Here is a 72,089-nt window from a genome sequence, read left to right as displayed (position 1 = left end):
AAGAGACTGATCAATAAATAACACCTTTTTATTGAACACGCCCGTCTCTTCCTTTTCTCTACAATCTGATGAGACTAAGAATGCACGTACTGACTGAGTAAAATAAATTGCCTTTTGTTCACACGACTCTCGAGATATACTCTTGATTAGGGGAGAGCAAAGTTGTCATGTTCTATGGTTGTCAGAAACTAAATCCCTTCTTGTCTAATCAGGGAAGTTAAGTCCTTCCTGAACATTCGAGAACGTTTCTAGTGAACTCTGAGCTAGCTGGCAAAACCCAAAACTTTAAGTCTAGTATCGACAGTAGTAGACCTAGTTAACGTCTGGCCTAGGCCTTTACTGCTGTAGGTATTATTCCAATGCGCAGAGCCTATTGGGATGATAGGAACTACACTACATGGCGCCCAACGCGTTTGGAAAGGGCGATAAAACTAACGTAAGACATTTAGAGCAACTCAGTCGTGCTTTCTCACTCAGACCCCTTTTCCCATAATACTCCAAAGACGTCTGGAGTGGGTGAAAGGTTATATCCGCCAGACCTCGCAGGAGGGAACTCCTATGTATGGTTCTTGGTATAAGTCAACGTTGAAGGATATACTGTTCCAAAATATTGTGCATCTAATCTTTGTTTCCATAAGAAACCTGATCTGCAAACAAACAAAAAAATAACCATCCTGTCAGTAAAATGGGAGACAGTGATGAAGAAAGAGAGGCAGTTAGATTAGCAACTGAACTTGCGGCAGCTGATGCTACCATGCAAGACGCAGACCCGGATATAATACTCATCCCGGTCATCAAAAGGAAATCTATAACCTTAAAACTTATAGAAAATGGACTGACACCTAGAGGTGGTACAGTCATATTCGTAATTGAGGCACACGAATATCGGCAGACAGAGGTATACTATTCATGGATAAATTTTCCAGCAGCAAATCCTGTAACAAAGTACTTCCACTATTACAAAATAGAGGAACCTCCTGAAAATTACACTCCTTTCGAGGAGGTGGAAGTACCACTCAAATTTCAAGAGCATTTGCTCTTATTTGATGGCGCCCTAAAACATAATAATCACATCACCAGGCTCGGTCCTTTAGGTAGACCAGGAGCAACGTGGCCGGTCCTAGCCGGATACACACCACATCCAGACATCGACGGGATGTCTGCAGCTAACTTGCTAACACAGCTAAAACAATTAATAAAAATACATAGACAATTAGTCCAGTATGTGATGCGGACTTCAACAATTCAGCCAGCGATTAAACTCCCACAGCTGACCCCTCACCAGGGGAACACAAATAAAATTACACCACAGAACATCCAGTCCTGCCTAGGTAAAGTACCGGCTAAACGGGAACAAATACCATTCTGGCTAGCGCAGAAAATCACCCAAATAGAGGCGGTGTTTCCAGACACCACCCCGCTAGAAAAGCACAGGATTCTGACTATCTTTCTTCCAATGGGAATCGCACCACACATTGAGGACTGTGACACTTGGGGTACAGTCTTTGCTTCCATCTACACAAAAACGCACGGTGTTCCATCCATTTCGGTAATACCAGATGTGCTAAAACAAATTCAAGATGAATATGGTCCAGAACCCGCTTTAACTCTTGGTATGAAATTACTGAAAGACTTCAAGCAGGTCTCAGCTATATTATTAGCCAACATAAAAGGTGAAGCAGCAAACGTGGCGATCCGCCAGAGGTTAAAAGAGACAGATATAGCAGACCAACCAGCTGAAATTGCCAGAATCATAGAAAAATCCTATGAGGAACTAGGTAGAGATAGTTTAGGTGGAATACCAGTAAAACTGCAACTAATTGAAAGTCCTGAAAAAATATTTTTTAATAATAATTCTACATCACCAAAAAAGAACTGGGATGGAAACAAACAATCCAATCCTAAAGAAAAGAAATTCCAGTCCAGAGGAAGGTCTCCTAGGCGAAGAGAAAAATCTCCGAACCAAAGACACAGGTCACCTCAGAGTGACCCCTCTGGGAAAAGATATAACCTTAGGAATAGGGATAATATAAAAAAGCCTGATAGATATCAAGACATTGATACACGTCCCTCTCAATCTTTTCAGACTTCCTCGCAGAAATCGGAAAGAAGAGGACGATCAGAACAAAGAGAAGAGCACGCCAAGTCCAAAGACAAGGAACCTGCTCAGCTAAAAAAGAAATTACAATTTCCAAAAAAGAAGGTAGCCAGCATTAAAATAGTTAACAATGCCGAGAATTCTGAGGACACAACTGAAAAACGGAGAATGGGCTCAGACAATGCTAGACAGCGCAGCAGAAGTGAGCATAGCTCGCAAAGTCCTTATGAATCATCTGGAGACAGTGGACACGAATGAATATCTTCAAGTGGAAACTGCGGACACCAGAGTTAGCAAACCTCACAAAATATACGAAATAACATTGCGTATAGAGGGGGATAAGACTAGAAAAATAAGGGGACTATTTTGGGATAATCTGTCCAAGGGCTATGATATCCTTCTAGCTGAAAAAGACTGGCCACCAGAGTTTGTCAGGGAGTGCCCTCATGGCGAAGAAATAATTATGCCTGCCTTCTCAAATCAAATTCCTATTCATAAAAAGTACACACTTGCTAGAAAGTGGGCAGTGGCTCTAGCTCCTGCTTTATATAAAAATCACGCGGGATGGGATGAGGACTCCCCTCCTCACAAAATCCAGTTAAAATCACAACCAACTGCACAAAGGCAGTACCCAATTAAGCAAGAAGCTAACAAACAGGTAAATGAAATACTAGATCAGCTAGAATACCAGGGGGTGATTGAAACTTGCACCTCACAATTGAACAACCCTTTGTTTCCGGTCTCCAAACCAGACAATTCATACCGTCTAGTTTTGAATTACCGACACCTTAACACATGTTGCAAAACCTTTGCAGTGCAAAACTCACATAGTGCTGCACTAATGAATAACATAGTGCGCAAAAAATACAAAACAACATTAGACATCTCTAATGGATTCTTTTGTCAAAACATAGCACCAGAGAGCAGATATTTAACTGCATTCTCAATAAATGGCACTCAAAAACAATTCTGTCGGTTAGCCCAGGGGTACAAGAACAGCCTGGGAGTATTCTCAGCGAGAGTAACAGAATTACTACAAATATATGATGATGAAGCATTATCTTATGTCGATGACATATACTTAACAGATGATGACTTGGAGACTCACTTGAAAAGAGTGAACACCATAATACTTGGGTTCGCAGCAGAGGGTTACAAATTCAACTTTAAAAAATCCAGAATTGCCCATCTGACAGTCCTGTTCTTAGGATATGAATTATCAAGCGAAGGCAAAAGCCTGGCTGACAATTTCCTAGAGAAATGTGCCGTACTCCAAGCACCGAGAACACTAAAAAACTTACAGTCAATCCTAGGCTTCCTAAATTTCGTAAGAACATACATTGCAAATTACGCAGAAAGGGTCAAACCCCTTTATGATCTGATAAAACCCGATTTTAAAAGATCCAATTGGACTCAAATACACACAGAAATTTTGAGATCCCTACAAACAGACATGCTAATTAAAACAAAATTAGAAACACGTGATAACACACGCAATCTTGTGATTCGAGTCATCCCAGGGAGATGCGGATTCACATACCTGACCTCTAATGAGGGAGAAAAGGTACCAATTGCATTCAAATCACACTTGTACACAGAAGCTAAACAAAATTTAAGCAACAAAGAAAAAATTGTTCATGCAGTTCAAACCGCAATAGCTAGAGAAAAAGATCAAGCTGACGGTAGACATATCACAGTCAGAACAGCTGAATCAGCCTTTGAGGCACTAACAACACCGTGTAATTTACCAACAACAACATTGAATCCGGAATGGATACAATGGGTGAATTCAATCACAACGGACAAAGTATACTATTACTTTGATCCAGAACTAGAAGAATTAAAAAATCTAGAATATGAAAGAACATTCCCTCTGCCAATCGACATTCTGCCTTTACGACATTACGCCTGTGTAATTTATACAGACGGACATGCTCAACCCCCCGTTTGGGGAGAACAGGCATACAACCCCACATGTGGGATTACAAAAGAAGTGTGGCGCGGAGGTAAACTAAAACCTCTATTAACAAAAACACACTCAGTAGAAACTAATTCAGAACAACAAACTGAAATACTAGAATTGAAAATGGCGCTAGATAATGCGGATCACGAATTCCCGACACTTATAGTGTCAGATTCCTATTACTGCGTCAAATCATATAACAATGATTTGCAGACATGGATTCAAAACGACTACAAAGATGACACAGATGCACCAATAAAGCAGAAACTGCTCTGGGAACAAATAGCTCTTTTACAAAAAGAGCTACCAAAGACTCACGTGACACACTCACTGAGTCATCAGCGTGATGGCGTTCACGTTGCAGGGAATTCATTGGCTGAGACAGCCACAGCGGCAGCCACTAAATCGGCTCCCGTAGTTCGAAAAAAGCGTACATTAAAATACATTGACGGTGAAACAGTACTGGCAGTGAAAACGTCATCAAAAGGCGACTGCTCAGCGTTACCGATCAACTACCCACTCAATTATACATACATAATCGATGCAAACTCCGTCCTTTTTGCTCGAATCCCTGGAGTGGGGGATAGGGTGATTCCAAACATGGACAGGAGAAACTTGTTAATCGCTGACGCACATATGGGCGAGGGTCTCAGACACCTAACACTAAAAAATTCTCTGGAAGAATTACAATCACGGTACTGGTGGCCAGGCATGAGCCTGCGTCACACCATGTTTGTAAAAAACTGCCCAAACTGCAACAGAGATCGCAGTGGGGAGAGAAACAGTTTAATACCTCGTCGGTTTACTCCAGAAAAGATCAAGAGTAAAAAAGAAGGCTTGCGATTAACATATACAGGCTAGTTTACAATTATAATGTAGATCACCAGCACTCGGCTGACGTCTGGACTGTTATACAAAGATTTGCGAGTCTAAATGGCATATACGCTAAGAGCATGCTACGTTTGACCATTGTTTTCACTCTAGCCCTCCAGCCTGATGGGAAACATGGCCAAATGAGCATAGCACAGCGGGAATCTTCTCACTTCCTTCCTGAGGGATACGGGATGGTGTAAAGAAAAAACCAAGGCATAAAGCAATCTATAACGGAAAGGATATTAGGTTCGGGAGCTGGGTGGGTCAAACATCTAATAAGTGTCCAACGTAGTCTAAATAACTTGCCAAGAAATTCTCTGAAGGGATTCAGTGCGTACAAATTATTATTTGGAACTAGGATGTTGATCTCTGACATTGATAGTCAGACTTCAGTGGTGAAAGAAAAAAGCTTTGATATCAAAGAACGTTTGGCTATTTTGCAGGACTTATACAAAACAAGAAAAGACCTGAGCAACATAAAATTGAAACAACAGCCAACAACCACTGAAGAACCACCACCTGTCCCAGCAAGACCTGTCTGGATTCCAAAAGTCGGGGATCTAGTCAGGGAAAAGATCGCGGTAAAGAAGGAATTTGGGCCTTCTTACAGAAAAGCAGTTCCTGTCATGTCTGTCAACGGGACAAGATCAGTTGTACTACCGCCACTTGCTGGAAAAAAGGAGAACAGAGTTGTATCCATCGACCTGGTAAAACCACAACATGTGGCCGATAACAAACAGTAGGCCAAGTGGACTCCCAATAAGTAGCAGAACACCAAGGTTTGCTACCAGTACAGAGGTCTTAACGAAGAGGCTCATCACATTCGAAACGCCTACAGAAAAACAACAAGGACTATGCAACAATGCAATAGAACTCAGACCTCTGAAAACCCAAATAAAAACATTTAGCAGAGAGACCAATCTATAATGAAGTACCAAGTGAAAATGCAAGAAACAGAAATCCTGAACCAATTGGAACAATTGACAGAACTGCATCCGGCTACTTCATAAACTTCGATGATTCCTCTGAAGGGTTCAGTGAATCAAAGACACAGCCATCATCAAAAACCTTTAAAGATAAAGCTAAAGAACTTTTGAAACAATTGAAAGAAACATATCTGATTTCTCCATGGATTGAATTTTGGGTGGGTTTTGGTGCATTTATCCTCATACTTTGGCTCATCATGATACTAACTTTGGGACGCTTCATTGAGGGAAAATATGCAAAAATGGACACAGCAAGTCAGAAAATCAACTTGATCCTCAAACCACACACATCTTCACACATCGAGAAAAGAGAACTTTCTTCAGTCAACTTCACAGCCAATCCGATACCTGGTGGGGTAGCCTGGGACAACACTGACTATGAAATTTATGGTCCGGTCGAAATCCTGAAATATCCACACCAAATTAAGATCTCATTGAGTGACTTTGCAAAACCAAGCTCATTTGCTGATGATTGGGACTTCGAAAGCATTAATAATATGATGTCTGACTTAGTAATGTCTGCTAAATTTACCAAACATGATTATTTGCAGGGTTCTACAAATTATGATAGTATGTACTGTTATAACCACTATGGTAACCATTTTTTACATAGATCTGCACAACCTAGAAATGTTTTAAATTATAATCAATGGGAACATTGTGCAACCCCTCCAAAAGGAAGCTCAAGGACCTTCTATGACAAATATTCATACTTTTCAGGTTTTAACACAAGTAATGCTGAAGCATTCTATTTTAAATTGTCAAACAAGACAGGGACAAAGACCATGATAACCAACACAAAATTGATATATTCAGACTCATTCTTTGAAAAAATGAATACTTTTGGTTTTGATTATTGGGACAAGAATGTTGAATTGAAAAGTGTTTGGGGTACAAAAGAATGGCAAGTACAGGGTATAGAATCTATGTTTAGAGCCTGCATGATCCCAGAACAAATGATATTTTTAAATGACACTGTTCAACAATCCACCTGTCTTGGCCTAGCCAAAATCAAAGACTTAAATAAACCGTCTATTCCAAAGCCAACAATGTTCAGCAATAGCTCTACAGATGAAGAGATAGACGTAAATTATGTATTAAACCAAAACAGAACACATCCTGATTGGAAACAGTGGTTGATCTGGCCCACAGATACAAATAACTGTCAAGATAGATTCCTGAACAAAACACAGGGGTTCAAAATGACCAGGCCAGACCTTAGATATCCCCAAAGACATCACCCAGGGATAATAACCACCTACAGTGTGGGCAAATTATGCCTTCAATGGCTACAAACTTCCACACTGGCAGAAATTAAACAACACCTAACTTTACTTACTGATGGTGCTGACTTGCGTGATTTCATTATGGGACCGTGCAAACAGCGTCAAAAACGTTTCATAGCAGCCTCTGTATATGCAGCATACAATGAGGCCTGGAAGGTTACTCAAATTGAAACAGCAGAGAGAATACGGGAAATTGACCGTATTATTTTGGAAAAATCACTTTCTGTAGTGGACAATGGGTTAATGACTCTGTCCTCCAGAATTTTTTCTTTGGACAGCATTGTGTCTTCAGCAATCGACATATTGTCGCAAGACTTACTGTTATTACAACACGGTCAGTCACAATTGCGCTCTATTGTACCGCTTGGCTGGACGTTACAAAATCTGCGTTCAGGCTATGTGCCTTGGCGTTTAATCAACACAACGTCACTATTCCAAATCTTTAACCTTACTGATAACAAATCAGTATGGCACAAAAGGGTGCTGATTATACAATCTTGAGCATTGAAAAACTCGAAAGATTACCAGTGACAATGTCAGAACGACCTGTCAGTGAATGGATAATACATGGGATAATAAATATTCCAATCTCAACCTTCAGGTTTCAATACTGCCAAAAATATATACAGGCTGGCATGTACGAGAAATTGGGAAAGGGGTACATTAAAACATCATGGAACCTGCCCTATTCACATGCATGTGTCAGTAATAAAGGACAGAAAGTGTTTCTTAGTGGCAATAATTGTGCGATGTCACTAAGCGGCACGCTTCTGTGTAACGGAATTAGTTTGCATGGAGCCTGTGAAGGGAATTCATACAACCATTCATGTCACCAGCAAGGCGCACCTGCAACAGAAATAGAACCATTCTTTCAAAGACTCTATAATGGGAGTTACATTCTAATTGTAGACCGCAGATGTTGTAGTCTTATGCCCGGGACTCCTTATCTAGTAACTACGACTGCGAAGGTCAAGTGCTGTGGACACTCATTGATCCCCAGCTCCTTTCCAGACAGGGAGGCAAGGGCATGGCCCAATTTGAAAATTACTTCTATTCGAATAGATACTTTAAGCAGAATGAAAACAGTGCTTCTTCAGACGCCTACAAGGCTCACGTCATCAAAAGAAACGTATGATCTACAAGTCGCAAGGACGACTGCAGAGATACATTCATTGTTATCAACTAATTCCCCCATACATTTCGCAGAAATACTAAACGAAATCTTAAATATTTCTGATACCAATGGGGTCTCAAAGGTATTTAAGACAGTATTTTCGATGGCATTAACACCATTCAAGGCCATACTGGGTATTTTTCCAGATTTCGTCCATTCGATTTTTGGCGGACTTCCCCTGATCTTGGGACTAATTGCAGGAATCCTATTCTTGGTCCTTATTTTTCGGTATGGCAACCCATGTCACAGACAAAACTCTTGCGACAAGGGAAGAAACAATCCTAGCCATTGGATACCGGGACCGGATATCAAAAATCCTGGGACTCTCCCGGCTTAGAGACCTGAACATGACTTGGTTTCTATCATTTCGACCAATGTGGCAAAGATGTGTTTTACCTGTATTAAGGTGTCTGCTATGCGGAGAAGAATGCGTGTTAGACACCTGTCTGACGCTACAATCGGATGCGCCAATGGATGCAGAAACATTGTTGAGCCCGATCAAGGTTCATGCTTTGTGCTGCCCTCAAAGGCTACCAATCCTGATGACGGCATTCGTGGAAGCTTCACCACTACGATTGATGGGTAGTGAAGTTCAAGATGAAAGCAGCATCGATCAGGTACGACCTTCTGTCAGCAATGCAAATCAGAATGTCAATGGAAACAATCATGCGCACCTATTTCCGAGTTAGTGGAACTTTCCCAGGAAGCTGTTGACAGTTTTTTCGAAAGCCTAAATGATATGATGTTCTCACCAGAGCAGAAATAGAGACTTTTGAACAAGCTCGCACACGGCGTTCCCTGAATTCGGCCTTCAACTTTAAAAATAAAGTCACATGAACAATTTTCCCTCCAGTTCACGGACAGCAATTTTTCAGCAGCCCCAAAATATTTTTTCATATTTTTCGGGACACTATCTTCTGCTTAAAGTAAGAACTATTCTTAAAGAACTAAGGTTTCTAAATTTTAGATAGCTTATAGACATAGCTTATAGACATTAGCTGCCCGCTGGTATGTTCATAAATATTTTAAATATTTTATTCTGTGATGGAATGGTCTCGAACTTTTTTCTGTATTAAGAGCCATTTCATGTGTATATTCTCATATACCAAATAAGCAATAATGTATACAAATGCGTGATTACCTTAGCATTATTATACAGCTTGAGTGCATACAATACATATGATTGCAACTTTTCAGTATATTTGAAAATTTCAAAATGCATTTATGTATTTTGGGGTGGTAAGGTATACACAATACTCTATAGTATGTTGTACTATGTTTTACTATGCATAGATTAGTAAATATGACCATAGTTAGCGTGGAGTGGGTGTGATGTATTCCTATAGGTTCTGAATCGATCCCCCTATTCCTGACCCTATTCTGGTTAAACAAACCAACAAGTTAACTAACAGTCAGCCCATGAGGCAGAAAACCCCCATGATGCAGATACCGTTATCTGACGCAGTCACACTACGGCACAGGAACGTGTTATCTGATTAGGTCATAACGCTTGCGATCTAATTAGACAAGCGATATTCCTCCAGCCCCTGATAAGGCATACGTAGTTCTCATAACAAATCAAACCTATGACAACCTGGGCAAAACCCTGCGGCCATTGTTTTGATTTCACCGAGAACTTCAGCAAAAGAATGTGCTAACGAGCAAGTCGTATGACATCCTTATTGACGTATCTATGTCCATCCTTACGTCAATCTCGGCACCTTAAAGGTATAAATATTACCGATATTGCCCTATGCAAACACACGCGGTGGTGACGAGACGGAGCAGCCATACTTGCCGAAGCCCAGAGCAGAGCAGACCCCGCTGGCACAGCCCCGCCTACCTGACGCGCTGAGAACGAGACGCGCTGATTTCTCCTGCCGAGAGATCCAGCACCGGCGCTTCCGGGTAGCCCTCGCAGGCAGCCTGGAATATCGAGACCAGAGAGAGAGATACCATCCCTCATTCAACCTAGATTCCAGGTACAGAACTGAATAACCCCTCACAGAGAATTCTTTAGTTATTTACTTGGCAAAAACAAACTTAACTTAAACTGTAACTTTCTATTCCCGCCCACGTATTAGGCTTAGGTCAGGTACACGGGGTAGGCGTATTTAGAAACACCAGTTGAGTACGTTTAGTCAAATGTATATGTGTATGTAATATATTTTATTCATTTTAAAACATCTTATGGCTTAGAAACCATATCAATGTTTTTACAGTATTATTTTATACTATTGCTTTTAATGTATGCACTTTACTTAGCTATAAGTATTGCAATAATATCGATCCATTTCTCTTGTATGAGAAAAGAGACTGATCAATAAATAACACCTTTTTATTGAACACGCCCGTCTCTTCCTTTTCTCTACAATCTGATGAGACTAAGAATGCACGTACTGACTGAGTAAAATAAATTGCCTTTTGTTCACACGACTCTCGAGATATACTCTTGATTAGGGGAGAGCAAAGTTGTCATGTTCTATGGTTGTCAGAAACTAAATCCCTTCTTGTCTAATCAGGGAAGTTAAGTCCTTCCTGAACATTCGAGAAAGTTTCTAGTGAACTCTGAGCTAGCTGGCAAAACCCAAAACTTTAAGTCTAGTATCGACAGTAGTAGACCTAGTTAACGTCTGGCCTAGGCCTTTACTGCTGTAGGTATTATTCCAATGCGCAGAGCCTATTGGGATGATAGGAACTACACTACAGTACTACTAGTAAAGTACAGTAGTAGGGTTACTAAATTTACTAACTTGGTTACTTGCATTTTGGTACATTTCAGGACTAGATCTTTCATTCATGCTGGTAAGTTTGAAGAAAACAAACGTCCAGTAACCACCGCCAACCCCCACACAAAATAATATATGAACACGTATACTGTGTTTTTGTACGAAAAATAATTAAGAAATATATATTTGTGTTGTTTTCAGTACAACAATAAAATAAATTACCCGAACTCACGCCCCTCCCTAACCCAACCAATGTCAAAAAGTCCAAAAGTCCCCTTTCCCAAACACCCAATTCCCACCCCCCAACAGTCTTTGAAAAAGGGGCAAGGGACAGTCACTTTCTCCGGTGGCGTAGTTTGGCTAGCTGTTGCTGCATGTCCCGCTGCTCTTTGCGGAGGTCCCGGAGCTGGCGCTGATGTTTTTCGGCCAACCGCTCCAGGTAGTCCACTCTTCTACGTAGCCGGCGCACACGAACCATCCAGGATCTGGGGGGGCCGCTGATTTTGTTGCTGCTGTGCGGCGGCAGCGGGAACCTGTCAGGCCACGGCTCCGTTTGGCTGGAGGCTTCTGGCTGGTGGACCCGGGGGCAGTGGAGGAGGATGTAGAGGTTGATGTCTCCTCATGCTCTCGAGCCCACAACCGCCGATACTCGGCATAAATAGCCTCCAGCTTACGGGCCCTGGCACGGACAGCCATCTCCTTGCGGGTTAGCTTTTTGGGAGTAGCATCTATGAAGAAAGAAAGAAAAATACTGTAGCCAATAGTCTTTAACATAAAGTCAAAATAATTCAACGGAAAGTTGACACTCAGTAACACCAACAAGTAGTAAACACAGTGTAACATTTTGGCATGTATCTTTCCGCCGTCTTTGTAAGCCTGTGACATTACTTTGAGTTTCAGGAATTCCACTAGCAGCACTATGGGTGGACTCACTACTACATACATAGTCAGAGAGTACTAAATAAAGGCCTTTTTTATTTTTTTCTCTTGTTTTGCAAAAGAAATTACTGGTACGTGAACTTGTGGTAGCCGCCATAATGGCAGCTCACTCAGCTCTCACCCAAGAAATACAGACACAGGCCATGATGATGCAGACTCGCAGTACTTTAAGCAGAACATGCAGGTGGGGATAGGAATGTCTTACTTTTCTATAGGGGTGGCACTGCCACTCAGCATCTGCTCTACTACATCATACACCTCTGCTATCGACAAGGAGGATAAAGAAGATAACATCCAGGCTTCCAAAGTAAGTCTATGATTCTTCTTAATGTCTCAAATGTACCAAAATTTCTTTTTGTCAACAACCAACTAACACCCTTTTCATTATATTTTGGAAACCGCCCTCTTCTTATGTTGAATTGCATTCAACAAAACCATTCTTTACAGTCATAAATATTAAGACTCGCTAGTCCTTCGTATCACCCTTCTTTAACTTTTCGTTCTTCACATCCCTAAACTACATCTGATATGACTTGGCTTCACAATAAAAATTTGCCAGCTGAGTTGAAGTGAAATAGAGGGGGTCATTGGTTACCAGAGAAGTACCGCCGCTAATGCTATTAGAAGTCAAGGTTGAATGTCTTCTCCGTGATAGCCCGAAAAGTAGTTCTAAATTAGTAAATGTTCTTAACAGTACAGGTTACTTATACTAGTGTACTGTGTACTACTGTACAGTACATCATACACTCCTTAGCGAGCCTACTCAAAAAAATTTCAATAAGTAAGGAGTATAATAACTTACCACCATCCGCCGCCGCTGATTCTTCGCCCCAGCTCCTCCTGTTGGCTCCGCCGCATCCAGAGTGGACCCCTCCGCACTGCTGGCCCTGGCACTGGTGGTCATCTGTGCCGCATCAGATGCTGTGACGTCTAGGAAAAACATGTCATATTTTCAGATGCCATACACAACCCCCTATTTTGTCTCGTAATGGAAGAAAATGTTACATAACACATTTTTTATTACTGGGATTGAAAAAAAGAAACGGTTTTGGGGAGGGTGTTAACCTTTTATATGCTTATTCCATTAAATGCTACACTTCTTCCTATTACAACTGATGAAAGCTTGCTTAACGTGCACCATTTTTCTCATTACAGAAAGAAGATTCCATTGCCCTTCTGCTAGACGATTCACCAACTACTAGTAAGTCATCACCAGTAGTACTTTAGGTACTTTAAAGAAGGTGAGGGCTCCCGCACAGTTATTCTAATAATTTCATGTGTCTGTTAACTAATATTAAGTTTGAGTCATACTAATTTCAATCATGGGAATGTTGTTTGAACTTTAACGTCATCTTCATCTATCACCATTGCTCGCTCAGAATACTACGCTATTAAAAATAAAGAAATAACGTTTTCATTTCTTAATTGAAAATAAAACTTTAAAACTAACAAACACTGTGTGGTTTTTGTTCACGAGTGAGTGAGCGGAAAGGTTTGAACTACTGCACTTGGCAGTCATGTTTCTTTCAGTGACTCAGATAGGCCGGGACTCAGCGGTAGTCTTCTTCTGTTCTTCTGGGTCGTAAAATCATTGGTCAGACACACTAGATAGTCGGTCAGGGGATTGGGGGTTCAACGTCTGTTCGGACTGAGGTATGTCGAAAGTCGAACTGCACCTATCATCAACTATGTCCTATTTATCTTGTCCATACTTCTTTGTGTGCAGAATAGTCACTGAAACACTAGCAGTATGGGATGTGCTCCTCTCAAATCAAAAAGGCAACTGCTACCTTTTACTTGGTGTAAAAAATGACATTTTGTTGTTGGAAATTGTCAAAGCACTTACATTAAGAAGACTGGAATAGACAGCAAGGGCAACCCAGAGGACTGCACTCAGTGCCTGGAGCTATTCCTGTATCAGAGTTTTGTTTCATACCGTTTGCCGAATGGGCAAGCTTAGCTACCTACACAGACCGACTCATAATCGTAAATAGTAGTAGCACAGAGAGTGATGGTAGAGGCAGGATAAGAATGTAGAAAGTAGTCTACATTAGAAGAAGATCAAAGACTATTTTGTAAAACATAGAATTATTAGGAAACAGTTTGTAATGAATAGGAGCTGTAAAAGTTAGGGAAGTATAAGTATTAATATAAGAATAGAACAACTTACTGGGGCCAGCAGAAGAGCCTGCAAGGGACTGATCCTGTCCACCTTCTGCCACCGGAGTCTCAGTCGCCACCGGCGCCTTGCCCCTGGGAGTTGCTGGTGATCATGAAATGAAGAAACACAACTTGGATGATTGTTTTTTTGGAAATATTTGATTTCTTTGAACACAATCTAAAATTATGTCGGGGAAACAAATTAACAATAGTAGTACAGTATTGCAGGATTCGCAGACCGTCTAATAGGAAAGGTATGTAATTCACTAACTACATCAACAACAAAAAGGTTCTACTACGACTGCCATCACTCAGCAGCACGAGACGTCGCGTGACAGACACAGTCCGTCATCATGATTGCAGACCACTAACAAATGTCCTATAACAAGTAATAAATAATATACTCAACGTATCAATCCACCACTATATCTTCAAAGTGGCAGCAGCAGGAGTACAAAGAAGGACTAGACTTGAGTCTACTATCTCTAGCATTACGCAGTAATGCTCTCAAATGACTAAAAAGTTGCAAACAAGTAAGCATAGTAGCAACGCCAAAAACCAGGCGAGCACCTGCAATGACAGAAGCTACTTATACATTAATTTACCTGCAATGTAATCGAATCAGCAGCATTCGTACTCTTCAGGAAAAAAATAGATTAGCAATATAACAGAGCAGAAGGAAAAAAAGTAGTTATTAAATAGCTACTTATCAAGGCCAGGGATCTCCCATCCTAGCAGGTCGAGCATGTCATGCTCCCGGTCCAGGATGTCACTCCACCGGTGCGTCACTTGCTGGTAGGTGCGCTGGACCCCAGACTCTTACACATGCGCCGGCACACCTTCTCCCACAGCTGGCGACGCTCCCGGAGGCCGTAACTGGAAGCAATCCGTCCACCTGCTGCCACAGTCTTAGGGAGTTGGACTTGAACAAAAACAATCAAGGAGGCCACCTCCACTGCAGAGAAGATCTCACTGGCCTGGACTTCCTCCCCCCTCAAATGCCCACAAGTGAGCCAGGTACGGGGTGCTGGGCCCTTCCCTTTGCCCTTGTCCGCTCCCTTAGCCATGGTCCTGTGCACAAGAAGAAGGAAAGAAGAATAGGTGTGAAAAAAATAAGAGAGAGAGCGAAAGAAATAAAGTAGGTAATAAAGTAACAAAAAGTTAAAAAAAAATATATATAGATGTAGGAAATTGTAGAGATAGATATTAAGCAAAAAAAAGCAAAAAAAAGTTCAGAAAAACATAGGATTTTCAAAGATGTAAGATGGATAGAAAGGTAGTATGCCCAAAAACCATAGCAATGAATGAAAAACAAGATAGCCGCGCCCGTAGAGGACCGCTTGGGTAAGTTCGCGCGATATTTCCCGTGCGAGCACGCAAAAACACCCGCGAACCCGTAAACGCGCCACACGCACAACGCGAGCACGCAGCTAGCACCCGGAACCGGAAATACGCAACGCGCACAAGATGGCCGCGCCCATGTACGACCGCATGGGTAACTTCGCGGTCGTTGCGCTGCAAGCGGCCCGCGAAGACGCAAAATCCCCACGAACACGCAAAAAAACCACAACCCGCAAATTCGCACTAATTTGCGGATTGCGAGTTCAATTTCGTGCCCCGCTAATCTCGCGAAATTGCAGAAAAATGAATTTTGCACAACAGAAAGCACTTAGCAGGTGCAAAAGTTCAAGCTAATTTGTAAGCATTCCCTGTAGTGCTTCCGGAGGGGCCCCTCCAGAGTTCAGTTGCCTACTTGCAACTATTCTCTGACCCTGCTCTGACCCTCAAAGCAGGGTCAGAGAATAGTTACAAGTATGGCACAATGCTCCTGTAAAAAAAATAACTGCAACAGGAAGCACTTACTGCTAAGGAAGCAGGTGCCAGACTTGAAGCACAAATTCAGTGATACATTAACCAGCCCCAAATTAATTCATCTCAGTTGAGGCTGGGCAGGTGTGCTTTCCCCCCATAATCTACAGTGGTGAACAAGAGGGTGGCAGTGATGAACCAGAGGGTGGCACTGGTGAGCCAGAGGGTGCTGTGATGAACCAGAGGGGGGCAGTGATGATCCATAGGGTGGCAGTGGCAAACCAGAGAGTGGCAGTGGTGAACCAGAGGGTGGCACTGATGAACCAGAGGGTGGCAGTGGTGAACCAGAGGGTGGCAGTGATGAACCAGAGGGTGGCACTGGTGAACCAGAGGGGGACAGTGATGATCGAGAGGGTGGCAGTGGCAAACCAGAGGTTGGCAGTGATGAACCACAGGGTGGCAGTGATGATCCTGAGGGTGGCAGTGGCGAACCAGAGGGTGGAAGTAATGAACCAGAGGGTGGCAGTGATTAACCAAAGGGTGGCAGTGATGAACCAGAGGGTGGCAGTGGTGAACCAGAGGGTGGCAGTGATGAACCAGAGGGTGGCAGTGATGAACCAGAGGGTGGCACTGGTGAACCAAAGTGTGCTGTGATGAACCAGAGGGGGACAGTGATGATCCAGAGGGTGGCAGTGGTGAACCAGAGTGTGGCAGTAATGAACCAGAGGGTGGCAGTAATGAACCAGAGGGTGGCAGTGATGAACAAGAGGGTGGTAGTGGTGAACCAGAGGGTGACAGTGATGAACCAGAGGGTGGCAGTGGTGAGTGCTGAACCTGAGGGTGTCAGTGGTGAACCAGAGGGTGCTGTGATGAACCAGAGGGTGCTGTGATGAACCAGAGGGTGGCAGTGATGAACCAGAGGGTGGCAGTGATGAACCAGAGAGTGGCAGTGATGAACCAGAGGGTGGCACTGGTGAACCAGAGGGTGCTGTGATGAACCAGAGGGGGACAGTGATGATCCAGAGGGTGGCAGTGGCAAACCAGAGGGTGGCAGTGGCAAACCAGAGGGTGGCAGTAATGAACCAGAGGGTGGCAGTGATGAACCAGAGGGTGGCAGTGGTGAACAAGAGGGTGGTAGTGTTAAACCAGAGGGTGACAGTGGTGAACCAGAGGGTGCTGTGATGAACCAGAGGGTGGCAGTGGTGAGTGCTGAACCAGAGGGTGGCAGCAGGGGTGAACCAGAGGGTGATGTGATGAACCAGAGGGTGGCAGTGGTAATTGCTGAACCTGAGGGTATCAGTGGTGAACCAGAGGGTGCTGTGATGAACCAGAGGGTGCTGTGATGAACCAGAGGGTGGCAGTGATGAACCAGAGGGTGGCAGTGATGAACCAGAGGGTGGCAGTGATGAACCAGAGGGTGGCAGTGGTGAACCAGAGGGTGCTGTGATGAACCAGAGGGTGGCAGTGATGAACCAGAGGGTGGCGGTGGTGAACCAGAGAGTGGCAGTGGTGAACCGGAGGGTGGCAGGGGTGAACCAGAGGGTGACAGGGGTGAACCAGAGGGTGACAGTGGTGAACCAGAGGGTGACAGTGCTGAACCCGAGGGTGACAGTGCTGAACCAGAGGGTGGCAGGGGTGACCCAGAGGGTGGCAGTGGTGAACCAGAGGGTGCTGTGATGAACCAGAGGGTGTCAGTGATGACCCAGAGGGTGGCAGTGGTGAACCAGAGAGTGGCAGTGGGGAACCAGAGGGTGACAGTGCTGAACCAGAGGGTGGCAGTGGTGAACCAGAGGGTGCTGTGTCCATACACGACCGCATGGGTAACTTCGCCGTGCAAGCGGCCCGTGAACACGCAAAAAGCCCAGCGAACACGCAAAAAGCCCCGCGAACACTCAAAAAAACAACAATCCGCAATTTCGCACGAATCTGCAAAATCTGCGGATCGCGAATTCGCTTTCGCACGATTTCGTGGACCGCGAATTCCCAGATTTCGCCCATACTTAGTTCTGACTAGGTTCGGGCTCCTGTGAATGGCCTCGACTCTTTCTTCTTTGACTTGGACGATCGGGAGAGTGGGATGTGGCAGCATTCCTGATGAGAGCAGCCTCCATTTCATCCACTCAGGAGTTTGAAAGTTTGTGGGACCTGGCCAGTATGAGGATGTCGTCCAGTGACATCCCAGGTTGGCGAAGAATCAGCCGCCGTAGTAACACCACCTAGCACCCTTGGATGATTTGGGACTCCCTCTTGTTTGGGAATATGCCCATGCTCGCCAGTCGTCTCAGGCAGGCATAGAACATGTCGACTGATTCTGTCTCTGATGGTTTGGCCTGTTGTAGGTTGAAGCGCTCGAAATCTGGGTTAATTTGGGGGTCAAAGTGTCGTGCCAGGGAGGGTTTCAAAGAGGTCGTACAATTCTCCGTCCACATAGTGCATGAGCAGCTATTGCTTAACTTCCCCATTTGTCTCTCTCCTGCCCTTAAAGTAGTAGTTGAGATTCCCTATCCAAAACTTCCAGCGGGTTGCTGCCGTTGATAGTTGGTGAGCTCACTGGATGGTAGGATCGTGGTCACTGCAGCGTGGCTGTGGTGCAGTGGTGGCGCAGCTGCACCTGCTTGTGGGCCATGTTTGCCTGCTTGTGGTGCTGCATTCATGGTGGCTGTCTTTCTGGTGGGGTCTTGCTGCCTTTCTTTCGTGTGATGGCATTCCTAGGTGCTCCCCTTCCCAGCAAGATTACTGTGTGGGTGCCCTTGTAACTTCATCCAGAGAGGTAGCAATTGCGTTGGTGATCGCCACTGTGATGATGAGGGCCCTCTAGTGTCCAACCCTCATGTGGCTGTTAGGTATGTAGCTGACAAGCTGACTGTCCCTGTTCTGTAAATGTTCATAGGCCACTTTTAATTGTTGTTTTTTTCACTGTAATGTGCTCTTCTTTTTTTTGTTTGTCGTGTTCGACATGTGCCTTCAAAAGGGTGGGGGGGCTGGTGAGGCACAGCGCGCTCACCTTTAAAATGGACATGACTATCTTTGGCTACACGTTACAGGCCTTTCACGGCCTGATGCATCTCTGAAATAGGGGCAGGGCCATTGCCCACCGAGCAGGAACCGGAGGGTGCAAGAACCATGGCACCAGGCCTCCAGGCAATGAGGGAGCCTCCGGCAATCACAGCAGGGGCCGAGCGATGATGTGGTCATCGCAGGAGGCAGGGATCCACCTCTGCGAAAAGGAGCTGGAGAGCGGCGGCTGCTGGGCGTCTCACCGCGTGTCTCACAGGCTGGGTGGGAGCCCGACATGACAGGCGAAGCGGACTAAGGCAGGTGTACTGGCGAGTAAGAGGGGATGGTGAGCCCACAGGTGAATGTGGCCTACCCCGGGTCCCCGAACAAACACACACACACTCGGAATGCCAGTGTGAGCAAAGACTCCGAGGAGTCTTTTGCACTTGTATTTATCTTCTCTGGGTGGGCCCACCCTGAGGAGTGCTACAGTAGCAACATTGTTTGGTAGAGCCCGGATGGCTCTCTATATAAATAACTCTGGAGCAAGCAGATATGTAGTTGCGGGATTTATTTACAAATAAAATCTTTAAGACATTCCCGGAAATGTTAAGTGGGAAAGGGTCCACCTCCCTGGATGCATTGATACTACATAAGCTGCACCGTAGTAATGATGAGCTTCTCCCCTCATAAAGTGGAATTTTCTTACCTTGATTTCAATTAGTCCTTGCCCTTCCAGGCTGATCGCAACCATGGGTAATGCAATATTAAACAATATAAGACTGGAGCACAGACAGAATAAGAATAAATGGACAGACGATTTGGGATACAAGAACAGTGGGCCAGATGAAAGAGTGGACAGTTCCTGCCACCGTGCGAGTGAACCAAACGCGATCCCGTGTAAGGCTGATTTAGCCACATGGAGCAAGTTGACATCTCAGGCACATGCTCCTAGAACCACTACCATTAACTAATGAAGTAGAAACTCGATGTCATTACCGAGTACAGCATTGCGCCAAAGGTTTTAGACCCACAACCCAAGCATCAGCATCAGCATCAGTTGTTTACCTATTGCAGCCTCCGTTACCAATTTTGGTCCCATGAGGCATTGTGTCATGCACCAGGCACTTCATTTACATAGTCCTGATGATGATCCCTGTATTCGGAGAACTTGGGATCGAAAAGTCGTCGACAAAAATCAGTACCACTTCTGTTAGAATTCCATAGAAGTTGTGGTAACTGTTGATGGTAGCTAGCTTGACTCTATGACCACACCAAGCAACCAGAGCTCTTTTTGTTGCCTGAAAAAACATTTATGTTGTTTGCATTGTATGTTTTTTCTGTAATTTTTTCCCCATGTTGGATGCAGGATTGTGTCCCGTTCATTACATGTGTCGCTTCTTATGTATACATTTTCTTCATTATATTGCTTAATAAAATTCTTTGTCCGGCTGGACATTGAAAGTCTATAGTACCCATCAAGGTCTAGATGTTATCTGTTCTTTGTATAGTTCACTTAAGGACCATTGTTCTCAAAAATACCAGATGAAAGAGGTCTCTACAAATGAGAGGGATAGGCTAATACATTATCGAATTCATAGATCACATAGTAGTTGAGATGGTACAGTCACCATGCCTGGAAGCTTGAGCTGCTGGTGGTGTACTGCACTGGATGTGAGGTTTATGTACCTGGGCTGGGGCTGTCATCCAATCAGTGCCAATTGGTGTATTTGAGGCAGTAAATATAATGACAGAAAATAGCCTGGAGCTAAATTAGTTTTGGGGCACTTTTAGGTTGTGTGAAACCCCCCCATATCACACAGGAAACTAGCTGCAGAGGTTATGCTGTGAAGCAATTGAAGAGTTGCTATGACTTGGGGGAGAAGGAGACCTCATTAGTTTGAGAAGTGGCTTTAAGGTTTATCTAATTATTATGCACATTTATAGGTGTATGCATCCATAATCCCGCAGTGCTTCATGCCACAGAAACATCTGGAACCCTCTACGTACATATATACCAAATGCAAATGGTTGTTGGTGACTATTGGCCTTGAGCCAGATAGAAGATAGTAATCCTAGGGAGAACTTATTCATATATTGTACTTTACTTGCATGCCACCGGACAATACTACACCAGTGTTCGATGTAAGCATCCGCAAACGGCTGTGAAGTGTTTTATTACTAATGCCTCACAGTAATGTGCCTCTTCCTATTGACCAAAATAGAAAATTTGTATAAAATAAGAAAAGGCACTCTTCTGAGTTATTATGATTACTATGCTTTTCTCTTCTAGGTATCCCCCTTTTAGGTTACACATGTTAATCATTTACATGTGAATGAAAGAGATTCATATTGAATGAACTTTTATCTGATGTCATATTTCTCTACATCATGGTAATCAAGTCTGCTCAAGTATATTGACAGTATTTAATCTAAATTAACTATTTCGTTGTTAATAATTGTTAATGAGTTGTGATGAAAGGGTCACCTACATTTGTTGGATGCTAACAGGAGGCATTCGGCCATCATGTGCTGAGGTTTTCAGCCCATCTGCCAAAACAGATGGGAATATCAAATTCTGCTATTATACCGAACATAAAGCTGCATCGTTCAAACAGGTAAGCAGATGTAAACCATCACTGAAACTGAGTTCAGTTCTATATATCTTTATTCGGCCATAAAACAGCCATAAAAGAGCAAGGCATCACAACACATACCATTAAAACTTACATATAATGATATAGAAAAAAGATATAGTATAAAAAGGTTTTTTTTAAATTCGGAACTAGCTTATAAAGGGCACACACCTGATTCATATCTTTTCTTAATAGTAATTGCTATTTAAAAAAAAAGTTATAACAGCAAAACAGGTTTGATGTGTCTAATTTCTGTAAGCTTATCACAACTGGTTTATGTGAACTTATTTTACTCTCTTGTATATTTGTGAGTAAAAATAAGCAACGAAGAACAGAAACAACTGTGCAAAAAAGCATAAAGTGTCACGCTTCGCCTGGATACACCAATGCATGGGTACAGTGGCAATATCTTAAAGAATGTCCCCCGCATGGGAAAAGCAATTATAAAGTGCACAGTGTTTAGCCTAAAACGAGTTAGATAAAAATGTTGTCTAGGACGCATTATAAAAGAAAGATACTAATCTGTACCTGAATAGTCAAGAACACTAGACAAAGATGATGCCCGTTTCAAACTTTTTCACATTGCAGTATTCTGAAAAGAGCAATGTGATTTAATCTTTACAGCTCATTTTGATTGACATGGAGTCGTCATACATATCTGGGGCTCCCACAAGACAAAACATTCTTTTAACATATGCAAAACATAGGATGTGATGCACAATATCCAATGACTAGCAGTCTGCCCAAAAAGCCCTGACCAGGCCCGGGTCCGGCTTGGCCAAGGAATTTATCCACAGAATCAGTGGTTCTGGCCTGTTCACATCCTCTATCTATGCATTGCTTATTTCCTCATGGCCTATAATCTAGGCTGTGCTTGTTCAGATTGAAAATAATCTGCATATAAACCATTTTCTTTACGTTGAAGGATTTCTGAATTTAAAAGTAGCCCCAGATACTGGCCCATATATACTCACCGGAGAACACTTACTTTTATAAATTGTAATTAATTAATTAACTGGTTTCTGTCGCGATGTATGGCTCCCACAAGATAAAACATTCTTTTAACATATGCAAAACATAGGATGTGATGCACAATATCCAATGATTAACAGTCTGCCCAAAAAGCTCTGACCAGGCCCGGGTCCGGCTTGGCCAAGGAATTTATCCACAGAATCAGTGGTTCTGGCCTGTTCATATCCTCTATCTATGCATTGCTTATTTCCTCATGGCCTATAATCTAGGCTGTACTTGTTCAGATTGAAAATAATCTGCATATAAACCATTTTCTTTACGTTGAAGGATTTCTGAATTTAAAAGTAGCCCCAGATACTGGCCCATATATACTCACCGGAGAACACTTACTTTTATAAATTGTAATTAGTTAATTAACTGGTTTCTGTCGCGATGTATGCGCAATCTAAACACTGCGCCATTTGTTTTAATAAAATGTTGATTTCTTAGCTTAATCATGGTTTACCATGTCAAGGAAGAATTTAATAAAATGGCTAAATAATTAAAAGTATTTGTTATACCCAAACTTTACTCATCCAATCAATAATTTTCTTTTTTCTTTTTGTTGGGCCACAAGTCATTATAAAGGATTTATTTAGTATGGTTTACTTTTAGATCCAAACTCATAATTTCATATAAACCTGATAACTATGTTTCTAGTTTATTATCACTGTTCAATGGACACAGTCTAACAGAATAAAAATACACAAAAGGGCACCAGGCTGCTTTCTGCTAATTATGTATCCTGAAAGATTCAACAATTACCAAATAATGTTTTCAAACTACGCACAGCACTGTGCATGAATGTTTGAGAGAAACTTTGAGCCAGGCAACTGAGACAAGACAGGTCACGCAAAATTGCATCGCCTACATTTGCTGGATGCGAACAACCTGCCAACACGGAGGAGAATATCAAATTATGCTAATATATAGAACATAAAGCTGTATTGTTCAAACAGGTGAGCAAAGGTGAACCATCACTGAAACTCAAATTAGACTTTCTTTTTGGTGCTAACATTTTGTAAACCAAGAAATGAGGCTGGGATTACTCTAAATTATACTGCTAGTAAGTTTGAGTATATGTTGCTGTTTGGTAAACACTTCGGATATCATTTTGTGTATTGTTTTGTAGCTACAATTCATATAGTGTACATTAGGATAGGATTTTCATTTTAAAGTACATCTTTAAAATATATCTATTGTGGTTTTCATGAGTGTGCCTTCCATATTGAAAGAGGGTTTGATTTCCACTAGCTATCCCTATGATGGTTCATTGGAGTGATCAAAACCTGAAACATATCTCACCAATTATTGCTCAGTGGGGTGGTACTAGTCCAACCGGCTCCCTGTCTCGGGTCTAACATTGACTAGGTTCTTGGGGGATGCGTTTCTACAGAACCGGGGTTGGAGCCAAGCTACGGGTCTCACTCTCCCAGGTTCCCCTGCATCGTTTCTGCGCAGCTGATGACACTCACCATCTTCGGCGGATATAGCTGAGGGAGGATCACCACTGCGCGAGACATGCTTCTACAGAACTGAGGTTAGAGCCAGGCTACGAGACTCACTCTCCCAGGCTCCCATGAATTGTTTCTGCACAGCTGTCGACTCGCTCGGACAAAGCACGGACCAAGAGCGGATCCGTCTTTGCCCGTCCGTGACTGTACGAGGCTGGGCCGGGCCCCCTCTCTGTGATCTATATTTGGGGGCGGAGGACGCTATCCCACGGAACCCCATACTCATCGAGCCGTGATGAGTTTGCTTGTTTTTTCTTAGGGGTTGTCCGGCCTGGAAGTTTACATCAGTGACACTGTTGTTTAACACGTTTGGATCACTTGATAAAGTGAGGTGGCCTGAGACACTCGGTCTAAGGACCAGAAGTACACAGCGTTAAGCCTACAACCCTATCCAGGGCCGGCCACGTATTTAAATATTACATGCAATTTGCTAGTACTCTATATAGAAGGCGAGATGTTACACAGCGTTACGCCTACAACCCACAAGGGGCCGGCCGCGTTCTGTGATACATATGATGTCATAGTCTGGTCCCACATGGAGGAAGGCCCCTAGTGTCCTCCCTTGCAACAGACGGGCAATGCGCCCAGAGTCAACATTCAACCCAACAGGGCTCAGAACCCGCAGAGCAGCGAAGAAGATAGAAGAGAAGGATAGACGATAGGAGATGAAAGGAGGAGAAGAGGAGAGACAGTACATAGAGAATGAAAGCAGTGCGCGCTGGGGGTGAGAGAGCAGGGTATGAGGGCCTGAGGGCCATTCCCTTGATGACCATGGTGGCATTGCAGCGCAGGAGAGCGGCTAGGGCATTGATCTAGTTGGGTTCGAGGGAATAACGGCTTCTGTGAAAAGGCGCAGCGTTCTCAGTTTGGTGGGCATATGACGAGCATGTTCTACCCTGCATAGGTATTTAATTAAAGGTTGCCAAACAGCCTTATAGCGTGTATCACGTGCCTGCAGTTGCGCTGTGAAGAGCTCCATTGTGGCAACATGCCATAAGCGCACAAACCAGGCAGCGATTGGAGGAGTCTTGGGTTTTTTCCAATACAGAGCAATGTTCTGTTTGGTTGCTCCTAACATTTGAAGCGCCAAAATCCAATCACTCCTGGTAAGCGCCTTCAGGCCAGCAGGCTTGATGCCCAGCAGGACCGCACTAGGATCATCAGGCAAAGGGTACCCCAGCACCCCCCTGATGTGGCTGAGGACCTCCTTCCAGAGTATAGTCAACAACGGGCAGCCCCACCAGATGTGAATGAAGTCCCCAGTCGCAGATCGGCATCTCCAGCACAAGGGGGAGGACGAAGGGAACATCCTATGAAGGCGTTGGGGCGTGTAGTACCACTGAGTCATGAGCTTATAAGCGCTTTCCCGCTGCGGTATGCTACAGTACACCTTGGGGATATCCCGCCACAGCCTGCTCCACTGCACATGCGAAATATCCGCGTCTAAAATTTCCTGCTATCGAAGCTGATAGGGGTGAGAGGGCGGTAACTGGATGTTGCAGGATCTGATAGATTCGGGATATAAGCCCCTTTGACCCGATGGGATGCCGGGCCAAGCGCTCGAAGGGAGTGAAGTCCCGCATAGTTGCCTGATACATGCCCTCCGTAGACATCCAGTGCTTCAGCTGGGCATATTGTAACCCTGCCGTCGCCGGGACTCGAACTCTTCCCTGCAGTGAGGAAAGGATTTAAGCACTCCCCCCTCAAACAGGTCCGTTATAACCCGGCAGTCCCATTGCGACCATTTAACAAAGGCCCGTGTGTGATATGCCGGTGGGAAGGGCGGATTCCCCTCTATCGGAGTGTGTGGCGAGGGGAAGGTCGTGAGGGCTCTGCGAACGGCGACTTTATCCCAAATGTCTAGGACCGTTTTAGTGGGTATCGCAACATAGGCGCTCTTAGAGTGGGCCACCCGGTGGTGCCAGGCAAGGTCCCAAATAGTTCGCCCCGTCACAGCTCGGTCCATGTGTAGCCATCCCTTCTCACTCTGTGGGACCACCCACTCCACCACGTGCCTAAGATGCGCTGCCCAATAATAGTCTACTAGATTAGGACACCTCAGTCCCCCCTATCCCTGGGCGCCGTCAAGATCTTCTGCGAGAACCGGGGTCTCTTACCACCCCAGATAAAGTTTGTAAGGTCGCGCTGGAGGCTGCGTATGCAATGTAACGGAATGGAGGTGGGTAGGCATTGGAAAAGATATAAGATTTTGGGAAGGACCGGCATTTTGATGGCGTTGAGTCGGCCCAGCCACAACAGCAGCAGTGGCCGCCACCGCCTCAAATCTTCAAGCACTGACCTGCGGCAGTCTCGCCAATTAGCTTGCGTCCATGTGTCAAGAGAGGGAGTCACTTGGAGGCCGAGGTAGCGAATGGAGTGGGCAGCCCATTGGTATGGGACTAGGCTCTCCAGGAGGGAGATCTCTTCCTGTGGGATGTTCAAGTTAAGGTCCCAGGACTTACTATGATTAATTTTGAAGCCAGAGTCACGTTCAAAAAGGCACAGCGCCGTATGGAGGGCCGGGAGGGACTCCCGGGGGTGCGTTAAGGAGAGTATAGGATCATCCGCAAACAACGCCACCTTATGTTCACATCCCCCCAGTTGGATGCCATGTATATCGGGCGCCTGGCGGATCATCTCTGCCAGTGGTTCCACCACGAGGACAAATAACAGAGGTGAAAGGGGGCACCCCTGTCTGGTACCCCTATAAATGGTGAACCACTTCGTGAGCCGGCATTGATCCGAATCCGAGCCTGAGGAGCAAGATATGGCGCCATAATCCAGGTAATCATCTTCTGGCCCAATCCAATTTTACTTAAAACCGCCCGCAGGAAGGTCCAATCCACGTGATCGAACGCCTTCTCCGCATCCAACGAAAGAAGACAAGCCGGAATCTCCCAGTGGCGCGCCTTACCCACGAAGTGCGCTATTTTGCGCACGTTATCCGCCCCCTGCCAGTTGCGGATAAAGCCAACCCGATCTGGATCCACCAGGCTCGGCATATAGGGGTCCAGATGCTTCACCAAGAGTTTAGTGTAAATTTTGAGGTCAGTATTTAGCAAAGCAATGGGGCGATACAACGCGAACTGCGTGGGGTCCTTCCCTGGCTTTAAAATCAATGCTATCTCCGCCATACCCATATCTTGGGACGGCCTCTCGGTATCTGTAAAGGAGTTATACAGCCTAAGAAGATGCGGCCAATGCTGGGACTGGAACATGCAATAGAAAGATAGGGACAGACCATCCGGTCCCGGAGTCTTCCCAAGGGGAAGGTCCCCCATGGCTGCAACACCTCCTCTTGAGTGATAGGGCCTTCCAAGGCTGCAGCATACTGCGGGTGTAGCGTTGCCCCGTGTAATTATTTAGAATGTCCACTACCACCTCCAGAGCCGGCGGCTCCCTCTGGTATAGCACTGAATAATATGTCTGGAACGCCTCACACTTATCACCCTCTAAGGTGACTTTCGTCCCGTCAGGGCGCTCAACCATAGTTATATGAGCCTTAGCTGCACACAGCCGTAATTTTCCCACCAGAAACTTGCCCACCTTGTCCCCCCCTCGTAGTACTTCTGCTTTTGGGCCAGTAGCGATGTTTCCGCTTTATTAGTGCGCAGAAGTCGTAGTTGCCCTCTAAGGTTGGCAAGGCGCCTTCTAGATGTCAGCGAGGGGCCACCCTGATCTCTTCGCTCCTCCAATTTTATGTCTTTTGCCAGTCTATCCGCTAAGGCCCGAGCCTCACGCGCCCTGGAAATCGAAAAAGTGGTTATATGGCCTCTCATGGTTGCCTTAAAGGCGTCCCACACCACAGGAAAGGGTGTCTCCGGGTGATCGTTGGCAGCGAAGTAGGAGTCAATGGCAGCTCTAATGCTATCTGCATCTGCCGGGTCTCGATGGATACCCGGTGGTAAGCGCCACTTTGATTCGCGAGTAGAGGAAGCGGCTGGGTCCTGAAAGAGCAACTCGACATGCCCATGGTCTGCGAGCGAAATATCAGACATGGAGGCTCCCAACATATCGCACAGCAGGGCATTAAAGACAAATAAGTAATCAATCCGGGAGTACGAGCAATGGGAGTGGGAATAAAACGAGTAATCCCTCAAGTGATAGCGCCATGCGTCGAAGAGTCCCAGCTCCGTTATTTGAGTACGCAATGCGGAAGACACGGCCCCGGCGCCACTGAACACAGCATCACTACGGTCCACTATCGGGTCCCAAACTAGATTAAAATCCCCTCCTAGGATCAGAAAGGGGATCTCTCCGCAGGATATGATCTGTCAGGAGTGACTGGAGAAACCGATCCTGCATCTGGTTGGGTGCATACACATTACATAGAGTGAAGGTGCGCCGTCCAATCGCCACACTCACTCTAAGAAAGCGCCCATCCCCACTCCTGAAGGGGCCAACCCCCCCGCCTGATGCCAGCCCTGCACAGTATTGCTACACCTGCTGTCTTAGAGTCTGCTGCCGCTCAAAACTGAAGGGGATATCTGGCGTGAGCCATACGTCTAGTATCAGCCTGCAAGAGGTGGGTTTCCTGCAAAAATATGATGTCTGGGTTCTGTTGCAGGAGATATCGCCACGGCTGGCGCCGCATTTTAGGAGAGTTCAGGCCCTTGATGTTTAGCGTTAATACCTTTAAGGGACTGGGTATGTTAGCTGTCATATTATAAGCCAGTCAAAATCCACCCATGCCTTTTCCCTCCCGCCCGTACGCAGCGCAGCCCCGCAGGATATGTCCCCCACCCCACTCCACCCCGAATGTCGTTGTCGCATCTTCCTCAACCCTACGCACACTGAGGAAAGGAAAGCGAAAAAGGGCAAAAGCAATGGAAAGCAAAGTGCGGAGAGGCAGAGAAGAGAGAAAAGAGGAAGAAGCGAAAGAAGGAAGAAAGCCAGCATGATACAAGAAGGGAGAGAAAAGAGCAATAGTAGAAAAAGCTGCAGAGTCTACCACAAAACATAGTATAACCATAACGGCCAACGGGGCCTCACTTCTCTGGCCCATGTACAGGGCATCCTACACCCGAGGGTTTGGATGCTCACTCCCTTAGGGACAGTCCGGGCTGGATCCACAGTAGCCTCGTAGCTCTACCAGTAGGGAACTCCCGTCGCCCCCACCCTCCCAATCAGGAGCCGGGGCACACGGTGAGACATGCTGCAGAGTACCACCCGCCAAGGTGAGAGGAACCCGCTGAGGAGGCGGGCAATCTATTGTTCAGGTGAGGGCCATTCTTCTGATCATGGCGTCAAAGGGCGTGAGAGAGATTCCTCCCTGTCTCCTTCTAGGGATTTAATGTGTGCAATGATGTCCTGCTTGGCCTGGGAGGACGACCGCTCATATAGCGGGGGTGTGCGACACTGACGCTGGACAGTAGTCCAAGTCGGTTTGGCTGGTATCCGCTCCTGTCTTCGTGGGCTGGATGGGCTTGCCGGTGGCGATGTTGGTACATGAAGGAGCTGCGGTGCTTCTGTGAAGGTCCGAATTACTCCTCGCCTGCTCTCCCACTGGAAAATTAGGGCAAAAGGGTGGCCCCATTGGTAAGAAATGCCCAGGGTTCTTAGTTTCTCTGTTACCGGCTTGAAGGCTCGTCGTCGCTTCAGCGTATTTGGGGCCAGGTCCTGAAATATCTGTATCTTTTGCCCCTGGTATCGGAGATCTGGTTTGTCGCGAGCCACCCTCCAGATGGCCTCCTTCTCAGTAAAGAAATGGACCAGCGTCAGAATGTCCGGAAGGAGGCCTGATCTTCCCGAGGACCCAGATACTCGATGCGCCCGCTCCAGAGTCGGCGGAGAGGCTTTCTTATCACCCCATACCTCACGGAGGAGCTGCGCCACATACGTTAGAATGTCCTCCCCTTTTTCTTCGATGGGAACACCCCGGATGCAGAGATTGTTCCTGCGGCTTCTGTTCTCCAAGTCCTCTTGTTTGACTTGCAGCTCAATATTCTGCTCCTCCAAAACCGCCAGGCGTTGCCATAGCTGCTCCTGGTCTTCCGTGTGGGCATCCATCATTTTCTCCAGCCCATTCACCCGGTCTCCCAAGTCTGTGACTTCCTCCCGGAGCTCCTTCACGCAGGTGTGCACCTCGGACCTGAGGGAGCCAATCTCCATCTTGAGCTCTGTCATAAAAGAGGTCATAAACGCCTGAGTGACCGGCATCCAGTCCCCCGCCGCCTGGGAAGAGCCTTCAGGGGTCATCGACGCCCCCGCCTTACCCCACATCACCACGACTGAGTTGTCCCTGGGGGCCGCGGCCGGGTCCACCTTACCCCCTCTGGAGCGCGTCATGACCAGCCCTGGAGCGGCCCGAAGGCAGTCAGAGAATGCAGCCACCACTCGCCTAGCACCAGGCAGTTAGGGGGGCTCCTCAACGGGGCGCCGTTCGTTAGGTGTGGTCCAAAATCTCAGTCACAGTGATGAAGCAAAGCTTCGCATATTTTGCGGCTTGCCGAAGTCAAGAACCTCGTTTATGTGTAATAAGGTAACAAAACGTATGTTTTACTAACGTTTATTTTGTTTAGGCAAAGATTGCGAAGCTTGCCTACGTGTATTTCTAATACATTTAACCCGTGTACTTTAAAATGGCCGCCGCTTGTATTTTAGTTACTGCGCATGCGTCAGCCACACTCACGTGTCCTGACGCGTCTGCAGAAGTGGAGGGAAATTTATGCGCATGCGTAATCCATAGCTGTGCCCATCATGTGGTACTGCTCGTGCCACTGCTCTTGTGTCTGTATCAATGTAGCTAACATTTAAACTGCATAAGTATATTTTATAATGATAAGTAGAAAGTACAAACCCTGTGATGTGTTTTCATGATGACATTATTATGTATTAATTTGTTTTCGCTTACTTTTCATGTACCGCGGGGAATGGGGGTCTGAGTGAAAGGAGAGCCATATTGGAGGTCCCTTCTGCGCCTGCGCAACTTTGGCAGCACAGTAGACCTTGACTGATGGAACATAGCCAGTTGGCAGCGATGGGCGAGATGCTCCTGAGAAAGTCACCTCTGCCCTGCGAGAACAGCGAATGTGGCTCCTTATATGTTACAATGTAATATTGTATTGCTGCTTGTCGTGTAGCTTCTCATGGGAACCCCAATCTTACTAGGCGGTGCCCAAACATGCAAATACAGGCTTGAAATGTTGAATTGTGATTGGTGTGTTACCCAAATCCTACCTTAGGACCAATCGAAATTGAGGGATTCGGACACTTTGCAACATTGGGGGGTGGTACACTGTCCCCAAACTGTATATCTACCCTGGGTTCACCTAGGGAACCGTCCGACTTGTCTGGTTTAGCTGACCTGTCACTGACCCATCGTACTCAATAGGTGACTGAAGATACAGAGCGCTGCGGAGCACTCTGTCCGAATTTGACCATAGACTAAGGTTCTACTAAACCTTAAAGTGCTGGCGAAGCACTTTGCTGGGAGTTCGCTGACCCAATCAGGGTCTTGATCGATAACTGCAGAGCGGGTGGAGCGCAGGCGTTGCTTCCGAACTGTGGGTTCCGGTCCTGTCCTGAGCGGTCCTGTCCTGAGGGTTTGCTGTCCTGTCCTGAGGTCCTGTCCTGATTCCTAATCCGAGGGTATCCTGTCCTATCCGGGGTGTCCATTCTGCACCTGCTGTCCTTTGAGGGGTATCCTTCCTTGAGGGTTTCCTGTCCTTAACTGACCCGTGGCCAGGGTTTGGTTTCCACACCTTTCTAGGTAAATATTGCTCTGAACCTCTTAAATCTTGCACCTTCTGAATTTCTAACTTTTGCTTCAATAAAATTTACCATTGCATATGTTATTTTTCCATGTCTTTTAAAGTCATTTGCATTTTTCCATAAGTTTGGTCCTATGTCTTCTCACTTGTTAGAAATTATATTTTGCATTGCAGTTTGTCATTTTCTGATATGGTCTAGAACCTCATTGCCTAGATTGTTTAAAGGCCCGTTCACCTTAAGTGAAGCGTGTTACTCTTTATAGGCCCTCCTGTAGTTATACCTACATAGTCCGCCCATGCTTAAATATTATTGAATAGCATAGTATCTTCTCGTTACATTTTATATCAGTATTTCAATGATTACTCTATCGTTATTTCTTTACAGTTACCTCATTTACGTTATCTTGGTTATTGATTGCCTTATATTGATGTACCTTATGAATGAAGCAAATGAACTTTAGATAAACATTTTAAAACTTCCCGTTGTCCGTGGTCATTTCAAAACAGTATTTGGAATGTTATTGGTTGGGTTTGTATTTTGCTGCCTTTCCTTTTACAGCTAGCTCCCTGATTCATTGTGGTCATTAGGTACCCGCATCGGTGGATGGTAAGTCGGGTGCACTCAGAAATAATAGTAGGGAACACACACACAAATTGGTAGAGCTCGTGAAGTCACCTGGTCGATGTATATGGTGATTTGAAAGTATATGGGCCCTGAAGCCGGAAACGGCGAAAATTATTGGTCGGGTGGCCTCGCGCGCTCTATCAGTTTTATTGGTAGCCAGAGGATGGTTAGGGACTAGTTGAGAGTAAGGCAGGGACTAGTTGGTCTAGTCAAGTCGGAAGCTGCTAGTATATTGATGCTGCTAGAAGAGCGGCTGTTCTAAAGAGACCTGATCAATCTCTTGTGAATACACACGAATAATATCTTGTAAAACAATTCATGAATTGCTGTATTGTTATTATTCTTGTTCTTATATTGTTATATGTATTAATCCATGCATTTGTTAACCGTTTAGTTCTATGTTGTCCGAACTCCCCGGGGAATTGAAAGGGCAAGTGGTGAATAGAATCCATTGTCCTGAGGTCACAGGCTCGAGGAAAGTTAGGTGCAGGTTTAGATAACCGGGAAGCACTAACTAGGGTTTTCTGAATACATGTGTGAATAAATGTCAGTAACGGGGTTCATTGGCAAAATTCCCATAGTGGCGTAACCTAATAAGGGTCACATCGGAAGAGTAGCAGGTTCCTCGGAGCTAGCGTGAAAGCAGAGGGGTCCGCTGGGAAACCTTAAACTCGGAATATATCCCGGAAAGAAGTGGATGAGTTTAGGGGAATAACAGGTTCACCGATGCTAGAGTGAAGGGTAGGCGGAAGAGATCTACCCGCAGCGAGTGAAAAGTAAATGGAAGTAGTTTACTTGCAGTAAAATAATTCTTTCTCTGTCTAGACACTTGAGCACTGTGGCGAATGTGTATTTGTTGTAAAATAACCAAGCACTGAGCACTTTAAAAGAAAGAAAGTTTCCGTTACCTTGTGAAGGGAGGGAGTCAGTCGCGAAGCGCCTCTGACGTCACTCTGTGCCGCGCTGGGATTGGTAGAAGCAGCGGGCGGGTAGCGGAGCTGAGATTGTAAAGGAGGGGTGAGCGCCAGAGCATGGGAACTGTCTCACGAAGGGGCCGCGCACCCATTGGCGGAGATTATTCAGAGTCACGCACCCATTGGTCGCACGGATTTCTGAAGCGCGTTCTGATTGGAGGTAGTTTGTAAACAAAGTTTAGCGTAGAAGTCGTATGTGGCACTCGCAGACTACAGGAACTCGACCTGATCCAAGGCACCTAGGGTTTGAAAGGGATCAGTGGAAGACTAATAGATACGATATTATGTACGGAACCAAGAGAAAAATGTCCCTTGTAAGTAAGGTGAAAAATTATTTTAAAACGGACAAACCGATTAAATCTAGAGAAGGTGTTCTTGTCCCACCACCCAATACTCCTGCCTCATTCATGATGTTTGACCGAGGGTACAATACCTGTGTGTGGTTGGAGAATTGGGTGAAGTACACAAAAGATGACGGAGTATTGGCTTTTCCGTTAGATGGTACTTTCAATGGTAGGATCTTATTTAATTTAAGAACTCGGATGAATGAACTGCATCCCAGACCGAGACTAACGCAGTATGAGGCATTAGAGGAATGGGAGATTGAGGCTTTTGAAAGAGAAAGACCCCGAATGGACAAGGGTTTGACCAAGTGGTACCCCAGGCTGAAACAGGAGTCCAGGGATAAAAGGATGAAACAGTGGAGGCAGAGCATGATTGTTGAGGGTCTGTTTCCCATGATGCCGGCATGTCATAACCCTGCAGCGGGTGAGAAAAGTACCGAAAAGTGTAAGCATTGGGGGGCCCCTGGGGAGTCAGATGATGAATTGATAGATGACATCTGTACCAGAAGTCCGCCACCTTATAACGAGGGAACCCGATCTTCCAATGTAGGAGATGCTCCCCGACGCCACTTCCTCAAGGAAGAAGACAGATCCCTAGGACTGGGAGGGGGTGGTCAAGTATTGCCCTATTTTGAGAAACCCGAACCGGCGGAAACAAGGGATATATATCCCAAAGTGCCCGCAAGCCAGGAAGAAAAATATTCACGTACGAAAGTTTTCTTTCCCAGACCCTTGTATGAAAACGAAGAGAAACCATCGAATTCAGGACTGCCTTTTGTTCAACCTCCATATGAGGAAGAACGCAGGTCCTTTAACACTGGAACTTTATTCCCGAAACCAAATTATGGTGGGGGACCAAGTGAAACGCATCCTACTGCCCCGAGTTTTACTCCTCCATTGACCCCACAGATATTACATGACACGACTTTAAGAAGGATACTAGTGGAAAAGGAGCAAGAGGCCCTAGCTAGACAAAGGACAGAAATAATTCAGAAAATCTCCCAGTTAAATACCAGTCCTGAGGCATTGACTATTCCAGTAACTATTGGACCAGTGGTCCCGTTATACGGAAATGGTCAGGGAAATCCGATTACTCCAGTTATGACCCCAGTCATGGCACCCCCGAGACAGGAACCGATAATCATAGATGATCAGTCCAGTGAGTGCGAGTCTGAAGTTGCGTTCTTGGACTTGCCAAACAAACCGACCGGAAAGGGAATGCAGCAGAGGCATAACCCTTTTAATGCGAAAGAAATTAAATTAGAGTCAGCAACAGGCACTAGGAATGTCTCTCTGGTAACTCCGGATGAAATCGAGAGTTGGAGTCGTGAATTAGAGAAACAGACTCCGCAAACGAAACCTTTAGACCTCTACAAGCTGAGGGTAGAAATAGAAGAATTAATGGCAGGAAATGTGGGGTTGGATCGATTGAATACCTACTCTGAAGAAGAATTGTCGTTTATATGTAAAAGCTTTACAAGGAACACCAGAGTGCTCCACGAAAAACTGACCGAAACCGCAGCTAGTATGGGGGTAGATATCTCGAAATCCAAGCCCTTACAGAAACCGTACAGAGCAGACTTCTCAGACAAAGATATAGAGCACCTGAATGTGGCGGGAAAAAAGTTGCAGATTAAAGAATTATTGGGGGTACTGCAGAAATGGGGAGATGTGGAAAGCTGGAGAAGCAGGTGGGCGAAAAAGAGGGAAGAGGCTCGCTCCCGACAAGTGACTCCTGAATTTGCTTTAAGGGAGGTAGAGAAACCTGAGCAGTTATGCCCCATGCGCGAAGTACCTGGAGGGAAATATGTGCATGTCCCCTGGTCTAGACAGGATATTGTGTCCTTTACGAACGATTTTCCAAAATTACGAGAGAAACCAGTAGACTGGTACAGGCAGGTGGAAAGGTTCGTGAAGGTACAGAAATGTCTGTGGAAAGACCTGGATGGGTTTTTCGACATTGTGGTTCCGGTAGATTTATGGACCCAGTGTAAAATAGCCATAGACTGGCCTACTGAAGAGTACCCAAGAAATAAGGAAACAGGGGAGCCATCAAAGGATGTCATGCGAAAATATGAGCAGGTAATTCAGCATTTGAAAGAAAAGGTGCCCGCAAAAGAAACTGATTGGACAAAAATAGATAGAACAACACAGGAAAGGGACGAGACAGTGCACTCCTTCTATGAGAGGTTATTGCAGGTATTTAAAACATACAGTGGTATTGATAACATCGATTTGAAGGACATGACGCACTTTATTTACAGGTTTGTAAATGGTTTAAGACCTGAAATTTGTCAGTGGATAAAAGATAATAAAATCTGTTGGCATACAAAGAAAATGGATGAGGTCCTACGGTACGCTAAGTACTGCGAGGACGAGATGGCAGAAAAGAAAAAGGCCCTTAAGGAAAAAGTGATGTGGGCTCAAGTAAAGCTCGCAGAACAGCAGGAAAAACAATTGAGTAACATGGTTAAAAATGCTGAGAACAAAAGTCCTGGGGGTGGAGGAAAGCCCCGGCCCAAATTTAGCAGGGAAGAGGCTATGAAGAAATTTCCCTGCCATCAGTGCGGTGAAATTGGACACTGGCGAAACGAGTGTCCCCAATTGACAGATGATAACCCCAAAACACCTGATTTAACTCCACAGACGCAGAAAGAAAGACCAAGAAAGACTCAACCCCAGGTAAAAACAGTTCAGGTGCCTCGAGCACCCAAGCAGGTATACAGGGGAAAACAGGGAGAGGGTGAGGAGATAGAAGTTTGGGAAAGCGGTGAGAACAGAAATACAGCAACTTCGCAGTATCTGCTAAATGATACCTTCCTTTGTAATGAACAGTACTGACGGGGCCTGAGAGGGGAGGACGAGGAGTGCGTACTTGGCGCTTCCTTGCCGGTGGACCAGTCTGGACCATACATTGAAGGAAAGGTTGACGGAAATGATGTCACCTTTCTGTTGGACACTCGCGCTACCCGTTCTACTGTAAGAACAGTGGACGTTCCAAACCTACCCCTCTCGGGAGAAAATATCCAAGTAGTGGGTGTATCTAATCAATTGATTAGTACTCCTGTTACCGAACCAATGGAGATTTCAATTGGAAATTTTAAACAAATGCATAGGTTTGTCGTCTGTGACACCAGTCCAGTGAATCTACTGGGTCGTGATTTGCTGTGCAAAATGAACTGTACCATCTTTTGCACACCAAAAGGTGTTGAAATACAGACCCCGGATGAAGATGGCATTTATAAACTATTGTTACTTAGACCTGACTCAGAAATTAAAAGATTGACCCTGCAGGATTTGCCCCAAGAACTCCAGGAAGCGGTAAAGCCAGAGGTGTGGGATTTCACTGGAAAAGATGTGGGATTAATGAAAGATGTGGACCCCATACAGATAGCCATCAAGGACAATGCAGTATATCCTAACACTAAGCCCTATCGAATGAATGCTGAAGTGAAAGCAGGTGTCACTCTGGAAATACAAAAATTATTAGAAGGAAACATCATACAGGAAGTGATGAGCAGCCCATGCAACTCACCGATTATGGGCATCAAGAAGCCTAGTGGCAAGTATAGGGTAGTGCAAGACCTGAGAAAGGTAAACAAAATTGTAGTTCCTTGCTGCCCTATTGTCCCGAACCCAGCAGTGATATTGTACCAGATTCCTTGGGATGCTGAGTGGTTCACTGTGATTGATTTGTGTCATGCATTCTTTTCGATACCCCTGCACCCCGACAGCAAATTTCTTTTCTCGTTTGCCTTCGAAGGTCACGTGTATTGCTGGAACCGGGTCCCTCAGGGGTATACAGAGAGCCCTTCTATCTTTAATCAGATCTTGAAAAAATGTCTAGAGACTTTGATCTTACCTGGGAACTCTGTCTTAGTGCAATACATAGACGACCTTCTACTGGCGTCTAAAAGTCATAGGGACTGTGTAGTTGACACCATTGCCCTCCTAAATCATCTGTGTGAGAAAGGGCATAAAGTGGCCCCTGACAAACTACAGTTCTGTGCAAAATCAGTGAAATATCTGGGACACCTGATAGAAAAGGGTGTCAGAAAAGTCACATCAGAAAGAGTGAGAATAATTCAAAAGATGCAGTTGCCCCGTACTCAAAAAGACGTCAGAATGTTCCTGGGTGTACTAGGATACTGCAGGCAGTGGATTCTGGGATTTGCAGTCTTAGCCAGGCCTTTGATAAAAATGACCACGAGAGGAATGCCAGACATTGTAGAATGGGACGATGAAAGCCTAATGGCTTTCACAAGACTGAAAAACTGTCTGTGTACAGCGCCTGCGCTGGGAATGCCAGATTATTCCAAAGAGTTTGCCCTATTCTGTGACACTCGCGATAATTGCGCATTGTCAGTCCTGACTCAAGAACATGGCACGACCAGAAGGCCTGTGGCCTATTTCTCTGCCACCCTGGACCCAGTAGCTGCTGGGTTACCAGGCTGTCTGAAAGCAGTAGCTGCTACCTGTGCAAGTTTGGAACAGAGTGAGTCCATAGTCATGGGACATCCTGTGACTGTGTATGTTTCACATGGAGTGGTAATTCTATTGACCAGAACTAAAACGCAGTATCTCACCCCTAGTCGGCTGACTAAATACGAGAGGATTCTTGTGGGTGCAGCAAATGTAAGCATTGTTAGGTGCGGTATTCTGAACCCTGCCACTTTACTCCCCGACTCCCTGGAAATGGAAGGTGGGGATGATGATGAACATGATTGCATTGATCTGACAGAGTTCAGCACCAAACCACGCCCAGACATAAAAGAAACGCCATTGCCTGAGCATGATAAAGAGCTGTTTGTAGATGGTTCCTGTCTAGGACATGAACTAGGAGGCCTGAGTGCTGCTTATGCAGTAGTCTCTTTAACAAAAATTGAAGAAGCAGGTTACCTATATAACATCAAGTCTGCACAAGTAGCCGAATTGATTGCTATGATAAAAGCTTGCAAAATTGGGAAGAACCTACGCATAACAGTGTATACTGACAGTCAGTACTGTTATGGAGTTGTGCATGACTTTGGCCAATTGTGGCTACAGAGGGAATTCCTGACTTCCTCAGGTACTCCCATTCGGAATGCAAAAGTTGTTCATGACCTTTTAGAGGCCATCCAGTTACCCAAGGAACTGGCAGTGGTAAAATGCGGTGCTCATAAGAAGAGCATGGACAAAGTATCACTGGGAAACGATTATGCTGATCGAGTGGCCCAATGGTGCGCCAGAGATCACTATATCGTTAATCCTAAACGAGGGGGGATCGGAGCCAGCTGCCAACTTCAAGTGTTTGAAGAAGTGCCTACTTGGGATGAAGTGAGAGAGTGGCAGGAGTCGGCTCCTTGGCAAGAAAGAGAGAAATGGAAGGAGGATGGGTGTAGACCGAGACGTGTGGATGGTGTAATTTTGGGCCCAACTGGTATGCCTGTGTTACCCCGACACTTGCTTGGCACAATGGCAAGATTAATACACGAAGGATCACACATTGGTAGGGATGCCATGATTCTGGTATTTCAACAGACTTGGTACAGTAAGAAGTTCAGGAAAGTAGCAGAGTCCCTCTGCCAGAGGTGCCTGTCATGTCAACAGATGAACCCAGGCAAAAGGACAATGGTTGAACTGAGCAAAATTGGGAGATCCGGGGGTCCCTTTGTAAAGATACAGATTGATTTCATCACCATGCCCCGTTGTGAAGGGAAACGATATGTCCTTGTCATTGTTTGCGTATTCTCAAAATGGGTAGAAGCTTACCCTACTCCCCAAAGTGACGCACTGACCGTAGCGAAGTGTTTACTAAAAGAACTGATACCTAGATTCGGGGTGCCGTTCATTATTGAATCAGATAAGGGTGGACATTTTCAGAATGAAATACTGGCTGAACTCTGTAAGGCCTTTGGAATAAGGCAGAAACTTCACTGTGCATATCATCCAGAGGCTTCTGGAATAGTGGAACAAGTAAATGGAACTATCAAAAACAGACTAGCAAAGCTGACTGATGCAACTGGCATGACCTGGGTAAAGGCCCTGCCCCTGGTCCTGATGGGACTGAGAAGTGTTCCTGACCGCAAGACAGGCCTAAGTCCCCATGAAATCATTATGGGAAGAGTGATGAGACAAGCATGGGTGCCAGGAAGCAAACTGTTGAGTATTACTGATGATTTGGTGCTTGAATACTGCAGAAGATTGGGTGACCAAGTGCGTTCTATCTCTCGCCAGATTGGAGACGACGGCATCCTCAATCCAATGACTCCTCTCCACAGCTTGGTTCCAGGAGACTGGGTCAAAATAAAGAAGCACACCCGATCAAGCTGTCTGGCACCAAGGTGGGGAAAGAAACGCCAAGTAATCCTGGTAACAACCACTGCAGTGAAGGTCGCAGGTATTCCCCAGTGGATCCACGCTGGCCACACCCAGAAGGTATTACCAGACAAAGAATTTGAAGAAGAAGGGCATCCAGCAGAGGACTCTGCAGGAGCCAGACCAGAAGCAGCTGACAACGAGCAGCCCAGCACCAGTCAGGCTGCAGGAACAGCAGACGTTGGCCCAGGAGTAGTTGACTACGAACTGCCAAGAATCCAGCCTGCTGAAGAGGTCCAGGAAGCTGAGCCAGGAGTAGCTGATGACGAGCTGCCAAGCATATGGCCAGAAGAATGGATACCGATGATTGATCTGACCGAAGATCCCATCCGAACAAGAGAGCGACTTTGTGAAGGTAGAGAGTGGATTAGTCAGGAAAAGCAAGGCACAGGCGAAGAACCTCAGCCGCCTGAGATTCACATCAAAACTGAGGAAGGAGAAGGTCAGACAGGGACAGAACAGGTGTTCGATACACCACCGCTAACTCCTGATGTGGATAAGGGACAGCTTAGACATAGAGTGATAGTTCGAGCAGAAGAAAATCAAGAGATCGAAGTGCTTGAACAGGATCAGATAGGGTTAGAAGAACGGGTTCAGGAAACAGAAACAGAAACAGAAACAGAGACAATCGAAAGCCAAAAACAAAATATTCCTGAACAGGGCCAGATTAGTAACCAGGAAGAAGAACTAGATGCTAGCCCTGGAACTAGTGAGATAGGGGAAGAAGAAGAAGAAAGTGAAACAGAAGTGCCACAAGCGAAAGAGAACAAGAGGATAAGAGAAGAAGGTGAAGTCCAAGTACCCACTAAGAGACTAAAGAAAAGAAACAACCTTGAGCCTAGGTTCGTAAAGAGACTAAGGCTAAGGATAAAGACGGTGGAAGAAAAACGTGCAGAAGCAAGGAGAAGTGCGCGGATAGCAGAGCAAGAAGAAAATTCTTCCAAAAGAAGGAGTGAACGAATAAAAAGACAAAACAAGAAGTACAAGTCTCCTGAATGGACACTCGTTTTGGAAGAACTTGAAGATCTTGATATAACTGACGTGAGCGACAGAGAGCCCGTCCCTGAGTACTCTGCTGAAGAAGAAGACGAACCACCGTGAATTTGCACAAAGTAAGCTAGCTGTGTAAAGACACAAAGAGGGGTCGAGAAACTTCTTCTGAGCCGAAATGTCTGATTCAACTGTGAATGGTAGACCTAGTTGCAGTCGTTGCAAAACGTGCTGCAAGGTGTGTATATGTAGTATAGTAGTACTGATAGTAATTTGGATAGGACTAACAATCTTTATACCCTTCACTGTAAGTAAAGATACTAACATTGTCCCTACTGAAATTGTAAATACAGACAGTGAGGAGTTGACAACACAGAGTGTAGCAAGACATGAGAGAGCACTGAGACAAACAAAACGAGACTTAGAAGCATCAGATGAGGGAGGACTACATTATCATGGAATTAAGAACAGGACACACTTAAATGTTTTTGCAAACTTGTTAATACACTATGTAGAGACTATGGAAATTGAAGATTGCTATGTCTGCATGAAGCTACCTACTTCTGTGGCTGAAGGCGTGACATACCATCACTTGCCATTGACATATGGAATCTCCTGTAGCATTTTAGCTAGTTTATTTTACAAAAGAGGACCGTTACAGTACTATTACTCTAATAATGACGTAATCTTTTCTGAACTTCCTATACGTGGGAACTTGAACCCTGTACATACCAAAAGCGACACCATAAGATATATGGGAGACTACTTCTTGACTATAGGTAACATTGACATAGCTGAGGCACACAGAGATAACTTGACTTGTTCTTTGCGTGAACAGGAAAAGATGTTCCTGAACATGGCAGAGAAAAGAAGAATTAAAATACAAAAGAAGGCTAATGACGAAAGTCAGAAAAAGCCAAAGTGGGCAGAGAACATGGAAGGCACCTCAAATGGTGGGGCGGGACCTGCTCTGTTGCTGGATTTTGAAAAGAAAGGCAAGCTATGTCTTCATCGAGAGAAGACTAGCTATTATAATAATGTTTTCATTGGTTCCAGTGAATGCGAACATAATTACAAGGTAATTGGAGGTTGGGGTTTCAAAAATGGGTCAGAGCCTGTGTTTCCTGGAATTTATTATATTTGTGGGGACAAGGCTTATTTCAAATTGCCTGATCACTGGTATGGAAGCTGCTATTTTGGCATTGTCTTCCCGAAAATATACCATGTGAATGGAAAAGCTGGAAGCAATGAAGATACTAATGGCTTAGTGCGTAGTAAAAGAGAAAGTATAGGTGAAATTATGGGTAGTATTTTCAGTGCACTGATACCTGGAGTGGGAGTGGTTCTGAACACTCACAGAATTTGCAAATTGTCTACTATAGTGGATGTGCTGTCTACTGAAACAGCTCATGGATTTTTGCTGGTCAATACCGAAATGGTTGCGATCAGATCAATGGTTTTGCAGAATCGACTTGCTCTTGACACCTTATTAGCGAAAGAGGGCGGAGTCTGCCGGATGTTGAAGGCGCAACATTGTTGCACTTATATTCCGGATAAAAGTGTACAGATCAAAAGATATGTGAAAAACATTACTAATTTGACAAAGGAACTCAAACCACTTGAGGTTGATAGTGCCTGGAAGAGACTGGTAGATGGTCTCTCCAATGTAGGTCATTGGCTTGCTAGCGTAGGCAAAAGCTTATTGTTCAAGATACTGATGCCAATTGGTATTATAGGTCTTATTATATTTCTCATTTTCATTTGTTGTAAATGCCGTAAGCACACCAAGAAGCACGAGGTAAATGCAAGAGGGTTGAAACGGAGTGTGGATGAGATTGAATTGGAGGAAGTGAATGATCAGATATACAAAAAGGTGAAGACTTCTCACCCTACTAAAACTGAGAGAGAAAAGTTAGAACGATTGCTGGAAGAGATAGAGCTATATAAAGTGTGAAAGAAAGTTGGCATCTGGTTCCATTTTTTGTGATGATAGTAAATATCATCAAAGAGGGGATTGATGAAGCAAAGCTTCGCATATTTTGCGGCTTGCCGAAGTCAAGAACCTCATTTATGTGTAATAAGGTAACAAAACGTATGTTTTACTAACGTTTATTTTGTTTAGGCAAAGATTGCGAAGCTTGCCTACGTGTATTTCTAATACATTTAACCCGTGTACTTTAAAATGGCCGCCGCTTGTATTTTAGTTACTGCGCATGCGTCAGCCACACTCACGTGTCCTGACGCGTCTGCAGAAGTGGAGGGAAATTTATGCGCATGCGTAATCCATAGCTGTGCCCATCATGTGGTACTGCTCGTGCCACTGCTCTTGTGTCTGTATCAATGTAGCTAACATTTAAACTGCATAAGTATATTTTATAATGATAAGTAGAAAGTACAAACCCTGTGATGTGTTTTCATGATGACATTATTATGTATTAATTTGTTTTCGCTTACTTTTCATGTACCGCGGGGAATGGGGGTCTGAGTGAAAGGAGAGCCATATTGGAGGTCCCTTCTGCGCCTGCGCAACTTTGGCAGCACAGTAGACCTTGACTGATGGAACATAGCCAGTTGGCAGCGATGGGCGAGATGCTCCTGAGAAAGTCACCTCTGCCCTGCGAGAACAGCGAATGTGGCTCCTTATATGTTACAATGTAATATTGTATTGCTGCTTGTCGTGTAGCTTCTCATGGGAACCCTAATCTTACTAGGCGGTGCCCAAACATGCAAATACAGGCTTGAAATGTTGAATTGTGATTGGTGTGTTACCCAAATCCTACCTTAGGACCAATCGAAATTGAGGGATTCTGACACTTTGCAACATTGGGGGGTGGTACACTGTCCCCAAACTGTATATCTACCCTGGGTTCACCTAGGGAACCGTCCGACTTGTCTGGTTTAGCTGACCTGTCACTGACCCATCGTACTCAATAGGTGACTGAAGATACAGAGCGCTGCGGAGCACTCTGTCCGAATTTGACCATAGACTAAGGTTCTACTGAACCTTAAAGTGCTGGCGAAGCACTTTGCTGGGAGTTCGCTGACCCAATCAGGGTCTTGATCGATAACTGCAGAGCGGGTGGAGCGCAGGCGTTGCTTCCGAACTGTGGGTTCCGGTCCTGTCCTGAGCGGTCCTGTCCTGAGGGTTTGCTGTCCTGTCCTGAGGTCCTGTCCTGATTCCTAATCCGAGGGTATCCTGTCCTATCCGGGGTGTCCATTCTGCACCTGCTGTCCTTTGAGGGGTATCCTTCCTTGAGGGTTTCCTGTCCTTAACTGACCCGTGGCCAGGGTTTGGTTTCCACACCTTTCTAGGTAAATATTGCTCTGAACCTCTTAAATCTTGCACCTTCTGAATTTCTAACTTTTGCTTCAATAAAATTTACCATTGCATATGTTATTTTTCCATGTCTTTTAAAGTCATTTGCATTTTTCCATAAGTTTGGTCCTATGTCTTCTCACTTGTTAGAAATTATATTTTGCATTGCAGTTTGTCATTTTCTGATATGGTCTAGAACCTCATTGCCTAGATTGTTTAAAGGCCCGTTCACCTTAAGTGAAGCGTGTTACTCTTTATAGGCCCTCCTGTAGTTATACCTACATAGTCCGCCCATGCTTAAATATTATTGAATAGCATAGTATCTTCTCGTTACATTTTATATCAGTATTTCAATGATTACTCTGTCGTTATTTCTTTACAGTTACCTCATTTACGTTATCTTGGTTATTGATTGCCTTATATTGATGTACCTTATGAATGAAGCAAATGAACTTTAGATAAACATTTTAAAACTTACCGTTGTCCGTGGTCATTTCAAAACAGTATTTTGAATGTTATTGGTTGGGTTTGTATTTTGCTGCCTTTCCTTTTACAGCTAGCTCCCTGATTCATTGTGGTCATTAGGTACCCGCATCGGTGGATGGTAAGTCGGGTGCACTCAGAAATAATAGTAGGGAACACACACACAAATTGGTAGAGCTCGTGAAGTCACCTGGTCGATGTATATGGTGATTTGAAAGTATATGGGCCCTGAAGCCGGAAACGGCGAAAATTATTGGTCGGGTGGCCTCGCGCGCTCTATCAACAGAACAGTATGTAGGGTAGCAGTGCTCAGGCGCGGAGGATCTCTCTTTGCCTCTCCCCTCCCCATGTTGGGCTTGTGCAGGGGTGACACAGCTGCCAACAGTGGCGAATCTACCTTCCAAGGGCACTAACCACAAACGGTCCACGGAGGAGGACCCAAGACTGCAAGGCGGGGCGCATACGATCTACACAACACCCCTCAACAAATAGACATGGGGATCAGGAGGCCATGTGGGTCCGGACGGCCCGATCAATACAGCAGGCCTCTCAGCTACATCTCCCCAGTTCGGACCCCACCGAACCCTATTTAGCGACGCCAAGACAAAGAAGATGCCCCCCTGTACGCAGAATACACAAAATACTTGTCGCAGGGTAGTCAGTCTCTACAGAGCAGGAGAGTCTATGCAGGGGGTCCCCCCAAGGCGCCAATGCAAGATGAGGGGTGCACCAGCCTCCCCGCCTCCCTTCCTGTAGCCCTCCTCAGCTGTAGCATCTCTCCAGCACCTCTCGAGACCCACGAGGCGCAGCTTTAGAGTCCACTCCCCCCTTGAGCAGCAAGGCCTCACCGAGCTTCAGTCCGAGTGCACCAGTCCTCTGCTCGGTCTCGTGGCGCGCCCCACAGTCCCACAACACAGTGCACCCAGGGGAGGCCTCTCAGGTGCCCCTCGAGTCTCTCAAACAGCAATGTGCAGGGGGCCTCAGTGTTGGTGGGTCAGGGCAGGCCACCCAGTGCTGCAGCAGGAAGATCCTCTCTCTGTGTCCCCACAGTGATGGTCAAACTGTCGCCATATGTCCGCTAGAGATATTCAGGATAAGGGGGGGGGTGCGTCGGACTCGCTGTACCCCTCACAAGCCGTTCCCAGCTGTCTGCTCGTAGGCCGCTATGGGCAATGGCAATTTACCCTCCGCTCGGGAGGACCGGCGGGGTAGGGCGCGAGACATCCCAGAGCCAGCATTGCCCACCCCCGGGTTACAAAATGGCCGGCGTTATCTCTAATGGTGGGCTTCTCTCACACAGAGGGGTGATCCAGGCCTCCCAAGCGATGCAGAGGCTGAGGGCAGGGCCCTCCGATGCAGCACAGGTTCTGGGGGGCTGCCACTAGCAGAGTTCCGCGCCCCGGGCCGCCCAACAGGAAGCTACAAAATGGCGGGCGGGATGCACGGCTGGCCCCAGTGCTCATCTGGGGTCTTCTCAGAGCGCCACCACAAGGGCCAAAGACTGTGGAGGAAAGGGCCCGCAATCCCTGTGACTGGGGGGCCCGCCGCTGATGTCTCTCTGTGCAAGGCCCAGCAATGCGCCTCCAGTAGCGCCAGCTCAGGCCCCAAGCCTCCAACCACAGCCACCTCCGGACACCGTCGAGCAGGGGCCGCTCACCTCTTCTCAGGGCCAGCTCCAGGGCGTCATCTCCGCAAGCCGCAATCAGGCCACCACCATGCAGCCGCTCCGCTCCACAGGTCTCCGACGGGCTCCGCCAAGGCCCCAGCAGGCGCAGGAAGGACGGCGTAGGCTCCGCTGCCTTCTGGATCCTCCGGAAGTCACCAGCCCGATTGTCGCTGCTGCCACCTTATCACTGCTGGACACAACCCTGCTCCGCAATCGCAAACTGCAGGGCGCCCCAGGGTCCGGTAAGTCCCCACCCGGGTAGCCAAGGCAGAAACTCCAAAATGGCGGCCCGCGGCTCTGGGCCTCCAACTGCTCTCTCTGTCCCCCACGCGGGGAAGCGCCACCGGGCAGACGTCTGTCACTCAGGAGATGTCCCTGGCCTCCACAGACAGCATCCACTTGTGGGGGGTCCCGATGAGCACCCCGGCTCTGCTATAATAGCCGCTAATGTTGGCTTGGGACCGGAGTTTCCCGGAGAGACGTCCTATCTCATCGCTGGCCAGACCACGCCCCCTCGCCTTGCCTTTAAAAACCCTGTTGCTACACCTGGTTCTTTTTTTAGTTTATTCATGACTAGGCGCAAAGCTATGACATCAACTTCTGGTACTGCCACTGCCTTGGTGAAGAGGAAGACGGTTATTTCTCTTCAGCCTCTACTATGACTCTTTTCTACAAAGGGTTGCCTCTGTACTGGACAAGGAGATCGAGATGGTGAATAGGCGCCTCTCGGGGTCTCTTAGCATCCCTCCATATCTTCCCCCTATGGAATCTTGTATGCCTAAGGATGGTGGCACAAATGAACTAGCAGGACGGACCAATAGCCCTCTGCCTTTTTCGAACTTACAGAGCTGCTCGAGGCCTTTTAATACATCACCTGCCAACTTAACCCAAACTTTAGTACCAGTGGCACTCTCTCCCGTGGTTGGAATGTGCAATAGGAAGGGTGGTGATTTTACAGATGCTACAGATAAACAGGTAAATGATACTTGTTTGGTTACTAATGCATTGTTACTTCCCTCAGCCTATTTAAGTCTAGGTGAAACCCCGGTATTGAGTGGGGCCCCGTGGCAGGGTATTGGAACCAATAGAAAAATTCAAGCTAACGCAGGTAAAGCGAAGAAAGCGAAACCCAACCTGGTTCCTAAAACCCCTGTATCTGACCCAGTCTCTCCTACCATCCCCCCTACTCTGGATTTCCCTGGGGCACTATTAGCATTTCAGTCAGTATTGTCTAAAATGTTAGAGCTAAAACTGAGCCCTATTTTTGATAGGCTGTCTCGAATTGAGGACCGCTTAACATCATGTAATGCTGCGGTGGCGGCACCTCCAATAGAATCCGCTAGTGTTATCCCAGGCTAGATTCTTGTCAGGCCCCCGAGTTACGGATCAACCAGCGGAATCCACTAAATCAGCCTTTGACCTCTTCACTAACGCAGCCTGTAATACAGGTGGGGCCGGGGAACATGAGTCCAGCAGTGGGGCTGAGAAGAGTCATCCCTATAATTGGGAACGGCCCAGGTTCTAGCCACCGCCCCAGTGTTGGGATGTTGGAGATAAGTGGGGTGCTAAAAAGACTTCCAGTAATAGATCGACCACGTGAGTCCACTCCTTATGTACTAGTTTTGGGGAGTGTTCCATCTCTCCCCAGGGGCACCAATGAGGACTTTGGGCAGTTGAAAAATAATATAACTCATTGGCTCACACAAAACACTGCCTTGGGTGCTTGTGTGGCTAAAAACATCATCATGGCAAGGTTAGCTAGATTGCGAGCTCGCAAAAAAACAGGCACGGGTAATTGCGTAATTGTTAATTTTGATAACCCCCATATTGCAGGCAGGATTTTGTTCAGGGATAATCGTCACCCTAAACCAGGATCCATTATCAGGGCCCTCCCATTGTTTTTTTTTTCACAAACCCGATTTACCAAGGGAAAAGCTCTCCAATGCCCTTATGGAAGATCCCCGAGATGGGTGGTAATTTAGAATACCATACGCACAATAGCTAATTCCTTTGGCCCATTTACAATCTGAAACACATGGATCGCATGAAGTTTGTCCTTCGGTGGAATTAAAAAACAGATTCTTTCCACTAACAGCGCTGGAGGAGTATGATTGATTATGGAATAGTACGTCCCATGATAATGAGCTTGATGCATTGAAGCAGTCTCCATTAGAGGTACTTGTCGAAAGCCGAGGTGTAACAACTAATACATTCTTGTCCTGGAATATTGCAGGGTTAGCAAATAAGTTTAACAATTCAATTTGGCTGCAATTTGTGAGGCAATTTCATGTGATCAGCTTCCAAGAAACATGGTTGGTGGGTTGTGATCTATTCCTGGAGTGTTATAAGGCTTGCTTTATTTCAGCTGTTCATGTGGCAAGTGGAAGAGCTAAGGGTGGTTTAGTTACCTATATATCCTTGGCTGTTGACTGTCAGATCCGGGTTGTACCATCCTCATGTCCAGGAATATTGGCATTAATAGTAAAAAAGGGAGATACCAGCTGGGGTCTCATCCGTGGCAGATCTTCCTGGTGCTTGTAATATCACCATCCTGGGCACATTTATTAGACAGACCTTTGGATCTATTTGACATAACCTCATGGTTTTTGGTGATTTTAATATCCATCCTTGTGGTAACCCTATGTCATTTTGTATATCTGAAATAGGCTGTTCGTGAATGAAGGAGTTTCATTTTGAACATCTTGCCCACGGGTAACTGTTGAATAACTTGTTATATGAATATGACATGATGTCCAGTATGTCCTTGACCGCCCTGCAGATCGCATTCCCTGGTTCAACCTTTAAAGGGAGAGACAGGGGGTCATTTATAGACTTTATTTTAATCTCGTCCTCCTTACAATCATTTTGTGGATTTAATATTGTTGAGAGTGAATATAGTGACCATAATCCTGATTGTGTTTCCATGAGGGGCCCATTGTCAGCACGTATTTGTGAAACAGCAGTCAGGCGATTACTTAGACCTACGGACAGCAAACGTCATCTGAAATGGTCCCAGATCTCCCGATAAATTTTACCAGGCAGTTGAGACTCCTGTGCTCAGGAGCGAGCACTGTGTACCTCGGCAGATTCTTCCCCAGGTGAGGTTTTTGGTGCCTATGACTCTATCGCTTATAATTCATTCCAGCAGGAAGAATGGCTAGTCCTGACCCTAGATGGTTCAATACTTCTTGTTCCCGGGCTGCGAAGAATTTGAGGGAAGCTCTGGCCTTTAAACCAAGAAATCAAACCTTAGTCTGTACACGCCGAAAAGAATATACATTATCACTGGCTAGACGGAAGGGTGCTTTGAAAGAGGAGGCTTGGAGGGAGTTGATTGATTAAAGTACCCTCAGGAATAGCTCCAGGTTTTGGAATATTGCAAACAGCCCTTTTTTTACACAGGAAATGGGGGGGCTCTAGATGCGCATATCACTGAGGAGGAATGGGTGTCCCATTTTAAATCAATGTGTGATAGTCCAATGGATCACCCTTGCCCTATTTTAGGAGGGCGGGTTACAAATGCCTCTGTAATGACTTTTGAACAAGGTGAGGTTGAAGTTGGCATTGCAGGGCTATCCTCCTACAAAGCGCCGGGCACAGATGGCATTCACCCGGACTTGTTTAAGTCTGTTCCCTCCTTTTGGGCACCGGTATTGGTGGCGGTGTTTAATGCAGCCGCAAAGAGTGGTTGCCCCCAGTTTTGGGCCACTTCCACTATAGTTTCTGTTTTTAAGAAGGGTGAAAAGAATAGTACCCACTGTTATAGGCCTATCTCCCTCCTCGACTCTGTGGTCGAGGTTGTAGATCGTATTCTCCTTGAGAGATTTTTCATTTGGGCAGAGGAGCATAAGATGATGACGGATGTTCAGTTTGGATTCCATCCGGGTAGATCAACGGTTGCCCAATGCTTTAATCTATCCATGCTACTGAGCAAATACACAGTCGCCCGCCCTGGTACTGTCTATCTTGCCTTCATGGACTTGACGTCTGCTTTTGACGGTGTCAACAGGGTCAAATTGTGGCAGTCTATGTGGGTAATGGGGGTGGACAACAGTGTTGTTAACTTTTTAGAGGAATTGCACAAGTCAACTACAGCCAATGTTAGGGTCTCTAAGGATCTCAGGGTCACTAGGGTCCTGGAAATTAAGAGGGGAGTACGGTAAGGATGCAGTGTGGCTCCATTTTTGTTTCATTTCTATATTAACGAGCTTGATAGTGTATTGAGAGCCCCGGGGGTAGATTTCCCATGTGTAGGGAGGTGTGGCATACAAGTTTTACTTAATGCAGACAATGCTGTCCTTTTATCAAAGGACCGAATTAGGGGCCAGATGTAGGAAGCCAAATACCGGTCGGTAACGGCCAAAAATACAGATTTTCGGGCGTTACCGACCAGTATTTGGATATTGAGATGTAGGGACACAAAAAATACCGATTCGGTAAAAACCAGTTGGTAATTTTACTGAATCAGTAATTTTACCAATTCTGTAAAATTACTGAATCGGTAATTTCACTGAATCGGTAATTTTACCGACTCTGTAAATAAGAAATGCAAAAAAATGAGTTTTGAGATGTAGGTAACTTCTAAAATACTGAATTTCATGAAATTCGGTATTTAATAGTCGGTATTTACCATGTATTGAAAGCAGGTGGTAACCAGATGCAGGCTACAAAAAAGGGCCCAAAATGCAACAATGTGACCAGAAGGGCGGCATTCTATGTGATAGCAAGGCGGCTACGGCTACAGGCAGCAGGAGAGAGGGTCTGGAGAAAGGGGGAGCAGGTCTACAGGCAGAGGATAACGCTATTTCAACTAACTGAGCCAGAGATACTGCAAAGGTACAGGCTACACCCCAATACCATCCTGGACTTGATCAGGGACCTGCACCCACTTTTGGAGCACCAAACCCCAAGGGCGCACGCCATCCCACCCCATGTGCAGATGCTGTGTAGCCTACACCTGCTTGCTTCTGGGAGTTACCAGAGTGTGATTGCTGCGGTAGGTGGGGTGTCCCAGAGCTGCCTGTCCTGTTTCTTCCGCAAGTTCCTAGAGGCCATGATGCAGAGAATGCATCATTACATCAGCTCCCCTGAAACTCACGCCAAACTGCTCAGGACCGACTTTTATCAAATTGCACATTTCCCACATGTCATCGGCTGTATCGATGGCACCCACATCCCAATATGACCACCTGCTGCCACAGAGTACATTTACAGAAACAGGAAGTCAACCCACACAATCAATGTACAGGTAATGTGTGATGCCAAGTACATTATCACAGACATATTGGCTAAGTTCCCAGGAAGTACCCACAACTCCTACATCTTCCAGAACAGTGGGATCTACACACTCCTCACAGCGGGGGAATTTGGCGAAGGATACCTGCTAGGTAAAACACTGTGTGACACTCCCTTGATACATATTGCAGATGTATGTGTATGTGTGCACGTGAGTAATGGCTTTCTCATTTACAAATAGGGGATAGTGCATATGCCGTCCGCTCTTTCATCCTGACACCCTACCTCAAACCTTCAACCCCCAGCCAGAGACAATACAACGTGGCACACAAATCTACTAGGAACATTGTGGAGCGGACCTTTGGGCTGTTAAAAAGTAGGTTCCGCTGCCTCCACAAAAGTGCTGGGGCACGGCAGTACTCACCAATCATCTGCTGTAAGATGATTGCAACTTGTGCAATGTTGCACAACCTTGCTACTAAGAAGGGCACCGAGGTGGAATTGAGCGAATATGAGGACCATGATGATGAACATGCACTGCCTGAACCCAACACAGCAGGAGTTGCAACACCAACAGATGGTAGACACAGACGGGCAGAGATCACATGCAACTACTTTTAAGTAAGTAAAGAGACAGCCAGGGGTTCAATGTGAAAGACGTAGTTTAATGGGCACTACGGTAAATGTCAAAAGACACATCTTTCTACTCCAAAGTGTAGCTAGCCTAAGTAGGCGGACACGGGTTACCTCACCATAACATGTCCTCTGGAGTGTGGGCAGCATTACTGTCTGCGCCCACGCACAACATTGCGGGATGCCTTTGGTTGGGTTGTACATTGGCTGTTGAGCCAGGGCCTGTAGTTTGTCGTCTGCTGCTCCTCCTAATGTCCTGTATAGGGGTGCTGCTCCTGCTAGTGGTGTCATCAGTGTCCCCTACACCTTCATCTCCTGCGTTGGCTGACTAGTTTTTCAGCAGCACTTCCATCGCTGTTGTAACTCTTCCCACCCCATAAGATCTGTACAGCAGTGCACAGCCCCTCCTGCATTGCAACAGAACAGCAACATAACAGGGAAGTTGCTGTTGCAAGACTGTTCATGGCCTTTGTCTGATGTTGCATGCACTGCCTTTCCCTGTGCTTCTGTGTGCGGTCTCATGCAGATCGTCACAAAGTGACATCACGCACTGGGACATGTCCCTCACCCCATCTGCCATGTCCCTCATGCTATCCGCCATTGAGGAGATTCCCCGGTTCTTGTTTTCCATGTTACTGTTCAGGTGGCGCATTTGTCTTTGTACTGCAGTAATTGCTTTTGCGTGCAGGCACTGCACCTTGACCATTGTGGACTCCAGCCCACAGAAGACCCCGTCACCATGGCCACTTGTGCTTTCCTCCCGGACCCTACGGCGTCTTGTGCCTCTGTGCACAGATAGAGGAGTGGACGGAAGACCAGTAATGTTTGCCTCCATTGGCTCATTTTGATTCTCCCCCTCACTTTCCTCATCAGAGGAGGTTTGAAGCATTTGTAGCGGGGGAACATCATGCCTCCTGGGCCTGAAGACTTCCGACACCTCTGAGGCTGCTGATGGAGAATGTGTTTGTGGGTCCTGCTGTGGAGAGTCATAGAGCAGAGGCGATGATGGATGTTGTATGGGGCCTGCCTCTGGTGTGGCAGCTGCATGTGTACTGGGTGCTGGAGGTGTTACAGTGCTGGGCCCTGCACTCCTGGATCCATCCTCACTCCTCTCCCTTTGGGGTGCCCTCTTCTCCCTCTCCTGCACAGTCTTGCGCGATGACTCTCCTGTGGACAGATATGTACATTGGCTTAGTGGGGGCTTTCACCGTGTATTTCTATATTAAATCACAATCCAGTCACACAATTTCATGGTCCTCAACTGCCTCTCAATGTAGTGTGTGGCATGCCTGACATTCTTTCATGATGACTGGACTGATGTATGTTGAAATGACTACCACTCCCATGATGCACTGCTGGTGGATGCAAAAGCCTGTACTGGAGTGTGAAACACACAGCCACATTGGGGGAGGGAGACAGGCAAGGGGGGGGGGGAATTATGGACATGTCACTTACCTTTTTTTGATGCAGCTCGGTCTGAGCTGTCAGCATCACCAATCCCAAATATGCTCTCTGGCTCCAGGGTGGACTCCACTAGCTGTTCCAGATCCGTAAGGGCAGGTGCCCTGTTCCTTCCTCCACCTGTAACATTGGCCAACTTCTTCTTCGTGATGATCCGCAGATCATACCATCTTTTCTTTAGGTCATCCACTTCTCTTGTTGTCACCCCTATGGTCTTCACCTTAGCCTGAATACCCAGCCAGGTATTCCTCTTCACAGCCTCTGCTACCTGCAGAGACTGTCTTTCAGACAGCTGGGTGTGGTGTTTTACCACCTCCTCCACCAACACCTGCAGTTCACCTGTGCTGAACTTCAGTTTTCTTTTCCTGTCAGCACCTTCCCTCTGGGAGTCTTGTGAATCCATCCTGCACTTCTGCACTGCTCAGCTCAGAACAGCCAGTCAGTTGCTCACAGCTCTCCTGGATGTTCAGTTAGTCTGCGCCTGCATGGGTGTGGCCACTTCCTGGTTGTGGGGTGGGGTGGATGCACAGGATTGGTTAGTTCCTCTGTTGCTTGGTTGAGGGGTGGGGTGGGGTCACGTGATTGGTTGTTAGCTCAATTGCTTCATTTTCGTATCTCCGATTCGGTATTTACCGAATCGGTAAATACTGAATCGGTAAATACCGATTTGATAATTCCCATTCATTCCTATGGGCATCCAGGCCCATAGGAATGAATGGGAATTACCGAATCGGTATTTACCGATTAGGTAAATACCGAATCAGAGATTCCGAATTTTACCGATTCGGTAATTTTTACCGATTTTTTTCCTACATACCATTTTCTATTTCTAAAATACCGAATCGGTAAAATTCGGTATTTTAGAATCGGTAAAAAATATTTACCTACATCTGGCCCTAGGTCTGCAAATTTTATTAAAGGCATTTTCTAAATTTATGTTGGACTGGAACCTGGCAATAAATATTGCAAAATCTTATATAATGCAAGTGGGGCAACATTTAAAAAAAAGCTTTCAATTTACTGTTGGTCCGGCCAAAATCCCCCATACTAATGTTTTCTTATATTTAAGGGTTCTCATGGACGAACAGTTAAAGTGGGGGTCACTAATTGTGAGGAAAAGGGGAGACCTGACTCGGGTGAATGCAGACATTTTTAACTTTGCATCAAAAGTAGGGAGGAAACCAGTTGGATCCATGCTAAAAGTTTATCAAGCCAAGAGCGTGGCAGCAGCTAGCTATGGAAGTGAAATTTGGGGACATGTGGCTGTGGATTCTCTTCAGGTGATAAAAGAATAATTTCTTGAAGCGCCTGCTGAGTGTCCGCGTGGTCTATCCAATTTAGTGGCTCACAAGGAGTTGGGGGTTCCTTTAATAAGTGATACCTTGGCCTTACGCCCTCTCGTGTTTTGATTGAATTGTTGGTTGAATGAGGAACTAACTCTTAACCATCTGATATTACGAGAATGTATGTCACTCGATAATGCAACCCGAATTCCCTGGTCAAATTATATTAAAAGTAGCCTTGAAGGGATAGGGCGTGTTGATTTATTTTTTAAGCCTGAAACCATTGTGAAGAAAGATGTGGAATCAATTAGGGAAGCCTTTGTAACCCAAAGAAAATTGGATAGGGACGAACAAGAGTTGCAGAAGTTAAGTGTACGCACGTTTTTAATGCTTAAAACAACTCAGTTGACGGAGCCTTGTCTTATGGGGCCCCTATCTACACACAAGAGGTTTTTACTAATTAGGTTTCGGAATAACCATTTTCACCTCCTGTTAGCAAGGCCCAAAGGATGCAGTAGAGGCCATGTGCTAGCACCCTGTGGCTGTGACGGTCAGTCTCCACAGGATTTGCTGCATTTTATGTTTACATGTAAGTTTTATGTAATTCTTCAAAGGCACTTTTTAGTTCCGATTTTAAAGAAGATGGATTTTATTCAGGCTTGGGCACCCTTTTGTACTTGCAGTTGCTGAAACAGGACTGTTTACCCTTCATTGTGGGATATCTAAAATCCACTGTGAAAACCAGGGATTGTTTGAATGTATAGTTAACGTATGCATCATTGGGATTTTATTTTAAGTTGTGAAGGCTCAGACTACATTATAGGGTTAAATCCTCAAAGGAGTGATGTTTTTTACGGCACATTGCACTTTGTGAATATAGATCACATGGGAGGCTGTGTAAATTATTTTATTTTTAACCTGTACTTTTAAAAAAATATGATTTGTATGTATTTGTGTGTTTGTAACTTTTATGGTTATCCCCTGTGAAACCAAATAAAGTTTACTTGATTTATTGATTGATTGATTGACTAGGATATTAGTGCCAGGGGGTCTAGAAAGCCGAATTTGGGGCAATGATCTAGATAATCTAGAAAATCTATCAGAGTAAGTTTACTTTCATGCCAAGTTTAGAATAATGTGTTCTGCTGTTCTTGAGGTAGCTGCAAGAAACGTTTCATAAGGGTTTTAAAATGGAAAATGCACATTTTAAGGCCCTACCCCCTTAAATGTCCAATTCTCTGGACAGATCTGCATGAAACCTGACATGCCAAAAACGTGCCCACCTATATGGTCAGTTAGCAATGTTTGCTGCAGATTTATCAACTGGTGCCAAAGTTTTAGCATTCAAAAAATGCCTTGTCAATGAAAACTGCAAAGTCAATGATAACAACACAGTCACTTTTGCAAATTGCGTAATAAGATATATATTATGTGAAAAAAATTAGGGTATTAAAAGTTGAACGTGATCTTTTTTTGGGTGTTTGTATTAGTAGCTTTAGAGTAATAGTATTGATTGGAAAGCAAATGAAATTTTGTAAAGTGCTGAGTGTTAATAAAACAAAACCTTCAAAAACTTTAATGTGCACTTTGCTCTATTTTTAATGTTGAGGTCTACACTTTTTTGGGTTATGTTTTATTTATTTGCATGTTACGCCATATTTTGCGATGGTGAGGGGGCATTATGTCATTGGTGTTACGCACATTGCTACTAGCCTGGCTAAAATCAAAATGTTGGCTCAGAAACAAGGGAATGTTTTTCCTCTGCAAGGTGCTCTACTCTGCTCAATTCGCAACATTCATCTGATTCCTTTAAGTCAAAATTTTGATTCAGAAATAAACGGTATTTATAACGGATTGAATACTTTAGTCAACACTGATTCGTTGTTTTGCTTCATAATTCAGAGTGAAATCTTAAAGACATCTCCAAACTTTTGTCTCGACAAATAGCCCCACTTGTACAACTTACTTGAGAGCTACCGATCGCTGGCATCGATCCTCCCATAATATCTTCCGCATTTTGTTCCTGTGTGAAGACGTCTGAATATGAAGGCTGAGCATCACCCAGAATACCTGCACCAGACATCGACATCTGTAGCTCGGACATGTCCCTGCTTTGCCGTCCACGCCCTGCTTGTCTGTAAAAAAAATAATCGAGGGCGGAATTTATGATGATTGTTTTTTTTTTTTTTTTATAACAGAATTTATTGCTGACTTCGTTATCATAATAAAATTATACTGAGGCAGTCTTTTTTCTTTTATAACAGTTACATTGCATATGACGTAAATATATTCTGCGTAAATCAGGTCTATGCAAATTATAAGTCCAATAATCAAGAGCTCAAATAATCTTGTTGTCAGTATAAATTGAAAGGGCACAGTATAAGAAGTATCCAACACAAAGTCATGTACATTTTTAGCGAACAACGAAAACCTGTGTAACTTCAACTCCCCCCTCCCTAACCCTCGCACTCCTCCTCTGGTCAGTCCCGCTCTCTCAGTAAAAAATAATCAACAGGAATCATTATAATCACAGTACACCCCACAGGTTTTAGCTTCCTAGGAACATAAAGTGCTGATCCAGATCACAGAGTCCGAGATTTAGGAACAGCCCGGTGATAAATAGTGCTATGGTGTCGGGGCATCTAGTGTGGGTACTAAGTCCATCGATTTCAGTTCAATTAGCATAGCCTCCCACTCCATTGAGATAGGCTGTGTCCTCAACCCTCTCTCTTCTTTCCTACGAAGAGCAAAGCCCTCCGCGCTTCCCCACTGGAGCAAGTCAGCCTGCCAAAGGGATATCGTGGGACACCTGGGGGATTTCCACCTCATGGTTAGAGCTCGTACCGCCAGTATAAGAGCCAGGTCTAGGAATTTTAGCCGTACCTTCTGTACTCCTGAGCGCTTACGAAGACCAATAAGGCACTGCAAGGCAGGCGGAATCGCCATCATCTACAGGAACACCATCAACGTCATGACAAACGCCGAAGACACACTCTCCTACGCCGAACACCTACACTTCTAGATCCACACCAACCCCAAAACCACAATCAGAGGAACCCTCATCTACAGACCCCCGGGACCACGCACACAATTCAGCGAAACTATCGCCGACTTCATTAGCCCACACGCCCTAGTCTCACCTGAATACATCCTCCTAGGGGACCTGAACTTCCACTTGGAGAACAAGAACGACAACAACACCACCACCCTGCTCGACAACCTTGACAACCTCGCACTCAAGCAACTGGTGAACACCCCCAACCACTACGCCGGCCACACGCTCGACCCCATCTTCTCCGCCAGCAACCACGTCTCCTTCAGTCACTCCACCGGATTACACTGGACTGACCACAGCTGCATCCATTTGACCTTCAAGAAGACCACTTCCCAACACCACAAGCAACAGATCCCCCGCAGATGCTGGAGCAAAGTCACCACAGACCAGCTAACCACATCGCTGAGCCAGAACCCACCAGCCGACACCCCAGACACCAACAACGCAGCCCAGAACCTTGCACAGTGGATCACCAACTGCTCCGACGACCTCGCTCCTCTCAAGAACCCCCCAGGAAAGACCAGCAACAGGAAAACCACATCGTTAACAAACGCCCTCAAAAACTCAAAGAAATCCTGTCGAACCTTCAAAAAAGCCTGACGCCACGAACGGACGACAGAAAATATGACAGCCCTCAAGAACGCCGCCCGCGAACACCACCAGCTGATCCGCACCACCAAAAGGACATCGTTCAAAGAGCGGCTGGACAACAACACCAACAACAGCAAAGAACACTTCAACATCGTTAAGGAGCTCTCCAACCCCAGCAACAACGACATCGCACCGTCGCAAGACCTCTGCAACTCCCTCGCTACATTCTTCTACCGCAAGATCGCAGACATACACAACAGCTTCAGCACCCAGACCCCGCCTCCAGCCACCGAACCAACAATCACTCCCACCACCCTCAGCGCCTGGACCCCCGTCAGCACTGAAGACATCACCCACGTCATGAACTCCATCCACTCTGGCTCTCCCTCGGACGCATGCCCTCACCACATCTTCAACAAAGCAGACGCCATCATCGCACCCCACCTCCGAAACAATATTAACAACTCCGTCGCATCAGCCACCTTCCAGTAAAGCTGGAAGCACGCAGAGATCAACGCCCTTCTAAAGAAACGCATAGCTGACCCAAAAGACCTCAAGAACTTCCGCCCCATCTTTCTCCTTCCCTTCCCGGCTAAAGTCATCGAGAAGACCGTCAACAAACAACTGACTGCATTCCTCGAAGCAAACATCGCACTCGACCCATCCCAATCTGGATTTCGGGCCAACCACAGCACCGAGACCGCTCTCATCGCAGCCACCGATGACATCAGAACCCGGATGGACAACGGGGAAACAAACGCTCTCATCCTCCTAGACCTCTCGGCCGCCTTCGACACCGTCTGCCACCGCACCCTAATAACCCACCTACACAACACTGGAATCCATGGAAAAGCCCTGGACTGGATCACCTCGCTCCTCTCCAACAGAACCCAGAGAGTCCGCCTCCCCCCTTCCGCTCCACAGCCACCAAGATCATCTGCGGCATACCCCAAGTCTCCTCGCTCAGACCAACCCTCTTCAATATCTACATGAGCCCCCTCGCCGCCATGGCACGCGAACACAACCTCAATGACACCCAGCTGATACTCTCCCTCACCAAAGACCCAGCCACCACCAAAACCAACCTCCAGGAAGGAATGAAGGACGTCGCAGAATGGATGAAGCTCAGCCGTCTGAAACTGAACTCAGACAAAACGGAGGTCCTCATCCTCGGACAATACCCATCCGCCTGGGACAACTCCTGGTGGCCCACAGTGCTGGGCACCGCACCTACACCCACAGACCACGCACGCAACCTGGGATTCATCCTGGACTCCTCCCTCACGATGACCAAACAAATCAACGCCCTCTCCTCTTCATGTTTCAACACCGTGCGCATGCTCCGAAAGATCTTCCGGTGGATCCCCACCGAAACCAGAAAGACCTTCACCCAGGCCCTCGTCACCAGCCGACTGGACTACAGGAACGCCCTGTACCCAGGAACCACAGCCAAACACCAGAAATGACTGCAGCGAATACAGAACGCCTCTGCACGACTCATCCTCAACATCCCTCGCCACAGCCACATAACTCCCCACCTGAGAAACCTGCACTTGCTCCCCGTCAGCAAGAGGATCACGTTCAGGCTCCTCACCCACGCACACAAAGCGCTCCACGACATGGGCCCCGAATACCTCAACAACCGCCTCTCGTTCTACACTCCCACCCGCCAGCTCCGCTCCGCCGGCCTCGCCCTCGCCATCGTCCCACGGATCGGCAAAACCAAAACCGGAGGAAGATCGTTCTCCTATCTGGCTGCCAAGACATGGAACTCCCTCCCCGCATACCTTCGACTGACCCAGGACCATCTCACCTTCAGGAAGCACCTCAAGACTTGGCTATTCGAGCAGTAAACGACACCCCTACCCTTCAGAGCCTTGAGACCCTCACGGGTGAGCAGCGCACGCTATAAATGTATTGATTGATTGATTGAGTTGGGACCGGTAACTGCGTGATTGTGTTCAGTGTGTGACACATCCCTATCCAAAAGGCTTGAAGACAGGGACAAGACCATAACACATGCAGAAAGTCTGCCTCATCTCTTTTACAACAGGGGCAGCAATGCGAGAAGTCCGGAAACATGCAGTGGAGTCTCTTAGGCATAAGGTATGATCTATGGAGGATCATCGATTGTATGAACTTTAGTTTCGCATTGCGCAATACCTTCTTGGGGTGTTCTAACATACATTTCCAGGCCTTATCAGTGAGTTCAATCTCTGCATCCTCAGACCATTTCGCCCTCAGGGGGACGAGTGTGATCGCTGCATGCGCTGGGACACCAGTATACAGCCACCGAACCAAGTGCCCCCCATGTCCCATATAGTATAGGAGTTATACCAGGTTATGTTGAGTGGGTTCAGTCCGTTGCGGGGCCCATGTGTTCTTAATGTAATGTGTTACTCCTGCATGCAGGAAGTACAGATGGGGGGTGCGCCCATAGCCTGCACAAAGGAGTCATGATCAAGTAGGTCTCCATCCCCGAAGAACGCCCCGACCTCCTCCACTCCGCTATCAGCCCAGTCCTGTATCCTTGCCATTGTGAGTCTACCTTGTGGTGTGGGGAGCCCCAGGATGGGGATGTTAGGAGCGTAAGGGATTGCTGTAGAAGTGTACGACAGTGCTTTTTTCCAGCAGTGTAATGCTGTTGTTAATAGTGGGGGGCTATCTCTGAGAATCTTGGCTTTCGGTAATAATAGGAAATGTAGTTCGCCCCGATCTAGCCTTTCAGGTGTGAACCCAATCTCCTGTAGATTCCTCCCCGCCGTCCAAATGGAAAGCCATTGGAGTTGACTGGCATAGTAATAGCTCCTAAAGTCAGGGACAACCAGGCCGCCACTCTGGGTCCCCAATTGCAGCTTCCGCAGGCCTATTCGTCTGCGGCCAGTGCCCCGGATGAGATTTACCAGTATAGTATTCAATGTAGTAAAGATGGACTGTGGGAGGATCACAGGCAGGTTCACGAAATATTATAAAAGACGGGGTAACATCACCATTTTCGATATGGCGATTCTCCCCATTACCAACAATGGCAGAGAGGTCCCGAAGGCTACACTGGCCCGAATTGCCGTGATAGCTCACATTATATTGCCGTCAATCTGATCCCCCTGCCACCCATAGACATGGATACCTAGGTATTTAAAGGTGTCAGGGGCCACTGGCAAGGTATAATCGCCAAACTGTAAGGTAAGGGGGTATGGTATTTCCCGGAAGAAAAAGGCTGTCAACTTCCCAGGGTTTATAGCCAGACCGGACAGGCGTGCAAAAGTAGCAAATATATCAAGTAGCGGGGGATTATCCGCTTTCAGATCTCGCAGGAACAGAAGTATGTCATCAGCGTAGACCAAGAGTATGTAGTCACTCCCAGCAGAAATGCCAAGCTGGTTCGCTGAGCCTCGCAAAGCTATGGTTAGGGGTTCTAGTGCCAGCACCAACAGCAGTGGAGACAGCGGGCATCCCTGCCGTGTACCCCTGTGAATAGTGTATTGGTCTGATATGTACCGGCCAGTGCGTGCTCGGGCTGTGGGGAGTGTATATGAAAATCGCACCCATTTCAGGTATGTACCCGGAAATCCAAACCATTGTAGCGTCGCAAACATAAATTCCCAGGAGAAAGAATCAAAGACTTGTCTAAGATCTAAATCTATGCAACCCGCTAACCGGTATGTGGGGGGTGTGGCCGTCATTACATAGTGTAATCGTCAGGTGTTTAGGGAAGTGCTTCGATTCGGCAGGAACCCGCATTGGTTCTGGTGTATGAGTGTATTGAGAAAGGGTTGTATGCGATTGGCCAGGGCTTTACTTAAAATGTTGTACTCCGTGGCCAGTAGGAAAAGGGGTCTATAATTAGCCAACTCAGTGTTATCCCGTCCTGGTTTGGGTATTGACGTAACCAGCGCTTGCAAGGTGGAAGTTGGAAAGTGACCTGCTTCAAAAGCAACCTTGTACATAGATTCCAGTGTTGGGACCATGGTCTCTGATAATGTGTGGTAGAACTCAACCGGGAGTCCGTCAAGGCCGGGCGCTTTGTTGCAATTCATACCTTTAATTGCGGCTCGTATTTCCTGTTGGGTTATTGGGCCATCTATGACCCTACGCATCTCATCGGAGATTACCGGGAGGGGGAGATCTTGCAAAAACTCCTCGATAGAGTTGTCATCTACTGGATCAGGCAGAGCATAAAGCTCCTCAAGGTGTTCATAAAAGGTATTGTTGATTTCACTTTGCGTGTTAACCATGGGTCCTGCAGGTGTACGGATACTAGTTATAGTCGGCAGAAGCGGCCTATCCCTCACTATACGGGCCAGTAGTGCACCTGACCTATCAGCTTCTGTGTGTTTTAGGCGAAGGAATGCACGATGATCCATAGTCCGCAGTGTCCCTAAAACATCCGCATGGTCTATATGTGCGGCTTGTAGCCCCTCCCATCTGTTTGGATCCGACACAGCCTCCCGTTCAAGTACATCCTGGTGTTGCTCTATATCTTTTAAGCGTTGGTGTATTTCTTGCCTGGCCCCCACCAAATGCCCGATCGATGCCCCTCTAACCACCACCTTCAGAGCGTCCCATTCAATTAAATTAGAAGAGGCTGTGTTCCAATTTTCGGCTAAGTAGTTAGTGATTGTGTCAGACAGGGTTTTGCGAAAGGGGCATCCTCTAACAGCTGTGGATGGAGCCTCCAGGTGGGCACAGGGGTAGGTACCCTACCCCAGCCGAGTACGAGCTGTAATGGGCTGTGGTCGGAGAAGGTTTTAGCCAAGTATGTGTAGTGTTGAGCCTGGGTGGTGATGGACCTAGAACTGAGGAATCTATCGATCCTGGTATGGAAACTGTGTACTGAGGAGTTATATGAGTATTCCTTGTGGGTAGGGTAGAGACATCGCCATGTATCAGTGAGTGACCATCCCGCAACCCAGGTTAGGAATTGTTCAGTCAATTTGCGAACGCTCGTGCCCTTGAAGGTTGAGTGTGATCTATCTAGGGTAGTATCTAATATAGCGTTCCAGTCCCCACCCATCACCCAAGGGACACCGCCCCAGTCCACTAGTGCGGTGTAGAAAACGCTCTTGTTCAAAATTGCCAAGGACCCCCAAGGAGCCATCTAGCGTACCTTTCACCAGAATATACCGACCCTGGTCATCAACCCTGCGCTCTAGCCCTAAGAAGGGGACCCCGTGTGGCACCCAGATCGTTGCACCTCTAGCAAAGGCAGAGTAATTAGTAGAGTAAATCTGCCCCCTCCATTTTTTGCGCATTTTATTTATCTCAGACTCGGTCAAATGGGATTCCTGGAGGAATGCAATCTGTGCCTTATGTCAAAGGAGATAAGCATGAACTCAATGTCGTTTATGGATTGCCCCCAGTCCCCGTACATTCCAAGTAAGTAGAGTATAAGACCCTACCGTACTAACTGCTCTCAACATATTCCTGTATGTAGTGCGCGGTTCCCTCCCATGTGGGGCGATGTATCACAACCGACCAGAAGTACCCATCCCCAAAAATATCAACAGGGCTTGGCGCAGCGCCCAAACTGCGCTGTACCCAACAATGTCATACAAGCAATACATAACAAATAACGGTGCATACGCCAATAAGGGGTGGCTGGCCCCAGACATAGTCCTACTCATCCAAATGTCCGTGAACGGACGGGTGCGGATAGTATAATTACGGAGCCCCATAAGTGTTTAACCTAATACATATTCGACAAGGCTCCAGAATCTACATCGTTGTACCAAACATTTAGGCCATTCACGTTAACAATCATTACAAAGCAGATTAATAACAAGCACAAGACTCATATTGATAAGGTAGAAAAAAGATACGTCTGGCTCCAAGGCCTGGAGTCCATCTTGTCCGCATGTCATCCCTGTATGGTAGCTCTCAGAATCCAAGTACCTCCCCATCCCCGATCAGGCATCGATTAAATCGTCAGCTGCTCGTGGCGTGATCCAGGGGAAGGGAGTTATGCTATGTTCAGAGTCCGAACGTAGCGTGCTATCCTCCGAATCTGTGTGGAGTTTATTGGGGTCTTCGCGGAAAGCACCAGCGACGACAAGGGCTCCTTCCTGATCATGACGCTGTTGTTCTCGTGAGGGGCAAGTGCCCCCACCATTCCTGTTAGAGGTCTGAGATCGAGGACAGGTCCGTTTCGGAAGGACACCGGATCCCTGTGAAGAATGGTCCGAGTGGCTGAGTTGGCTAGATCCAATACACATGACTTCGATCCACTCTTCGGCATCCTCCGGGCTTTCAAAGAAGTGAGTCTTTATCTTGGATAACTTTTAGCCGGGATATAGCAAAGCGTATTTGAGTTGTGCGTTCTGAAGTTTCCTCTTTACAGCCTGATAAGACAATCTCTGCCTCTGCACTAAGACAGTGTAGTCGGGGTACAGTGATATAAGATGATTCTCAAATTGGATGAGCAACTTTTCCCTTGCCTTCTGTAGTAGCGTATGGCGGTCCCTATAGTTCAGGATTCTAACTATCGGGGGTGGGGTGTTGCGCCGGGCCTGGGCTGACCTGTCGGGATCGTGTGGGCTCTTTCAATGCAGAAGTATGGGGAGAGGCCCTCAGGAGCGATATGGTCTCTGAACCATTGTTCCATAAATTCCGCTGCTCTATTCCCCTCGCTGCGTTCCGGCAGACCAATAACACGTACATCATTGCATCTATTCCTGCCCTCCGCATCTTCCACTTGGTCCATAAGTTGCGTCATCTGTTGTTGTAGCTCCTTGATACTGGAGGAGTGGTCCGCGACCGTGGGGGAGAGGTCCGCAATAGATTGGCCGTGCTCCTTAACTATGTCGGCTAGTGTGCCATGGTCTGCCCTGAGTAGCGTCAGCCCAGTGGTAAGAGACCCTATCTGCAGCTCAAGCGCTGTCCTAGAGTCCTGGATCTCCTGAAGTATAAGGTCCAATTTATCAGGCGTACCATCTGTATGATCCATGGGAGCCGTTCTTGGTGTGGGGGGGCGACTAGTGGGGGCGGATCCGCGTGGAAGGGGTTCATTCCCTTGTTGGTCCTCTAGCGACCTCGTACCATTTCTGTGCCAAGTTCAATCTAAGCTTGTTTCAGTGGATACCAGGAGGAGTGTCCGCGACGTCCTGGGCCGTGGTACACTCACAACTTCGATTCCCACCTCATGAAGGCAAGGGCGAGCGCCACAGTGGAGATCCAGCAATCTCAGGAGAAGGCAAACCCCAAAGAGAGGGAAACTGCTCCAGGACCCCCTTCTGTCCGGTAGCCCGTAGGGTCGTCTCATCCACACCACCACCAAACTGTCCAAACGCCCCCAGTAGTGATGGAGTCGGTTCTACACTGCACTCATCCAGGCGGGTCCTGATGTTCGAAGAGGGATAATTTGTGGCGTACCATAAGAAGTTGAGGCCATCCCGGGTGCGTGGCTCTATAAGTGTCCTGAGGTACAACCCGTAGGTAGATCCCACTCGGCTCCCTCTGGCAGATGTAGTCCGTACTGGAAATGCAGGACCAGTTGGCGGGGGGCACAAACAGGAAATGCAGCCTGTACATAGGCACTGTATACTGTGGGGGGGGAAGAAGAGAACCACCCCAGTCCAGACCCCCACAACAAGGCTCAGACTCACACTCAAGGCCTGTAGTAGACGGCCGTATCAATCCAATCCACTGGAGAGTATGGGTCTCTATGAATGTGCGGTTTCCTCCAGCAAGCACAGGGCCAAAGCGCCAGGGAAGAAGCGCACCCTGCCTTTATACCCCACAACGTTCCGCTCCATCGCCACTCCACTGCTGGCATGCAGCACCCTCACCCAGCCGCAGACTCCAGAGGCGGCGTCGTGTCCAAGCCGCGTGGTCGGCCGCGTCCCCAGAGCAAGGCCCCCGCAGTGCAGCAGTGCTCCGGCGATGAGGGGGAGCACTGGTGGGCCCGCAGTGGTCAGAGGGCGAGGGAGAGGATCCCCAGTAGAGAGAGGTAAAGGGGGCCGCAATGGTATGCAGGCCTAGTGATGAGCCCGCGCCGCAGAGCGTATCAGGCATGGGCTTGGACGCAATGCAGGCCCCGGTCTCTGTTCACACTCAGCAGCAGGTGGGCCTCAGGCAGGACCCCCTCCGCGGCATAGCTCCCAGGGACGGCAGGGGCACTTTCAACCCGTCCGATGCGCATTGCCTGCGAGACTCATCCTCACGTGCCACTCCAGGACAGCGACCCGAGCAGGGTCGTATCTCACCGCACTCCGGTGTCTCTCCCTCGAGGTGCAGTCGCTCCCCGGTGGCAACCGATGAGCAGGCGGGACAGCAAAGGTCCGAGCCAGGGAGGACCTGTTGTGCCAGGCTAGGGTACGTATCGGGCTGGGGCAGCCACATCTGCCCGACCAGCGAGCGGGATCGCGCCTCGTCGCGGGCCCAGACCCTGCACGCGGTCCGCGGCAGGGCGGCCACAGGCTGCAGCTCCAGTAGTATACCAGCTACAAGATCGAGTTGGAGATTTTTCAGGTCTGGGGGGTTCCAGAAATCTGGTACCTATGCTCCGGTCCGGCAGCAGGCAATGTAACGGCACAGGATCAGCTATTCCCCCCCCCCCCCAAGAGGTCCGGAGCTCTATCGGAGCACGACCGCCATCTTAGGCAGTCAGCCACGCCCCCCATGATTGATATATTTACATATTCCCTTAGAACACGTCACTGGAAGAGCTCTCTAGTTTACAATCCAAAACCTAAAACTCATTGACATGAAACTAGTTGTGGACGACTATACAATCATAAGGTTCCCTATCCAGCCATCAACACCTCATACATGAGAACACAGACAGCATTTTAAAGACATTACTGGGGTAGCAACACATTTTCGAATTAAATAATCAATAAAAACCCCTGAGTTTTGCGAACAGTAAATTCAAAAGTTAAGGTATGCCCTCAGTGTCAAAATACAACACTAATTTCAATAACCAGGCCTCATTCTTAATAGATCCCCAAACCCTCCATTTCCAGCAGTGCCCTTCATAACTTATATTTAGAACCTTCACTGGCTATTAGAATAGGCTTGATCAAGCTAAATGCTACCGACTCTGGAGTCACCCTCAAAATGGTTCGATTATTAGTATCCCCACTCTTTGCAGCAAACAATAATGTTTCACTTGCCACTACCATGCTCATGACATGGAATAGGAAACACGAACTGAAGGGCAAAACTAATGACGTGACCATGCTCTGCATTAGCTGTCATCCATAAGTGAAATGAGGTGTATTTGTATCGCCACTCACACGAAGGTCCAAAGTTTGGACATGCCTTTGAAATGGTAATAAGAGCCTTGGCGGTATTGGATATTGTTTTACTAATATTATGAATGAGGCAGAAAAAGTCAGCAGTGACTTGAAGTTAGAACACTGGGGGTCATTTTCCTTTTTAAGGAACACTCTTCACCTGAAAGCAGGGTTCTGGGGCTCTATGTTCTGTTCTCCAGCATGACAGTCTAATGGCACATGCACTTTGAGCAACTGAGAAGTACAGTAAAATACTGTCACAGCACTTCAGAAAATATTGAAATGTAAACACTGAAAATTCGATATCTAATAAGTGATCTCGCTCTCCAGCGGGAATATAATTAAATATCAAAATTAGAAACTTTTCCACAAAGCATATCAGTGTAAGGAGCCCATGAGAGCGTGAGTTCTGATTTGGTTAACCCCACCTCCAAGAATGTTTGACTTTGGACCACCTTGCTGTTTCTGGACCTCTACTGTGCCATGCAGGTGAGGTAAGAAGCTCCATGATGGTTGTACATAAGCATGTGTGTGGGCTGACCAAGTGGGAGTACTTTGTAACTAAGCTTGGTATCTGTGAACAGAAAGCCTATTATAGAGGGATCACTGACTAAATCGGTTATGGCGTGTGAAGGCCTTATAATTTAATTTGTCATCCAAAAAGAAACATCCTAGTTTTTTGTTAGTAGTACGAGAGTCTGTAGTGCTTTCGTGTAAACCTTTGTTGCACGTATTTATTTAATTTAATCATACCTGCACTTATTCATACTTTGGTTCTTACAGTATTTTCTTCATCTAGAATACCTATCTCTGATGAGATCCAGGATTGGAACTACTTAGACCAAGTTAATTACTCTGCCGACCAGCAGGTAGAGCAATGCCTCTTGCAGACAAATAGGCACGTTTGGAGGGGATTAGCTTACTCACTGAAGAGGAAGCGAGGAGGAGGTGGAATCTGAATGAGCTAATTAACCTACGAATATTTACAAGCCAGCGTATGCCATTTACACCGGGAGGACAATGCCACAAGCAAAACCCTGGCTCCAGTCACAACAGGAGGGTGCTTTGAAGGTTTAGAGGGAAACCACTAGTTTACTGTGTCAATTATGTGTAGAGTTAAAAGCTCAGGAAAAGCTGTACTGAAAAGAGCTTGATGTCCTTATCATAGGAAAATTCCAGCATAGAGTGAGGAGGAAGGACAATAGATGAAAGGATGATGTGGCCTTTTTGGATTGGGCAGAAATGCCCGACTTCTAGAACTCTCCTCCTCCACTTTTAAATGTGTGAACCATGGAAGAACTCAAAGAACTAGAAAGTACATTGGAGGAGGATGAACCAGTGGGCTGGTGAATTGTTATCTGCAAATGACTCCTGATTTGTAATTCTAAGGCGCTGTTGGACTTTTGTCTCCCAGGGTAGTACCCCGAGGACATCAGGGGGTTATGAGTGCTCTCACCATTGTCAACGTTCTTCATTCTAAATAAGTGCCAATGCACAGGCGAATCACAAAGCCATTCCAACACTGAAATGCCCCCAGTGATACTGTTACCTCTGATTTGGAGCTCAGCATCGATAAAGTGGCTGGCCCAAGGAGCCCATGCAGAGAGGCCCTGCAGGAAGAGGGGCCCACTCAGGTGTTTCCCAGTACTCTACCCCGCTTAGTGGAAGCTCTGATTCTTCCCTACTTGGCTTCCAGGGCAAAAACCAAGGCCAGTGGGGAAGAATAAGACTGCGCAACTTTGGAGCTGCAAAGTCCAATGGTAAAAACTGTGTGGATGTCCAGAGACGTGAGGACACCTACACGAGGCCCATGTCAGCTGCAGTTGGCACCTTAAAGTTAAACAAATGAAAAAACACAAAGAGGAAATATGGAAAGGTGAAGCTGGCTTGAACGGAAAATGTATGCCCTCAGTTAATACACCATAGAGCATTGGGGCACTAATTTGTATAATTTACTAGAAAGTGCATGAGGAGCATGAACATTATTCTAATTTCTGAGGCCAATGGAGCTGCACACCCCCACAGGAGCCCCGCAATAGATGAAGCCCCACTTTAGATGTTAGATTATCACTCTCTGTCTCCCAAGTCACAGATAGAAAGATCTGTGGAGAGGTTCTCATTGTTATTGTGCTCCTTTGCTTTCAACTTAATTAAAGGTCAGACTGTCATTCTGCATGTTTTTTAACATTGATCCGCCAATGAGCCTGAATCCTGCTGGTGGGGGAGTGAGCCAGACCTGCCTGTTGCCGCACCGCTAGGGAATTCAAATCCTGTGCTCCTCCTGGTTGCTTGAATGCGCTCAAATAGTGTGATGCAGCCCCGCAGCAGGTGTAGCCGCTAAGGAGCCTGAATCCTGCTGGTGGGGAAGTGAGCTGTGTCTGCCTGTTGCCGCACCATTGGGGAATTCAAATACTGTGCTCCACCTGGTTGCTTGAATGAGCTCAAATAGCGCAACGCAGCCCCGCTGCCGGTGTAGCCGCCAACAAGTCTGAAACCTGCTGGTGGAGGAGTAAGCCGTGCCTACCTGTTGCTGCACCGTTGGGGACTTCAAATCCTGTGCTCCTCCTCATTGCTTGAATATGCTCAAATAGGGTGACACAGCCCCACAGCAGGTGTGGCAGGTATAGCCGCTAAGGAGCCTGAATCCTGCTGGTGGGCGAGTGAGACATGCCTGCCTGTTGCCACACAGCTGGGGACTTCAAATCCTGTGATTCTCCCAGTTTCTTGAACGCGCTCAAATAGCGTGATGCAGCCCCTTCCCGCGGGACACATACGTGACGCACCCGGGTCAAGGGCGGGCACATCAATGCCCATCAGAGCCCGAAGGAGGCTGGGCCCGTTTCTATTGTTTGGATCTCTTCAGTACATTCCAAGCCAACAGGACTGTAATGGGAAAGAAAAAGGTAAATCCACCGGGTCTTGAGGTGGGCATGATATCGATGCTAGACTCCTTTCTGGTGAAAGTGGCATCAGTCATAATCAATGAGATTGCTTCGACTGAAAGCAGACTATCACTGAAAGGGGTCAATAGCCTGATCAAGGCCTCTTTGGAGATGGATAATGTACTGGCAGTTACCGAAACCCCAATAATGGCTTCTAATACTATCAACACAGACCTAGTAGCCTTGTCACATTCTACCCCTGATGTAATAACATTGCCGGGTAAATTATCCATTGTGAAGACAAAAAGAGATGCCCCTAAAGAAGGCATGACTAATAGACCTAAAAGATCTAGAAAGGCTTCATCTATGAACCCCGCGTCAGACTGTACAGAGCACACACAAGGACTGAAGACCCTGAACCCTAGTTTGAACTGGGACGATTTAGGAGATAAACTATCATTGTTATTACAACTAATTATGCTGCGCTTAAACGCTATAGAGAACATGATGAAGGAGTTATTGAATAGTAAAGTAACTTATGAGGGAGCGGGGGTGGATATATGCCAAATGTATGTAACACTCTCCAGAACATCTGTGGCCAATACACATGATCCTCATAAGGGGCTTAGTGGGCAAAGAGGATTAAACTTGGCTCCTATCCCAGGTCTACTCCTAGGGTCAATACCGGATTTCAAATTTAATTGAAGCACCACTGGCTATAAATGTTAACTGTAGTGGGCTGCAGACGGGGGTAGAGATAATAGACTGTATGAAAATGGCAGTTCAATGAATCAATACAATTAATAGTAAGGGGAATTGGAATAAGCATATTAAGATGACATTTGTGAAAATCGTAGAGGCTATTTTTAGATTCTCCTAAAAGATTGGGAATAAACCTGTCCGAGAGATTCTTAAATTGTACGGACAAAGTGTATTACAGGGTGTTGTTATGGGGGGGCTCTATTAGGTCAGATTGAGACTTCTCCACTACGGGTCCTTGAACATAACTTTCTAAGACGCTTGCTAGCTGTCCCTGGTGCCACATTGTCGAATATTCTGCACAGGGAAACAGGA

This window comes from Lissotriton helveticus, chromosome 2_1 (genome assembly GCF_964261635.1).
Source record: "Lissotriton helveticus chromosome 2_1, aLisHel1.1, whole genome shotgun sequence".
Lineage (NCBI taxonomy): Eukaryota > Metazoa > Chordata > Amphibia > Caudata > Salamandridae > Lissotriton > Lissotriton helveticus.
Note: the sequence above shows the minus strand (reverse complement) of the source record.